This window comes from Canis aureus, chromosome 1, assembly GCF_053574225.1.
Source record: "Canis aureus isolate CA01 chromosome 1, VMU_Caureus_v.1.0, whole genome shotgun sequence".
Taxonomy (NCBI): Eukaryota; Metazoa; Chordata; class Mammalia; order Carnivora; family Canidae; genus Canis; species Canis aureus.
This window is the reverse complement of record NC_135611.1, coordinates 122,715,247-122,787,335: the sequence shown is the minus strand read 5'-3', so window position 1 is coordinate 122,787,335 and position 72,089 is coordinate 122,715,247. Positions and strand designations below refer to the sequence as shown.

The following is a 72,089-nucleotide window of genomic DNA, read 5'->3' as shown; positions in this document are numbered from 1 at the left end:
TGCATTAACAGAAGGAAAGGGAACTCCACCTACTAAGCAGAAAGGACCTAACATAATTGTTATTTCTCTTGCTGTCCCCACCCACAAAAAACCCAAAGTGGGAGAGGAAGTCAGCATGGTGGATGGATGGTTTCCCATACATTTACCTTCATGATGTATGCTTGCTTTAACATTCAGATTATTTTATTTTCTAATCTTCAACTGGGCCATGTTTCTTCTCAGCTAGAGAAATATATGACTGCAGCTTTGGAGAAGACAATGGGAGTAGTAAGAGCAGTCTAGGAATCATGAGGCCAATCAAAGGGCTTTATGTGTCAACCAGGTTTCTAGACTCTTCTTGAAATCAAAGCAAACTTCTCCTATAATTAAGTTCCCTAGAGTTTTTGTCAAGTTCTAAAGTCAGTGATCTCTGATAGAGCCCCCAGACTCAATATTTGAGGTCCAAGAAGAAAATGATTAAGCCAGGCTGAGGATAGGTAGATGATCTGTGCCTTATCTAAAAAGGGGGTAGAGCTTCCCACTCTATGGGATTCTGATCCCAGTTTTATCAGATTTCTGGTTTTCTAAGAACCCCAAAGTCTAATTTTTTAAACATTGATTCAAAGTCTTTAACTTTTTGAAGACAGACGGAGCATTCTGCATTTATCAGATTGTGACTTCTTGTCAATATACCAAGACTTGAATACCTTAAGCCAACTGAGCTGGGACCTCCACTTATTGCTCTTTGAAGAAGAATCTTTTCATTGCTAAAAGTCTTCTTTCTTCTCACCAGTCTCCTGGTCATTTTCTGAAGTCAGTAGGTGTGAACTGTATCTATTGAATTGTCCCCAACTGGGCACAGTGGATCACAGCACACCCTTTGCTATAGAGTCTCTTAGGAGAGGCACAGAGAAGTCACAGACTACTACAAAATGGATAAGGGAACCAGCTGTTTCCAAGAATAAAACCACCATATCCCAAAGGGCCTGCAGAAATTCCAGAGAAAGTACGAATAGAGACAAGATAACGCCATCTGCGTAATCATGATGCTGCATTCATCCTAACCAGGTACATGCCCTTGAACTGCAGGTGCTGAGCACGGCATCTGTTTACAAATTAGGCAATTGGAAATGGCTAAAAGTATTCATCTCTTTTACTACTTCCTTCAGTATGTATAATATTAGCAAAATGTCTCAATGGCTGGTAAATCATCTTTAATTCCTTTGGAACTCGTCGTAGTAATATTAACCATGATGGATTCTTGTGGTATTTAAAGAACTAGATTGTCAATTAGCTTTTATGAGATACATCACAGTCATCAGCCTTGTATCAGGCCTCCTTTTCAAAGAAGCCAGTTATTAAAATGTACAATAATTTGCTTTTATTATAATCTATCTAAAAGCCAAAGCTAGTCTCCAAAATAATTTAAAGTTTTAAGTTGCAATCTAAGAGACCTTTTCTTCAAAATGACTGCATAATATAGTGTCACCGTTCTTGCTTAATTATTTTGCAGGGTGTGAATTTTGGTTAATCGTTTCTTGCAAGGACCAAATAACATAGGTGCTTCCTAACAGCCTCTCTGGGAATAACCACTGTCCTTTTAGAAGCTAATTAATCAAGCCATGCTCGTAAAAACTTAAGTAACTACCCACCAGGGTGGGAGTCCCCTGAGGGCTCCCCTCTCCTGGAAATCATTTGTCCATAGTGTTGACCTTGGCAGAGAGAAAGGGCAGCGAGTCAACTCTGACTTGGTGTAGCACCCGCCAGGGACCCTCCCTGCCATCCAGCATGGTCATCTACTCAAGATAACCTGGAGTTTTAAAGCCTCATCCTCACTGCAGGTGCCCTTCAGAACTCACCCCGTGCTACGTACAGCATGAGGCAGAAATAGACGGGCTCTGGTGGGAACATAGGAAGATGAGGAAAAGCCCAGTTCTCTGTTCTGAATTCAGTGAATAGCTATGCTTATTTAATCAGCATTTACCAAGGACTTGGAGAAAATCAAATTGAGGAAACACCTCCCCTGCCCATCACGAGCCTCAGGGCCCATGGTATAGGCAGGTACCTCCACACCAACAGCAAGATGAGGCAGCCTTTGCAACCCTGCCCTGGGAAGCTCATGAAAGTTCCAGCGCCACCATCAAATTTACCTCATTGAACTGCATTCATGGAGTCTCATCCTCCTCCCCCAGTAGCCTGTAAATCCCCTCAAGGCAGGGGCCATTCGTCTGTGTCTGTAGCACCTTACACGATGCCAGATTCATATTTGTTTAATGAACAAATTAATATAACAAGTAACATTTAACGAGCATATATTATAAGCAAGTCCTACGTGGGATGCTTTATAAATATCTCATATAATTCCTCCAAATCTCCTACAGGGAAAACTCAAGGAAAGTACTATACTTCGTATTTTACTGTTTAAAAAAAAGCAAGATTTGGAAAAACCAAAGTAATTTGCCCAAAGTCCACAACTGTGAGGTGGCTGAGTTGGCATGAGATCCTCAGTTTAGCTCCTTGGTTATATTTTTACCATTATGCATTACTATTTCAATAAAAATTGCAGCAAGTTTTGAAAAGTTACATACACATGCACCAAAGAGAGTGATCCATTTCAAACTAAGGCAGGAGGGAGATTGCAAACTGTGCCATAAGATTCTGGAAGATTACCTGGGGGTGATGGCCCCTGAGCTGGTCCTTCAAGTATGGGAGGGCTTTACTCAGCATTCCCACCTGGAGAAGTGTCATGCAGAAGGCAGGGAAGGAGAAGCCCAGTATTGGTGTAAGGGTATGAGCGTGAGGACTGGATAGAAGGGCTGCACCTCAGAGACAAATCCTAGAACCACTGTGGTGGGTTAGATAGAGAGCTCCAAGAAGCAGCCCAACTGCAACTAATACAACTCACTCACCAGCCTACTGACATTCACTCAAAGGTAGCACCAGCTGAATCAGTGAACAAAATGATCCTCTTCCTCAGTGTTCCCCTATGTACATGTACACACACACACACACACACACACACACATCATAACAGCTACAGGGAGGGGGAAAACTCAATGGTCAACAGCCTCTGGCTAGGGGAGATAACATTTCAGGCCTGATTTAAAACTGCCCATGTGTCAACAATTCTTGTAGATGGGCATCTCACAATGAATGTCCTAGGCTTGGCTTTATCAAGCCTCCTCCAGCCACAGCTCAGAATTATGCATCAGTGTTGAGGGGAGGAGGAGTGGGCAGGGAAGGAATTATCAGGAAAGGTGTGTAAATGGGATAGGTCCAGTGACCAGAGCATCTGCACATTATTTATCAGTCAGTTTGTTTACATAGCCACAATCCATTATCTTGGATGCACAGGGTATGGAGTCTGCTAGAGGGTTGAATTTGAAGTATATTACATGAGCCAAACACAAATAAGTAACTCAGTTACGAGGGGGAGCCCCCTCTGACCCATCATTTTGCCAAAATGAACTCCTCATGGTTGAGTGGCACTCCCTACCTTTCCTAAGATTAGTATGAGCTGGCTTTGGAATATTTATTGAGGAGACCTTTCACTATAAAGCAGCCAAGTACCAGTTACCTGAAATATATGCAAGTTTTTAAAGTCTACATTCAAGGTTTAAAACCTTTTTGCTTATGAAAAATGTCCTACCTGGCCTCTCCCTGTCTCATTTGGGAGATTAAATGGTAGCTATATAGTTGAACTGCAATTCACTTGGCTCTGAGGAAGCCATTATCATTGAAATTCAAGACCCTTGATCTAAGGTGTCTTGGAGAACTATTGTATGCTATATACTATACATTAGAGTGCAGAGTACAATGCAAAATTAGTCTTCGTAAAGAGTTACAGGAGAAAGCCTTATATGAAACAAAATGCGGTTGTCATAACAACTGATCTGCATGGGTTGTATGTCACCCAGGAAGTCTGAAGTGTGGGTCACACCAATCATGGGAACAACTGGATACAGTCAAGACTACAGCAGGTAGGGTATTTTCTTGTGCTACACAGAAGGTGATTTCTCCTCTTGAGTGAACAATGCAGAAATGTAACTAAAGCAGAGATAGACTCAGTCTGGGAATCCTTTGTAAGGAAAGTGAAAGCCAAAGAAATATCCCAGCAAGGAAAGGATCAGTTTGGGAAGTGCCCAAGAGAGACAGGATTTGCAAAAGCAGAGAGCAGAATTTTCAAGGTCATTTCACATCGAACAGTGGCAGGAAAGTTTCTAAACAGAACAGAAGAAAAAAAGAGAAAGCAGAGGGGAAAAAAGAAGAAAATGGAAAGAGAGAGAAAGAAGAGAAAGAAGAAAGAAAGAAAGAAAGAAAGAAAGAAAGAAAGAAAGAAAGAAAGAAAACAGCAGAGGTTTCATCAGAGATTTTTGCCACATAAAGTTATGCCATTCTGATTTCAAGAGATGTTAAAAAGTCTTACTAAGGTTCTGGTCTCTCTCTCTTTTTTTTTTTTTTTTTTTTGCATCCCTATGATGTTATTCAGATCTATTCATTAAGTAATATACTACTCTGTGAATATCAAGTGTGTGCCTGGAACTCTGCTGGTCGCCTTAGGGTGTAATTTAGCAGACCATCTGCAAGAGTCACCCAAAGCTTATTAAAAATACAGTCCTGAACTCTTCCACAGACCTACTTAGTCAAAATCCCTAGGGTTTGGGCCTGGGACTATAAACTTTTAAAAGAAATCCTAAGTGATTCTTAGCTACACTAAAATTTGAGAAGCATTACCTACCATATTGGACAACCAAATAAATTTAAGGCATGGTTCCTGAAATCAAAAAGCATGTAGTCCAACTGAGAAATTTAGATAATGTTTAGTAGTCTTGTGGATGCTATAGGACCCTAAAGACAATTACAATTCAAAAAGTCTTTCAGTAAAAAAAAAAAAAAAAAAAAAAAAAAAGTCTTTCAGTCAACGTACATTGATCTTACCTCTTTCTTCCAGCTAAGTGTGTCTTTCATTTTAACTTCCAGCTGATATTGTCTATTTCTATTTAGCATTTATTTGTTTGTGTACCTAAAACTTAAGTTCCTTGAGAACAGGAGCAATGCCTGATTTATCTCTCTAATTCATAAGTACTTGAATGGATAATGCATGCATGAAGGAGGGAAGATGGAGAGAACTACAAGGACACAGTAATTAAAAACATCTTCCCAGAGGAGAAAATTCTTGATGTAAAAATAGGACTTTATTAAACACAAAGAAGAGGGAAGGGCATGGGCAAGTATGAGAAATCATATAAACAAGGTAACAGAGGGAAATAAAGAGTACTGCATATACTTAAATTCAAATTTGTTAAATGCTCAGAGAAATAACACAGTTTCAAAACATTCCAATTTAAAAATTCCTTTTAAAATACTATTTAAAATTGCATTTCAAAATATAAAACATTTAGGAATAAATTTAACAAATATGTGCAAGACTTCTATACTGAAAACTATAAAACACTGCTGAGAGAAATTAACAAAGTCCCAAATAAATAGGGAGATATACCATTTTCATGGAGTGGAAAACTCAATATTGTAGAGGTGTCAATTCTCCCTAAATTGACCTGTGGATTCAATGCAATACCAAATAACATCACATTAGGGATTGTTTTGTTTTGTTTTGTTTTGTTTTGTTTTGGAGGGGGGCTAATTTTAAATTTTCTTTGGAAATGCAAAGGACCAAGAATAACAAATAATCTTGAAAAAGTAGAACAAAGCTAGATGACCTACTCAACCTGATTTTAAGATTTATTATAAAGCTATGATACTCTATATAGAAAACCTGAAAGACTCCACCAAAACAAAACAAAACCAAAACAAACAAACAAACAAAAAACTGCTACAGTTAATTAATGAATTCAGTAAAATTGCAGGGTAAAAAAAATCTATCTTCAAAAATCTGTTGCATTTCTATATACCAGTAATGAAGCAGTGGAGAGAGAAATTAAGGAATCAATCACATTTACAATTGCACCAAAAATAAGATACCCAGGAATAAACGTAACCAAAGAGGTGAAAGACCTGTACTCTGAAAACTATGACAAACTGATGAAAGATATTGAAGATGATGCAAAGAAATGGAAAGGCATCCCACACGTACGGGTTGGAAGAACAAATACTGTTAAAATGTCTAGATAACCCAAAGCAATCTACATATTTAATGCAATTCCTGTTAAAATACTAGTAGTATTTTTCACAGAACTAGAACAAAACAAACCTAAAATTTGTATGGATTCACAAAAGAACCCAAATAGCCAAAGCAACCTTGAAAAAGAAAAGAAAAGCTGGAGGAATCACAATTCCGGACTTCGAGTTATATTGCAAAGCTCTAGAGATCAAAACAGTATGGTTCTTGCCCAAGAACAGACATATAGATCAATAGAATAGAATAGAAAACCCAGAAATGAACCCACAACTATATGGTCAATTAATCTTCAACAAAGCTGGAAATAATATCCAATGGGAAAAGACCACAGTCTCTTCAACAAATGGTGTTAGGAAAACTGAATAGCCGCATGCAGAAGAATGAAACTGGACCACTTTTTATCATCATACACAAAAATAAATTCAAAATTGATTAAATAATGTGAGACCTGAAACCATAAAAATCCTAGAAGAGATCACAAGTAATCTCTTTGACATTGGCCATAGCAACTTCTTTTTAGACATGTCTCCTGAGGCAAGGGAAACAAAAATAAAAATAAGCTATTGGGACTACATCAAAACAAAAAGTTTCTGCACAGCAAATGAAACAATCAATGAAACCAAAAAGCAACCTACAAAATGGGAGAAGATATTTGCAAATGACATATCTGATAAAGGGTTACTGTACAAATACATGTAAAGAACCTATAAAACTCCACACCCAAGAGATGAACAAGCCAATTTAAAAATAAGCAGATGGGGGATCCCTGGATGGCTCAGTGGTTTAGCACCTGCCTTTGGCCCAGGGTGTGGTCCTGGAGTCCCAGGATCGAGTCCCACATCAGGCTCCCGGCATGGAGCCTGCCTCTCATTCTGCCTCTCCCTCTGCCTGTGTCTTTGCCTCTCTCTCTCTCTCTCTCTCTCTGTGTGTCTCTCATGAATAAATAAATAAAATCTTTTAAAAAAATGAGCAGATGACATGAAAAGACTTTTTTCTGATGAAGACATGTAGATGGCTGACAGACACATGAAAATATGTTCAGCATCTCTCATCATTGGGGAAGTACAAATCAATACAAATCAAAACTGCGATGAAATATCACCTTTCATCTGTCAGAATGGCTGAAATCAACAACACAAGAAACAACAGCTTTTGGTAGGATGGGGAGAAAAGGTTAACCCTCTTGCCCTGTTGGCAGGAATGCAAACTGGTGCATCCACTTTCAAAAAGTGTGGAGGGTCCTTGAGAAGTTAAAAATGGAACTACCCTATGACCCGGTAGTTGCAGTACTAGGAATTTACCCCCAAAAAACACAAAAATACTAACTCAAGAAGACAGTTGCATCTGATGTTTATAGCAGCATTATCTACAACGGCCAAATTGTATGGATAAAGAAAATGGGGTATCTATACAGTGGAATGTTACTCAGGCATAATAAAGAATAAATCTTGCCATTTTCAATGATGCAGATGGAGAAAGTATTACACTAAATGAAATGAAAAGGACAAATATCTTATGATTTCACTCATATGTTAAGAAACAAACAAACAGGGATGTCTGGGTGGCCCAGCGGTTGAGCGCCTGCCTGAGGCCCAGGGCGTGATCCTGGGGTCCCGAGATCAAGTGCCTGCATGGAGCCTGCTTCTCCCTCTGCCTGTGTCTCTGCCTCTCTCTGTGTCTCTCATGAATAAATAAATAAAACCAAAAAAAAAAAGAAAAGAAACAAACAAACATAGAGGGATAAAAAGAAGGGCAAACCAAGAAACAGACTCATCTATGGAGAACAAACTCATGGTTACCAGAGGGAAGGTGGGCAGGGGGGTGGGTTGAATGTGTGTTGGGGACTAAGGGCGCACTGGCTGCGATGAGCACCAGGTGTTGTATGTAAATAATGAATCACTATATTCTACACCTGAAACTAACGCTACCCTGTATGTTAACTAACTGGAATTTAAGTTAAAACTAAAAAAATAAAATAAAATAGGATGCATGTTTGGTGACAGGACAGACCAAGGGAACATAATTGACAGTCCAAAATAGGTCCATATGTATACAATTAAATGATTTTTGACAAAGAATGCCAAGCAAGTCAATGGGAAAAAGAACATTTCTTCAACAAGTTTTCTAAAATAACTGTATATCCATGTGGAAAAAAAAAGGAAAAAGATTCGTGTTATATCACACACACAATTACTTCAAAATAAATCTTAAGAACTGTAAGAGAGAGAATATCTCCATGACCTTGGCATAGGCAAAGATTCTTAGCATAGAAAAAGCATTAACCATAAAAAAAATTGATAATTGGATTTTATTTAAAAAAAAGAATCACTTTCTCATCAAAAAAATTCCATTAAGCAAATAAAGGCAAGCTACTGACTGGAACAAAATAAGCACAATATATCTATCTGAATCTATGTCTATATCATCTATATAGCGTATATGTTATACATATATAATATATATTATATACATATATTTTATATAACTCAATTATAAAAAAGTAAATAGCTCAAATTGTTTTTTAAAAAGCAAAAAAATATAAACAGAAGTATCACAAATGAAGATATACAAATGACTGGGTAACGGGCACTGAGAGGGGCACTTGATGGGATGAGCACTGGGTGTTATTCTATATGTTGGCAAATTGAACTCCAATAAAAAATTTAAAAATAAAAAGTAAAAAAATAAGATATACAAATGGCTAACAACCACATGAAAACTGCTCAACACTATTAATCACCAGAGTGATGAAAATTAAAACTAATTTAATTTAGGGGCACATGAGTGACAAAATCGTTTAAGCATCCAACTCGGTTGTAGCTCAGGTCATGACCTTGGGGTTGTGAGATCAACCCCATGTCGGGCTCTGTGCTCAGTGCAGAGTCTGCTTGAGATTCTCTCTCCTTCTCCCTCTGCCCTTCCCCCTGCTCACTCTCTCACTCTCCCTCTCTAAAGTAAATAAATCTTTAAAAAATCTAGTTTAGTTTAAAGCAATAATATACCACCACACACCCCTAGAGTTGTCAAAATGAAAAAGATCACAGCCCTGGATGTGGGAGGGGATGTGGAGACACCAGAACTCTTAGGTTGCAAGTATTGCAATTATTTTGAAGACGGATTGAGAGTTTAACCTTGAGAGAGTTAAACATACGTCTTATGAACCCAAAATTCCACACCAAGGTGTTTATTCCAAAAGAAATGAAAATATATGTCCATGATAAACCTTGTGAACAACATTCATAGGAACTTTATTCACAATAATCCCAAACTGTAAGCTGCGCATCACAAGGAGAATGGATAAACTATGGCAGATTCATATAATGAGCCATTACTCAGCAAACAAGATTTAAAAAAAAACCCTACTAATGCATGCTATCAATGTGGATACATCCCAAAAGTATTACACTGAGTGGAAGAAGTCACACACACACACACACACACACACGCACGCACATACTATCTGATTCTATTTATGTGGATTTCCAGAATTTGCAAAACTAGAGTAGAAAAGAAATCAAATCAGCGATTTGTTGAGAAGGAAGAGCTTGAGTGGAAAGGGGCACAAGAGAATGTGTGTTCCTGAAAGTGGGTGTGGGTTACATGAGTACAGGCATTCGTCTAAAGCAGTTCAGACTGTACGCTTAAGATCTGGGTATTTTGTGTTTGTAAATTATATCTCCATTTTTTAAATCCACCATTTTTACAGTATTCGATTTTTTAAATCCATCATTTTACATTATTCAAATTAGGCTATGTTGCGGCAACGTACAACTCGTAACTCTTAATGGCTCAACACACCTAATGTTTAGTTCTTCCTCAGAGTGCCCTGCAGACCTGGGCTGCTCTCCTTCAATATTGTGTCTCTGCCTCTTACATGGAACCTCCTCTAGCTTCCTCGGCAGGAGAGGTTGGTGAGCCACGCAGAGGATTAAACCGCCTCAGCCCGTACAGGACGTGTCACTTCCCTTCACATCCTATTGGCCAGGATCTAAATATGGTCCTGACTAAATGCAAAGGACTGGGGAGTGTAGGCTCCCAAATGCCCATAAAATAAAGGATTACCAAACACTGAACCCTAGAAATACCTGCCCCAGCCCTGTCCTTAAGGCTCTTCCATTTTAGCAAAAAAAAGAATAAAATCTAACTTTCCATACACTTATTACCTCAATCTTATTTCCGCGCCCAGATCTCATCTTAAGAAACGAGATACCCATCTTTTCACAAGGATGATTCGATAAGTGATCCATTCGTTCCCCTTCTCCAAACATGGCTGAGCCTGTACTTCCTGATGGACAGAAGTAAAGAATTCTGTGAAAATGCAACAACAACCACAAAATGAATTTGTGAAATTAACTGAGGGAATCAGAGCAGACACGGAATGACAAGTGACTGACAAACTAATCTGGTCCAAAATAAATTATGATTGAGAATAATGGCCATGCTGTGCTCATGCTGCCGTGGAGAAATCAGGCATTATAAAGGGGAAAAGAGGATGCTTATTTGGTCCAAAGTGACAGTTTGACGCTTGTCAAAAATCACCTTCATGGCCTAAGACTTTCTGCGTTTGTAGGTGCCCTAGAGAAAGGTTCCCTGTAGCACACACAGAGAGAAAAAAGGAGAGACAAAGACAGTTTTGCAATTCCTTCTTCTGTTTGAAATTTGCACAAAAGGGCTTGAACACTAAAACAATTAGAAGAGGAAAAAACCGTTTGGCAGATCAAGTAGGTGAGATGTCGGGGACTCTATGTTTTAACTGTCTGAGAGACACTGCTGATTAATTTGGGCTGAAACTTGGGGGTGGGGGGAAATCAAGCATATTTTCTAAACCAAGATGTGGAATTTTCTGATCAGGTAAGCACCTTTAAAGTTCAGTTTTGCCAAAAACAGTCAGAAACTAGATTGTATAACCGTTCCCACAAATTGCTCAAAGGTTGCCTCTCGTCCAGTCGGCAGGGACTGAGGTTGCATAATAGCTGAAGCCCTGCTCAGAAAGGGAATACATGGAATGCTAATACCTCTGAAGAATTTCCATCTGCTTGGGAAGAGGGATGTAGGCTGATTGCAGGATGGGTTAAGAATGTGTAGCATATAAATATATCATCAGTGTTGTTGATCTAGTGCCTGCCTCCACTTATTCTGGAAAATTGCAGGAGAATGATTGCAGGGTGCCAAAGAAAGGCTGACAGCTGCGAATCTGGTGATTGGCATGCCTTGTTTGAATGTGTTCAACCAAAAACAAGCTAGAATGGTCAGGCCTAACTTTCCATTGTTGGGTCCCGTAATTGGCGCACCCTACTTAGACTTTTGACTGATATACAGGTCAGGACTATTTCTGTTCTGAGTGAAAGATAACCCAACTCAAAGTGTCTTATGGGGAAAACGAGAATTTATCTAATTCACATATCTGAAAAGTACAGGCATAGAGTGGCAGGTAGAGCTTTACCCGAGCCCTCAAATGATTTGCACTCATTCTCTTCAAAATTTGCCTCTATTCTCTTCTATACTGTTTAATGTCAATTCCCTCTGATGTCAATACAATGCCAGCAGCCCCGCATCTACCTTTTTATGGTTTCAAGTCTGATAAATACTCAGGAGTTTATTTTCCAGTAGCTTCTGCGTAGGGTCATACTCTTGGACCAACATCTCCCTCTTGATATAATGAAATGATTACTGTAGCCAAGAGATATAATTATGCTGCTTGGCTAGATTTGACTTGCATGGTAACCCCTAAACCAATCACCTAAATCTATTAAGATTTGGTAGTAGTCTGACTAGTTCAACCAGTGTCATACAGTCCATCTCTGAACTGGATGGAACCCCACTGAACTACATGCCCTATGAGAATGGGGAGAGAAATAGTCTCCATTGGAAATTCTAGGTACTTATCAGAAGCAGCAAAAATGGACTCTGAGTAGAACAACAATAACAACAAAAATAATAAAAATGGCTTCCAATACAACTGAAACAATCAGTGTATTTTAATATTATATAACGGAGATACTCTCACAGAAATTAAGGGTCGGTCTCATATGTAATTCAGAATATCGTAGATTTTGAGGGTTGGAAGGTACATCAGATGTCATAAAATCAATTCCAAATTCTGACAAGTTGCAGCTGAATTTTAACTTGGTAGTTGAGTTGAAAGAGTATATGGAGGAGTGCCTGCTGGGTTAGTTGATGGAGAGTGCAACTCTTGCACTTGGGGTTGTGGGTTTGAGCCTCACACTGGGTGTAGAGATTACATAGAAATAAAATCTTTTTTAAAAAACAGCATATGGTACCCTTAGGAGATCCTTGTACAGCCTAGGGTTCAAAATCTATTTCTTGGGTAAGTTAAAAAATGAATGAAAAATATTTACAGAGGTCCTTGGTTCAATCACAGATCTCCTTCTCTCTTAAGGATTTAACAAAATAAAAGGCTCTTTAAAAACAAGAATACACAGACAGGTCAGTTCCAGCTCCAGTAATGGTACAACAGTGAGATTACTAACCCTCCCACAAATAACAAGTATAAACTTTAGACAAATGTAAGAAAAAGAACCGTTTTAAGGCACTAAAGAGCAACAAAAAGCAGGAATAAACTGGAAGAGAGACCGCCCTCAAAAAATGGGTGAAAGTCACATGTCCTCCTATTCTCAAGGATTTCCAAGTTTTCCAAGCTCAGGATATAGCACTCAGGTAGCAAGTGGATGTCTTACCAGGCTGAAGAGTCAGAGGTTGGCGTTGGGAGCTGCCAACCACAACTGAAAAGGGAGGCAAAGTGGATCCCTTGTTTCTGTACAATTGCCTTCAAAATCTTAGATGACTCCTATACTTCATATGTAAGTAACCGTGCTCCCGGGAGCCAAGCATATAGCAACTGCCGGAAAGCTAAGAGCTGAGCACAGTTTGGCAGCTCCTGGTGCTGGAGAGACAAGTTGGAATTTCAAATCCCATGAAGTTAGAGGAGCTTGTTCAATATCTTGAGCTATCCACTGAAATCTGAGAAGGCCTGCATCTTTTTTAAGAATAAAATCTGTATATTAGGACCAAGGACTATATCCTAGAAATAATGAAAAATCTGAATTAGACCTGCTGTAATAAACAGCTTAGATGCTTAGAACCAAGCATCAAGATTATGCCCCAATAGTTAACTTCCTGTTACAATAAAACCTAACAGTTTTCAGAATAGGATAACAGAATCTAGAGTATCTATAATTTACCATCTACAGAGTTAAATATATAATAAAATATTACTAGACACTCAAAGAAGTAGGGAAATGTAATGAAAATAATGAAAAGAAAATAATAATTAATAGAGGCAGATCTATAGATGAATCAGATGTTGAATTTAGCAAAGAGTTTTTAAAAGCTACTATAAATATATTTAAATTTATAGGAAGGGGCAGAAGAGTGGATCAGTTGGTTAAGCATCCAACACTTGATTTTGGCTCAGGTCATGATCTCAAGGTTGTGAGATCGAGACCCATGTTAGGTTCTGTGCTGGGTGTGGAGCTTGCTTGATTCTTCTCCCTATGTCCCTCCCTCCCCCCTGTCATGCATATGCTCTCTCTCCCTCTCTAATAAGCAAACAAGCTAATTAATTAATTAACAGGAAATTACAGAGATTAAAAGTGAATAATGATATATTTTAGGAGGGATATGAAAATATCAAATATCAGTACTATTAGAACTGAAAAACCACAAAGGCCAAAACGAAAAGTGTATTGCACGGGCTTAGGATCCAACTGAACAATTGAGAAGAAAAAAAAAATCAGTAAGCTTAAAGACAAACTAGTAGAAATTATCTAAACTGTAACCGAGAGAGAAAGAAGGGTTCTTAAAAAAAAAAAATAGAGTCTCAGCAAGCTGTGGAAAATTTAGGCACATTATAATCTAACTATTGAAAACCAAAGGTAAAAAATCTTTAAAACAGAAAGAGAAGGGAGACATATATTATGTGCAAGGAAACAACATAAGAATAACAGCTAATTTCTCACCAGGAATAATGGAGGCCAGATGACATCTGGAACGATATGTTTGTAATAATGAAAGGGGGGGGACACTGTCAACACTGAATTCTATATCTAGTGAAATATCCTTCAAAAGTGAAGGTAAAATAAAGACATTTACAGCTTAACAGGAAGGGGGGGGCAATTTATTGCCATAGACAAGAAATGTTGAAGGGAAATGATACTAGATGGAAATTCGAATCTGCAGCAGTGAATTAAAAGTACTGGATTCCTAGATCTATAAAGAAGTCATTAAACTCAACACCAAAGAAACAAACAATCCAATCATGAAATGGGCAAAAGACATGAAGAGAAATCTCACAGAGGAAGACATAGACGTGGCCAACATGCACATGAGAAAATGCTCTGCATCACTTGCCATCAGGGAAATACAAATCAAAACCACAATGAGATCCCACCTCACACCAGTGAGAATGGGGCAAATTAACAAGGCAGGAAACCACAAATGTTGGAGAGGATGTGGAGAAAAGGGGAACCCTCTTACACTGTTGGTGGGAATGTGACCTGGTGCAGCCACTCTGGAAAACTGCGTGGAGGTTCCTCAAGGAGTTAAAAATAGACCTGCCCTATGACCCAGCAATTGCACTGCTGGGGATTTACCCCAAAGATACAGATGCAATGAAACGCCGGGACACCTGCACCCCGATGTTTATAGCAGCAATGGCCACGATAGCCAAACTGTGGAAGGAGCCTCGGTGTCCAACGAAAGATGAATGGATAAAGAAGATGTGGTTTATGTATACAATGGAATATTACTCAGCTATTAGAAATGACAAATACCCACCATTTGCTTCAACGTGGATGGAACTGGAGGGTATTATGCTGAGTGAAGTAAGTCAGTCGGAGAAGGACAACATTATATGTTCTCATTCATTTGGGGAATATAAATAATAGTGAAAGGGAATATAAGGGAAGGGAGAAGAAATGTGTGGGAAATACCAGAAAGGGAGACAGAACGTAAAGACTGCTAACTCTGGGAAACGAACTAGGGGTGGTGGAAGGGGAGGAGGGCGGGGGGTGGGAGTGAATGGGTGACGGGCACTGGGGGTTATTCTGTATGTTAGTAAATTGAACACCAATAAAAAATAAATTTAAAAAAAATAAAAATCTTAAAAAAATAAAATACTAACGTCCAAAACTGGACGCTGATCACCACCAAAACAAAAAAAAAAAAAAAAGTACTGGAGATGATAAACACGTGGATAACTATAAAATCGTGTTTTCTTTCTTGACTTATTAAAAAACATATAGACAGATATAACCTGGCTGTGCTTTTCAAGGTATTCACTGGCCCATGAATCAAGCTTTCCACCGTCACTGTGTCTTGAAAATTGTCGCTGCCTAGTGTTCCCTAGGTCCACGTCTTCAACTAATAAGGTGACTAACTTTGCTTATATATCTCTATTCCTAAAAGAATAAAATAAAAACCATTCAAAGATGCCCCGGTGCTATGAGATTCCACGATTCTTCAAGAACATGACAACATGGACAGGAACCAAAAGACAACACACAGAGTAAGGATCTCACTTGGACAACTGTCTGCACCACACTCATGTCTTAGAGGTGACTCCATGGGCTAAAGGCCTAGAAGTAGGAGAAATCCAGGGAGTGACCCAAACCGGATTTCTCAAGAATTTCTAGTGTGGACTCTTCAGGGTTACTCACTTAACACTCAGCATTTTCTGAATACTCACTATGTAGCAAGCATTGCAATTGTACTCCACAGGATGAAGACCCGAAGCAGTCACAGTCTTGTCCTTATAATCAGTCTTATGGGGGGGATATGACCATAGATGAGTCTAATGGGAGACAATAACAGTAATATTGATGAAAATAAAATTATAAGAATGATAGCTACCATGACGTGAGCAAGCACTGTGCTAAATGCTTCATATGCACCAACACAACAACCTCCTGAGAGAGGAGTGACTAGTTTGCTCATTTCCACAAATGAGGAAACTGAGGCTCTTGATGTCTCCTAGATGGAATACACCAAAACTGGAATTTGAAGACCAGTGCTTGACTCTGAGGCCCATTTGCTGATAACTGTAAATTTGTGGGAGGTGCCAATAGAAAATGGTGGGATTTGAGGATGGAGAATGCTTCTTCCCGGAAGTCACAGGAGACTCCCTGGAGAATGGGCATGTGAATGGCCTTTGGTGGTAAAATATGGACTTGCACAGTCTGGCATTCATGAGAAAGGAATACAATTTCAGGAGTGTCAGGTTAAGAAGTGCTGCTGGGCACTGAGGACGTGCCAAGCTTTGAACTGGACAGCTCGGAGCCTCGGGACTGCAACAGTTGAGACCCCAAAGGAGACCCCAGCCCCTAGTTTACACAAGAGCAGTTAGGCCCCAAATGAATCACGATAAATGAGAATCGGAACCCAATTAATCTTTTGGTCTGATGGGAGCCATTTGTGAATAAAAACATGCAGGCATTTTCTTCCCTGCTGTGAAACAAGATTTGTGGAATCTGAATAAACTTGTGGAATGCAAACAGTTTGGCAGAGCCTTTATTCCCCAAAAAAGAAATGACTAAACAAATAAACACGAAGGAAGAGAAGACTGCAAAGCCAAAGGTAGTAATTTAACCATCACTCTCACAAACACCAGCCAACCGTGTCAAATGTCCTAACGCAAAATCATGCTAACTTCCAACTCTTATGTTTTCATGTAGACAAATCCGGGAGCCCACAGCAGAAACCGGAAGCTATCTGATACCCTCCTGACATTTCCTACGTCACATCAAATGCCAAGTCCTAGCGATATTGGTAAATATAAAATACTTCTTTCTTTCCACATATCTACAGATTCCTCCCTCTCTCTCCATCCCTTCTGCCACTGTCCAGCCCCTAGATCTCTGAACGCCACACCTTCCTACATGATTTTCCTGTTCTTGTTTCTTGTTCACTTCCTACTTTCTCCATCCTCTGCTTCTGCCAAGTTGGCCTTCCACAGATGAGCAATGATTCCATTTTCTGTCTAAAACCCCTCAACAGCTTCTCATTGTGCTCAAGGCAGATTTCATGTCATGACCTATGAGGTTTCCATGACCTTTTCCTACCTGTTCCTCATGCTACTCTCCACCCACTATCCCAAGACACCCCAAGACCTCTTCAGCTCCTGTTGCACAACCAGTTGTTTCATACCATCATAATGTGCGCACATGGTGACTTTTCCCAAGAAAGCCTTTCCTCCCGTGTCCACCTGAGGAGCTGAAGGGTGGGCTCTTCCCTAAGGGTAGGCTGCCGCAGGTTATCATCAGTCCTAGAGAAACTTCATTGCATCTTCCTCTTTAGGTGTCTGCTATACCACCAGAGCACATGTCATGCTCTAGCACAGCTAGCACACATGTCGGCATATGGGCTGATGCTTCCTGAATAAGTGAGTACACTTTATCCTTTGCTTCTTCCTCCTGACCATGCTATATTTTCTTCCCACCCTTGGTAGCTCCAGCATCCCTTTCTGATCATGAGTTTCCTCCCATCTGACAGCCTTTGAGAAACACTTCTATCTCCTCTCTCCAGTCAGGCATTAGTTTCCCACAAGGCACACATGTCCTCCCTCTCATTGCTGCTCATCTTCATTTGGTGTTGCTGCTCACAAGTGATGGCAGAGGAAGCATTATCAGGGGTCATGAGTGAGAATTATTGGTGTCAGTCAGTAGAGAACATAGCCTTAAAAAAATGAGATTTCTGACAACCAGATATTGCTGGAGAATCATGGAAAGAGTTTTTCACGAATTCTTGGAGGTGCCCTGCTCATCTTGTCAGCTCAAACTAATTCAAGTCAACGTATTCCTTCTGTGCCCTTGTGAGGTATCAAGGATGGGATAAAAAGTCCCCGCCATCCCCAAACTTCCACCCTGAGAAGAAAATGGAATGCAAATAAAGTAGAATTGCCAAGGTTACTTCAAGGATACCAGTAGCTTTTAATGAAAAAGGGCTCTGTGTTTAATTTTTCAGAAAAATGGAGTTAAAGCTGAATAAGCTTATTCATTCTTGGATTTACTGAAGCTTTTTAAATGACAATGATAGAGAAATCAACATTGTGGTAAAATAATAGTTTTCTGACTCTATCCCCCCACAGAAACACTGGCTTTGACCACCCATGAACAATAGTACTTCTGTGGGAGCCTCGGAGTCCAGTAGAAGGGTCCCAGCATCATGCTGGAGCAAAAAAAATCCAAGAACAGATGCATTGAAGAGGGTGAGGAGAGCCATTTCACTTTACTCATGTTACCCTTCCTTTAAGGCATCATAGTTCAATGCCAAGATAGGTCCCCTCAGCCCGTGATATCTCCCACAGGGGAAGGTGAGAGTGCCTGGCTCTCCCAGCTGTGCAGGATGCTGCCCATGAGGCCCACTTTGTTCTTACCGCACCCAGAACACTGAGGGGGTCAGCAGAGTTGAATAGTCTGGGGGCAACGAGGAGCAAGGAAAGGTAGGGCCTTACAGGATTCAGAGCCCCAACGTGGAACTCAACCAAGGGTCGCAGTTTGTACTAACTGCCTCACAGATTCTACCAAAAAGCCCACCCACAAAGTTCAGAAGATGTATCATTTGCAGACCCAGTTACACGGCCTATGGGCACCACCAGCATCACTCTGCATGACTCTCCCCCGACCAAGTAGCCAGTGTCCCATGCATGCCCCATAGGAGGTATGTGTGAGCCTCTGAGGATTACACATGAGCAGATGAAGACAGCAGCTCAACTTTGCTGGAATGGAAGAAGGTGCAGAAATGTTAATACTTCAGGGCATGCCTCTAAGAAGCCTCTCAGAACCCTGACTCACTTTTTGAGATCTAGAGAATGCAAAAAACCCTCACAGGCTTGATTCCATAACCCTGAGATCATGACCTGAGCCAAAATCAAGTCAGACACTTAGCCAACTGGGCCATCTGGGCACCTCTGTCCTATTACTGATTTCTGTTTCATACCATTATGGTCTGAAGAGATACCTGATATCATCCCAGCCTCCTCAAATTTGTTAACACTTGTTTTGTGTTTTAAAATATGATTTCTGCTGGAGAATGTTGCATGAACACAGGAGAGGAATGTGTATTCTGCTGCTGTTGGATGGAATAGTCTGTATGTCTGTTAGTTCATTTGGTCTATAGTGATATTCAAGTACTCTCTTTCCTTATCAATTTTCTGTCTGAATGATCTATTTATTGTTGAAAGTGGGGCATTGAAGTCCTCTACTACAATTGTATTGCGAATTCTCCCTTCAGTTTTGCTAATATATGCTTTATATATTTAAATGCTTCAATATTGGGTGCAGATATATTTATAATTGTTATATCTTCTCAATGAATTGACAGCTTTATCTCATGTGACAGTTTCTGATTTAAAATCTATTTGGTCTGATATAAGTATAGCCACTTCTGCTCTACTGGGTACCATTTGCATGGAATGTATTTTTTCATTCATTCACTTTCATCTATGTGTTTCCTTACAATTAAAGTGAGTCTCTTATAGACAGAATACACTTTTGGACCTTTTTAAAATTCATTCAGTCACTGTATGTCTTTTGATTAGAAAATTTAATCCATTTACATTAAAAGGATTGATGATTAATTATTGATAAGTAAGAACTTACTATTTCCATTGTGTTCATTGTTCCTTTGCTCTTTCTTTCTCTCTTGCTGTCTTATTTTGTCATTTGATGAAATTTTGCAGTGGCATGCTGTGTTCCTTTTCTTTTTCTATTTTATATATCTAGTAAAGGGTTTTCTTTTCTGTTTCTTTGTTCTGTAAAGTTGCAGGATACAAAACCAACATACAAAAACCAATTGCACTTCTAAAAATGAATCATCTGAAAAAGAAATTTAAAGAACAATCCCATTTATAACATCAGCATCAAAAACAATAAAATACTAAGGAATAAATTTAATCAAGGAAGTGAAAAATCTGTACAATGAAAACTATAGCGTAATGATAAAATAAATTAAAGAAAACAAAAATGAATAGAAAGATATCCCATATTCATGGATTGGAAGAATTATTAAGATGTCCATACTTCCAAAACTATCTATAGACTCAGTGCAACCTCTATCAAAATTCCAATGCCATTTTTTACAGAAGTAGAAAAAATATTCTAAAGTTCATATGGAAGCACAAAATATGCTGAAAGCTAATGCAATCTTGAGCAAGAAGAGCAAAGATAGAGGCATCACACAAAAAGCTACATAATCGAAAGGGTATGGTGCTGGCATAAAAACAGACATACAGACCAACGGAACAGAATAGAAAGCCAGGATATAAAATCATTCATGTTTGGTTAACTGATCTTCAGCAAAGGTGCCAAGAACAAACAATGGGAAAAGGATAGTCTATCCAAAAAAATGGTTCGAGGAAGACTATAAAGAAGAATGGAAACTGGACCCTTAACTCACACCATATATGAAATAAGACCTGAAACCATAAAACTACTGGAAGAGCACTTAGGGAGAAAGTCATTGACATTGGTCTGGGTGATGACTTTTTGATATAATCCCCAAAACACAGGCAAAAAAAGCAAAAATAAACGAGTGGGACTACGAACTAAAACTGTCCTACATGGCAAAGAAAACAATCAACAGAGTGAGGAGATGACCTACAGAGTGGGATAAAACACTTGTAAATTATACATTTACTAAGGTGTTAATATCTGAAATATATAAGACACCCAAAAACTCCATAGTAAAAAAAAAAAAAAAATCAAACAACAAAGGCTATGAATAGACTTTTCACGAAAAAAGACAAACAAATGGCCAACAAGTATACAAAAAGGTGCTCAAATCACTAGTCGTTATAGAAGTGCAAACCAAAACCAATGACATATCACTACACATGAGGCTGTTAGAGAAACTCAAAAGGTAAGTGTTGGTAAGAATGTGCAGAAAAAGGAACCCTCCTAACTCTGGGAAACGAACAAGGGGTAGTAGAAAGGGAGGTGGGCGGGGGATGGGGTGACTGGGTGATGGGCACTGAGGGGGGCACTTGACGGGATGAGAACTGGGTGTTATGCTATATGTTGGCAAATTGAACTCCAATAAAAAAAAAAAAAGAAAAAAGAAAAAGGAACCCTTGTGCACTGTTTGTGGGAATGTAAATTGGTTCAGCCATTACGGAAAATATTACAAAATTCCTTAAAAATTTAAAAATAAGACTACCATACGATACAGCAATCCCAGTTTTTGATATATATCCAAAAGAAATAAGTCAGTGTCTCCAAAAGATATCTGCACATTGCTGTCACCCCTGTTCAGAATTGCAGCCTTATTCAAATAGTCGTGATGTGGAGACAACAAAGAGTCTAATGAACGATGGATTAAGAAGTGCAACATGTGTATCTAATACACATATATTATATAATTTAATATCATTCAGCTTTTAAAGTGGAGGATATCCTACCATCTGTGATACAGTGTTTGGACCTGAAGCACATTATGCTGAGTGACATAAGCCTGGCAAAGAAAAACAAATCTTGTGTGATCTCATTTAAATGTGGAATCTAAAAAAATATATATTCTGTATGTTGACAAATTGAACACCAATAAAAAATAAATGTATTATTAAAATAAAATAAAATAAAATAAATAAAATAAATAAATAAAATAAAATAAATAAAATAAAATAATAAAATAAAATAAAATAAAGTAAAGTAAAATAAAGTAAAATAAAATAAAATAAAAGCAGAGAGTAGAATGGTGGTTGCCAAGGACTGGGGAATGGAGGCGGAATAGGGAGATATTGGTCAAGAGGTGCAGAGTCTCAGTTACGCAGGATGAACGAGTTCTGGAGGCCTAATGTACAGCGTGGTGGCTGTAGCCAGAACTACTATGTCATATACTTGAAGCTCGCTAAGAGAGTAGATGCTAAGTGTTTCTCACCACAAAAAAAAAAGCTAACTATGTAAAACAATAGATATGTTACTTAGCTCGATTGTGGTAACCATGTCAGGGTTTATCCATACATGGGAACATCGCCTGGTAATCCTAAGTATATGCAGTTTGTAATTGTCCATTATAATTCAGTAAAGCTGGAAAAAAATGCCAGTGGCTACTGTGAGTCTCTATGAGAGGGTCCAGTTTGTGGTGTTCTCCTGTCTCATGACACGGAAAGTCATCTGGGGACCGTGTCGTCACCAAGTACACGGCAAGGATCACGGCTATAGGTCACTGCACCACAAGAGCCCGGGGCACTAACCCCAGAAGAGGCTCGGTGGAGGGAAGCGGAGCGCAGGTGACTGTGGAGAGCAGTTCTCACCGAGCGGAGTCCAACTATCCGAGTTGAGGCAAGAGGTGAAAAGTATCCAGACCCACGAAACGACTTGCACCGGAGCCTGGAGGTGGGAAGCGCCGTTGTGGGGCTGGAGAAGCGCCGGCCGTTCTGCACGGGCCGTGTAAAGTCTTAGGGTCCAGCCAGGGAGGCGAAACTCAACAGGCCAGTGGGGACCGGCCAGAGGGGAGTTTGAGTTTCATCGTTGCCTTGTCGCGCCGAATGCCGCACAGAGTGGATCACATGCGTTCATCTATTATTTTGTCAAGAACTATTTATTCGTCTATTCGTCTCATTGATTAATAGCACGTGAGCCGGGCAGGGGCAAAGGGAGAGGGAGGGAGAACGTCAAGCAGACTCCCGGCTGAGCACGGAGCCGGCCCAGGGCTGGAGCTCACGGCCCTGCCATCGCCGCCTGAGCCAAAATCACGTCAGGGGCTTCGCCAATTGCACGGCCCAGGCTGCCCTCATTCACCGCCCCTCTACCCTCTGTGAGCATCTGCAAGGTGTGCAGCTGCAGAGAGGGCGGAGGCGGGGCAGCCCGTGCGGGGGGCTGGGGACCGGGCCTCCGTGTGACAAGGAGGCAGGCCACCGCGGGCCTGCACGGCTGCCCCGAAGCCTAGCCTGTCCTACCAGCGCTACAGCCGCGGCCTCCCAGGCACCCCAAGCCCGCGACGGCCGGACGGGGCCCCCACCGTCTGGCACATGGGCTGGGATAAGATTCGGGCAGGGACTCATTGTCACCGAGGGGACGACCTGTTGAGATAAGTGAGCGCAGACTTGCCTGAGAGTGAAGAGGCCTGGGGGGGGGGGAGGGCAGGGGGGACAGAGCGGGGGGCCCACGGGCGCCCCGGGTGATGGCAGGAGTGCCCACGGCCAGCCGCGGCCCACAGGCTGCCAAGGCGGGTTGCCGGCCAAGGACGCTAAGGGTGCCCCAGGGGCCAATGGTTCCTCGGGCCCAGAGAGGCCATCAGCGCCCCCCAAGCGCCACCAGGGCTCCCCACGGATGCTCGGGGCCCAGGGCGGACCCCTAGGGCTGCAGCAGCACACGAGGAAGCCCCAGGCCGCCGGGATCAGCTCCAGAGGGAAGGTGGCCTTTGGCTTCACACCTGTGCCCTGGGAGAGGCTGCACCTGCACCCCTCCTGCTCCCCACGGCCCTGCTGCCGCCCCCCTCCCCCCCGCGCCAACAGAGCCCGCGCTGCCTTTGGAGACCAGCTCATGTCCTGCAGCTCGCGGAGCACACCCGGGTTCCACAGCTCAGAGCTGACCGCGAGCAGTCCACACAGCGACGGGTCCCCTCGACCCCCAGGTTGGCCCATGTGGGGTGTCTCAGACTAGAACCAGCCGCCTGGCCCCGCTGCTCCAGCCTCCTACGTTGGACCTGGATCCTGCGTGGACACGAAGGTACAAAGCTCTGATCCTGAATGAGAGCATCCTCCTGCCACCTGTCACCAAGAGATGGCCTTGGCGGTCCCCGGAGGAACGTCTCCTTGGCCTTGGGAGCGGTGCCTTCAGGAGCATTTTGGAATCTCACCCATGAGAAGCTGGAGGAAACTATTGTTTTTCATCACAAGCAAAGTGTCGGTGGCTGTGGAATTGTTTAACAGGGCTACAACTGCGGTTTGGCCACAACTGTCTGATACCCCTGGGCAAGTTAATCTCCAAGGCCCCCTTTTCTAATCTACACAACGGGGCTCTAGCTGGAGGTGACCACGTCCTGTTTTAGTGCTCTGTGGCCAACGAAGCCCATATACCCCCTTCTCCATCCTGCTTTTCTCTGTTTAGCTTTTTTTTTTTTTTTTTTTTTTTTTAGGATTTTATTTATTTGGGAGAGAGAGAGAGGGCACAGGAGCAGGGGGCTGCAGAGGGAGAGGGAGAAGCAGACCCCCCTGCTAAGCAGGCAGCCCGACCTGGGGCTTGATCCCAGGACCCCAGGACCCCAGGACCATGATCTGAGCCAAAGGCAGGTGACTAACTGAGCCACCCAGGTGCCCCTCTCTGTTTAACATTTTTGTTCCAGTGTCCGGTTGATAACTGGCCATCACATATGGATTCCAAGGAGATAATACATTTGGAAGAAGATAGGTGTTGACCTCCTCCGGCAAAGCGTTCCAACGATCTCCGCCTAGGCCGGAGTCTCCCCTTCCGCCCAGGTCACTGGAATAAAATGTGGTTACACACACATAATACCCTGGGCTGTGCGTGTGGCAGGCACAGTGGACCACGGCCTTGCACTCCCTTCCTTTGATGGCTGGCGAAACCCCTTCGGGTTTGGGCAGTTTTCCTTTGCAGGACAGCTGGGGTAGACGTGGATTCCAAACCTTCCCGCACAGATTTCGTCCTAGAGCATTTGCTTTCCAAGCAAGGCCTTAACGCTCAAGATGATTGCCCTCAGCTCAGAGTTGGCTCTCAGCCTGGATTTTGTCTCTCTCACGGTAGGTTTTCTGAAATCCATAGCAATTATTTAAAAAAAAAAAAAAAAAACTGCAGTTGTTCATTCTTCCTTCCACCAAAGGTTTGAGAATGGGCAGCACCGTGACACACCAACCCCCGACAGCCAACCTAAGTCACCTGCTAGGTTTGACCAGAGGAATATTGCCACCCCCAGCCTCCAGGTCCCTGAGGATCTAGAAGGCTCTTTGCAGCATTCACGCGTGCTTCTCCTGTTGTACTCCACTCTCCCTCTCGGAGCTCTCCCCTCAATAACCCAGGCCTGAGCCAATCACTATATCCTAGTTTGGGCTACAGAAATGTGTTCAGCAGTGAGCACACCACCCAGCTGGAGCCAAGGTGATATTATGGCTCTGTACCGGTAAACACAATGGTATTTTGTCTAAAAAAGGTCAACTGCCTCTCCCTACCTTTGGAGTATCTCCTCAAAAACATAATAGATAGGTCAGATCTTGTCAGCTAAATAAGCCCTAAGTCTCTAGACCGTAGTACAAGGTCACAGGGTTCTGACTCTGTGAACTATAAACACATTCCCCCAAAATTGACTCGGGAGTCTCCTAAAGGTGTACAGAAGGCTATCGCAAGGTATATGCACTTGTTTCTCAAGGAAATAAAAGAAGCGTTCATTTTTATTTTATCCTTCACTGGGTAAACTGTGCAAAAATCTGCCCAGATGTGTAGTCTTGCATGGACTATACCTAAATGCATGTAAGTTCATGCATAGTCAAGAAAAAGTCAGGTTTAATCAAAACAGTATGGTCTTGGCACCAAAACACACACATGTATTAATGGAACAGAATAGAAATCCCGGGAATAAGCACACATGTATATGGTCAGCTAATCAAAGACAAAGGAAGCAAGAATATACAGCGAGGAAAAGACCATCTCTCCAATAATCGGTGCTAAGAAAACTGGACAGATGCATGCAAAGGAGTGAAACCGGACCACGTCCTTAATCATACACAAAAATAGATTCAAAATGGATTAAAGGCCTGAATGTGATACCTCAAACCATAAAACCCCTGGAAGGAAACATAGGCAGTAATTTCTTTGGTGTCAGCCATAGTAATAGTTTTCTAGATCTGTCTCCTGAGGCAAAGGAAACAAAAGCAAAAATTAAATTATTGGGACTACAGCAAAATAAAAAGCTTTCGCTCAGTGAATGAAACCATCGACAAAGTAAAAATGCAACCTAATAATGGGAGAAGATATATGCAAATTATTTTTGATAAGAAGTTCATCTCCGGCAGCCCAGGGGGGTTCGGCGGTTTAGCACCTGACTTCAGCCCAGGGCGTGATCCTGGAGACCCGGGATCGAGTCCCACGTCGGGCTCCCTGCATGGAGCCTGCTTCTCCCTCTGCCTGTGTCTCTGCCTCTCTCTCTTCCTGTGTCTCTCATGAATAAATAAATAAAATATTAAAAAAAGAAGTTAATCTCATATTTAACACACTTATACAACTCAACACCAAAAAAAAAAAAAAAGGAATAATCCAATTTAAAAATAGGCAGAAAACCTATTGAAAAAGAGACTAAGTGAGGTTTTTTCTTTCCCCCCCCCTCTTGTCCGTTGGCAGGGAGTGGGGAGGGGAACTCTTTTTGTTAGAAGGATTTTTAAATTCCCCGGTAGCCCTTTCGCTGGAAAAGCTGGCACAAAGACTCTCCCTCTTCTCCAGCTTTGAATCTGGAAGCATGAGCTGCAGTCGTTTCCACACCCTGACGGGAGAAGCTGCCTGAGAAGGAGCCAGCGCCACGGAACCTGAGCCAGGAATCCGGGAGGAAGAAGCAAGACCATGATCTTACCTGAATCCCTGGGTCCGGCCGTGTCTGACTGTCCCTGAATTTTGCTATTTCGTAAACCAAAATAGTCCCTTGTTCCTTGAGTAAATTCGGTCCAGTTTTCTATCTCTTGCTGGAGAAAGCATCCTCGCTGGTATAACGCCCAACTTTAAGCATTTTAAGTGTTTTCCCACATCCTGAAATAGAGCCGCGTTCTAGTAAACACCCGAGTCCCCGAGCCAGCGAGACCTTCACCTCCTGCTCGAATCCGTCAGACGACGCTCACACCCAGCGAGGGGGGCTCGTGGCCCGGCAGGCGGCCCATTCCATCCCCGTGCGGCCTTATCCCCCTACGAGCCCTTCCTCGCGTCCCCTCTGTCTTCCTCCATCAAGCCAAACGTGGGACCACAGACAACACGAGCGCGCCTCTCTTCCTTCAAGGGCTCCTAAAGCAAAGGCAGGTCTCGCGTTTCCCTAAATCAACACACTCTTCCCCAGGCTGAATTGCACTGTGTGTGCACCTGGTACACACTCATTCTTTATTTAAAGCCAAATCAATAAATGGGCAGTGCCTCCTTTAACGAAGGCTAATGAGATCTAGTTTTGCCTTAGGGTGGTGCCGCCGGCCTCAGCGCCCTACAGGTGGCATCCTACAGGTGCACCGGGCCTGCGGCCTAGGGCTGTGGTGGGCGATTGCCTGGAACACCATGGCTCAAGGATGGAACGGAAGATGTTGGAAGATTGTGCTTTGTATAGGAGGCCGGAAGGCACTGGTCTCCGTCCTAGTCCAAGCACAGAGAAGCTCCCAAGCGGGCCCAACGCACCCGCTGTTCAACACACCAGGGGCTGTGCAGACGTGGAGCAGCTGGCGCCCAGCTGCCCTGGGCCTCTGTGCATTAAGGAAAGACGAAAATCAAAAAGGGTTTATTTTATTTTTTTTTTCAAAAAGGGTTTAATTGATGAAGAATACAAGCTTCAGAGTCGGATTGATTTACTCTTTGAGCTTGAGCCAGAACGCAACCTCTCCCTACCCATTTCTTCATCAGGAGAAACTACCTGCTCCAGGTGTACGGGTCCTCAGGCCCTCGGACCTTTATCCAGGGCTCACCACGTCGGAAAAAAATACTAGTGTTGGTTGTTATAATAGCATCACCATTACTGTCAGTACTTCTGGCTTCGTGCGGTTTCTGGCCCAGCGAGCGCCCCTCTCGGGCATGAGTTTAACGGCCCACCTGTGGGAGAAGAAGAAAATACTGCCAACGACTCCGAAAGACGTGTCTGCAACGCTCTTGAGGTTGTGTCTTACTTCTTGTTCCTCCTAAGGGGCTGCGCGCCGATCTTACTATACAAAAACGGTCATTATAAAGGAAGGCGGAGGAGAAGCCGCTCACAAAACAAGGGCAAACAAGCAGCCAGCGCCCCAATTCTCATCCGTTGGCTTGCAGGTTCTCAAGCAGGCGTCTTTACCTTGGGGTGCACCTGCGCACGTGCCCGGTAAGTGATCCACCCAGAAGGTAGAGACTCACCGCGTCGCGGTGGGGTGAGGCGTCTAGAGCCTGGGAGCAGTTCTGGCCTTTCCCGCCTCGCGGTCCACACATCTTGAGCTAATTACTCCTGGAGGGCGGTCAGGAGGGCCGACACCAAGCCCTTCCTAACATGCGCAACCCAACGGAGATGGGGAATCCTCGGAAATGGGATCATCGAGGTCAGAGGAAGACAGAGGCCTCGAGACGACTGTACACCTGTGGCCCCTTCGAGGGCGCTAAGGGACGGTCGGCCCGTGAGATCCTCATCCACGCGTAGTGTCTTCTCCAAGGTGCCCCCACGGTGGGACGGGGGTGGAGGAGCAGAGTCCCGGTGCAACCACTAAGCAGCCGTGAGACCCTGGGCGAGCCGCCGCACATCTTCCTGCCTTGGGCCTGTTGCCTGAGCAGCACTTGTGTCTGTGGTGCCCGTTGGCCGTCACGGCCAGGACTCGTGCCCAGCAGCACCCGTCTGCCCCGGGGGAGCAGCCTCCTAGCAGCAGAGGACTCCACAGTCCCCGCTGGCCGAGTTACCCCAGCCTTCGGGTCGCCCGCGGGGTCCTCAGAGCTTCCCCACGGCCACCTGGACGGGCCCGCACGTCTGAAGACGTCCACTCCATCTGGTGGACTCGTTTGCCTTGACGTGGTGGGGACAGCGGAGAAAACGGGAGCAGAGGTAGGGGTAGTTCTGTGTGGAGGGGTGTCGCCCGACAGGAGACATCTCCAGCGCCAACTGATAGGCTGTTGGCTGATGTCGTAACTGCTGCCGCTAGAGAGGTCACTACAATAGCATAATTATGCTAAATAGTGTGTAAAAAAGAGAGCTAGAGAGCGCACGAGCAATGGAACACCCTCGCGACATGAGCCCGCGGGTCCCTGTGCTGAGATAACTGACGCCAGGACCTCCGTGCGAGGCTCGAGGCAGGTCGCTGTCTGCACGGGCCGCGCCCGGGGCCCCCTCGCCGGCGCAGGCGGTGTCGCCAGGCTCCGTGTATCGGGGGTATCCTTGGGCCTCACACTCACTTGGTACAGACGATGCGAGTCGGAGTAAGAAAAGCACACAGATTCCTTCGGGTGACGAGAAAATGCTCGGAAAAAAAAAAAAAGTCTTTAAATAAGATGCTGCCTTTGGCTTTTCGGGTAATACACGCGGCCCTGGGGCACTTGCTGCCATCGCTGCCCTCTTCCCGTAAAGAGTTTAATTCTCAGTAAAAGAACATACTAGATCCTAAATGATCTTCCCTGTTCCACCCTCGAGCCACTCCAAGACCAACTTTTCCCATTCTTCTCCTTGAGTCCAATAAAGGGAAGCGCCAGGGCTGCAGTGCCCACCCCCACCCCATCCCGCATCCCAGGCATCTGCCCTTGGGGCTTTTCCTGTGCTTGTTAATCGGCCCTCCTGGGGCTTCCCCTTCCTCCCCTGGAAGAGCGCAGACTCCCCTCCGGGTGCTGGGTGCTGGGTGCTGGGGCTTCTCATGGAGGCTGCATCCTATTCACTTACTCAACTCGGCAGCGAGCTGTCTTTTCCAGAAACAACCATTTCATTCAGTGGAGTAAACGGTGAGGGCAAGGGCAAGTACATCCTTCCCTTACACACAGCGGTCTCCACGGGCCTCCGCGCTGAGGAACGCAGAAGCAACGGGCCCTGGCCCTGGGCCTTCCGACTCCTCGTCCCCGCACTACCATCGTCCCGGGTCCCTCTAACAGCCTGAAACCCGTTTCTTCCTTAGGACCCCAAGGGACTTCTGAGCTTTGAAAGGCCAGATCCTAAAACCCTCAAGCCAGACAGAGTCCCCCTGACCAATGGGGACACATCGAGTGTTTTGAATTGCATGTACCGGCCCCGACTAGAGGCAAAGGGCCCTGGAGACTGCTCGGGTCTGTTTCCTGCACCCCATGCTCCCTTGGGTGGCCACCTACACACACGAACGTCAGAAACAGAGCTCTACGCTCACGTGGGGTTCGTGGCCTGATTCTTTCCAGTAAACCTGGGCCCCAAAGCCAGAGACCCGCAACTCTAGCCCCTCATTGAAATACATCGTGGCTTTAAAAATATCCCAATCCCAAGGCGCTTCTTTATCACTTATTATTGTTTTGACCAATCCAAACAAAGCATTTTTAGCATGGATATAAACATGTATATAGAGAGACAAAATGTCAGTATTTTGAAAATGATTCAAAATGTCTGTATCTATTTTGTCTATTTCGTCTTAACCGCACCTCTTTTCTTTTTTGCCTGTTGCCCTTCTGATGTTTTCACCCATTTCTCCTTTCCCACCAGCCCCTCCAGCGGCCACCGACCTGTTCTCTGCATCTGTGAGCTCCTTTCGTGGTCGTGGTCGTTGCTTGTTTTTGTTTTAGATTCCAAAGATAAGCGACGTCCTGCGGGGAACGTGTTTGTCTGCCGACTTTACAGGGCGCAATGCCCCGGGGCCCCAGCTGTCGCGGGGCAAGACTCCATCCCTGTGTCCAGCGCTGGGCCGTCCCTACATCCCATCACCCGCTGACGGGCCCCTGGCTGGTTTCTAGAACTCGGCTACTGCAAATGACGCTGCAACGAACACGAGGGTGCATGTATCTTGTTTAGTTGCTCTTTTCCTTTTTTTTTTTTTTTCCAGACACATTCCCAAAAGTGGAATTGCAGGATCACACAGTACCCCGTTTTTTGTTTTTTGTTTTTTAATTTTTTGACGAGACTCTACTGTTTTCCAACAGGGCTGCACCAGTTCGCGTTCCCGCAACAATGCACAAGGTTCCTTTTCTTCCACGTGCTTGCCAACTCCTGCAATTTCTTTGTCTTTTTGGTAATGGTCATTCTAACAGCAGCGGGGTGATAGCACATTGTGGTTCTCATTTGCATTTTTCTTATGATGAGTGCTGTTGAGCATCTTTTCACGTAGCTTGGGCTACCTGGACGTCTTCTTTGGGAAAATGTCCGTCTATTCAGAGCTTCTGCCCAATTTTATTTTATTTTATTTTATTTTATTTTATTTTATTTTATTTATTTATTTATTTATTTATTTATTTATTTATTTATTTATGATAGAGAGAGAAGCAGAAACACAGGCAGAGGGAGGAGCAGGCTCCATGCAGGGAGCCCGACGCAGGACTCGATCCCAGGACTCCAGGATCGGGCCCGGGGCCAAAGGCAGGTGCCAAACCGCTAAGCCACCCAGGGATCCCCTTTCTGCCCAATTTTAACTGAATTATTTGTTTGGCTATGGAGTTGTATAAGTTCTTTATATATTTTAGATATTAGCCCCGCTTCAGATATGTAATTTGTAAATATTTCTCTCCCATTCAGTTAGGTTAACTTAATTTTGCTATGGTCTCCTTGGCTGTGCGGGAGCTTTTCACTGCTCCACTTCCTCGTTTTTGCTTCTGTTGCTTTTACTTTGGTTTCAAATTCAAGAAAAATCACCTCCAAGACTGATACTGAGTTGCTGACTGCCTATGAAGAGCTTCATTGCTCCCGTCTTAGGTTCAAGTCTTTAACACATTTTTTAAAATTAGTTTCAGAAGAAGGATTTACTGATTCATCAGGTTGCATACAGCACCCAGTGCTCATTACATCAGGCGCCCTCCTTCATGCCCATCGGCCAGTTATCCCTCCCCCCACTCCCCTCCCCTCCAGCGACCCCCAGTTTGCTTCCTAAAGTTCAGCGTCTCTTGTGGTTTGCCTCCCCCTCAATTTTCATCTTATTTTGTTTTTCCTTCCCTTCCCCTGTGATCATCTGTTTTGATTCTTAAATTCCATATGTGAGTGGAACCATATGGTATTTGTCTTTCTCTGACTCGCTTATTTCACTCAACACAGTAACCTTTAGTTCCATCCACGTTGTTGCAAATGGCAAGATTTCATCCTTTTTAATGGCTGAGCTATATCCCATTATATGTATGTGTGTGTGTAATATCTGATGTGTGTATATATATTACTATATTATATATTATTATATTATAATATATTATAATATAATGTATATATTATTATATTATATACTATATATAATATAGTATTATTATATTATATACTATATATAATATAGTAATATTATATATAATATAATAATATGTTATATATTATATTAATATATAATAATATATTAGTTATTATAATATAATGTATTAATATAATTATATTATTATAATGTATAATATAATATAATTATATTATATTAATTTAATATATTAATATCATATTTATTATATTTAATATATTAATATGATATGATTATATTATATTAATATATAATTATATTAATTGTATTAATTATATATTAATTATATAGTATATATGGTATATGTATACTGAATCTGTACATTGCTTTGGGTAGTATGGACATTTTAACAATATTGACTCTTCTACTCGGTGAACATGGACTATCTTTCCATTTATTTGTATCTTATTTAATTCCTTTCATTAATGTCTCACAGTTTGCTATGTATAGTGTTTTCACCTCCATGGTTACACATATTTATGGGTATTTTATTCTTTTTGATGCACTGTAAATGGAATTGTTTTCTTCTCTGATAGTTTGTTATTAGTGTATAGAAACACAATAGACTTTTGTGTATTGATTTTGTATCTTGTAATTTTACTGGATTCATTAGTTCTAAGAGTTTTTTGATGGAGTCTTTAGGTTTGTCTATAAGTAATAACATGTCCTCTGCAAATAGTACATTTTACTTCTTTCTTTTCAACTTGGATGCCTTTTATTTCTTTTTCTTGACTAAATGCTCTGGCTAGGACTTCCAGATACTTTCTCCCTTTTTTATTTTATTTTATTTTATTTTATTTTATTATTTTATTTTATTATTTTATTTTATTTTTTTTTCTTCCAGATACTTTCAATGTTGAATAGAAGTGGCAAGACCAGACATCATTGTCTAGTTCCAGATCAAACCTTTGAGGAAAGACTTTCAGCTTTTAACTGGTGAGTTTGATGTTAGCTGTGGGCTTGCCATATATGATCTTTTTTTTTTTTTTTTTTAATTTTTTTTTATTTATTTGTGATAGTCACAGAGAGAGAGAGAGAATGAGGCAGAGACACAGGCAGAGGGAGAAGCAGGCTCCATGCACCGGGAGCCCGACGTGGGATTCGATCCCGGGTCTCCAGGATCGCGCCCTGGGCCAAAGGCAGGCGCCAAACCACTGCGCCACCCAGGGATCCCGCCATATATGATCTTTAATATGTTAAGGTACATTTCCTCTATATTCACTTTGTTGACAGTTTTTAACATAAATGGATATTGAATTTTGTCAAATGCTTTTTATGCACCTGTTGAGATAATCATGGGTTTTATCTTTCATTTTGTTAATGTGGTGTATCAGATTGATGGATTTGTGGATGTTGAAACATCTTTGCATCCCTGAAATAAATCCCACTTAATCATGGTGTATGATCCTTTTAATGTATTGTTGAATTTGGTTTTGGTATCAGGGTAATGCTAGACTCATAAAATGAGTTTGGAAGAGTTCCTCCTCTTCTAATTTTTTGAAGACTTTGAGAAAGATTGGGACTAATTATTTTTGAACATTTTATAAAATTCACCAACGAAGCCGTCTGATCATAGACTTTTGTTTGTTGGGAGATATTTCATTACTAATTTCTTAGTAATAATTTTTCTGTTCAGATTTTATATTTCATTATAATTCAGATTTGGTAGGTAGGTTGTATGTTCCTAGGAACTTACCCATTTCTTCTAGGTTGTCCAATTTGTTGGCTTATAATTGTTCATAGTAGCTTCTTATGATCCTTTGTATTTCTGTAGCGTCTGTTAGAATGTCTCCTCTTTCATTTCTGATTTTATTTATTTGAATTTCCCTTTTTTTCTTGGTTGCTTCTGTACCATTTATATTAGTTTTAAAACCATTAATGCCTGGAGGTGAGCCCAGGCAGTTTTTAAAGCTCAGCATGTGATTTTAGTGATTATCAAGTTTGAAAGACTGGTCTGGGATTATAGTTTCCAGTAGTGACTACATATTGGAATTGCCCAGAGATCATTTAAAAATTATTACTCATAGGAATATGTGAGACTCATCAAGTCACAATCTCTGGGAGTGGGTTGGGTTTTTGTAGCTCTCAGATGATTCTAATGAGGACAGACTTGTGAACCACTTGTCTAGGCAAATCCCTTCAGGAAACGTATAGAGAAACCTCATGGTGATGCCCCTCAATTGCCAACTTTAGGAAAATAACTCTCCTACCTATTGACAAATGTCCATTCTAATAAAATCCACTGAACTTAATTCTTCCCTAATAATTATCTCTTTTAAGCTTTATTGAGAAGTAATTTATAAATATAATTGTTTATATTTAAAGCACACAACTTGATGATTTGATATACATACACATTCCCAAATTATTACCAAGATCAAGATAATTAACACATCCGTCACCTCACATACTTAACATAGTTAGCTCTTTTGTGTGTTGAGACTGATGACGACCTATTCCCAGTAAATTTTAAGTGTACAATATCTTATTATTAACTACAATCAGTGTGCTGTGCATTCGATTCTCAGAACTTGTTCTTATAACTGAAAATTTGTACCTTTTGGCCTAAGTCACCCTATTTCCTCCTTAACCCAGTATCAGGCAACCACTGTTCTACTCTCTATTTCTCTATGAAACTGGCTTTTATTTTATTTTTAAGATTCCAAATATAAGTAATACCATATGGTTGGTACTTGTTGACATTTTCTGTCTGGCTTATTTTAGCATAATTCCTCTGGCTCATTCCAGCATAATGCCCTCCAGATTCATCCACATTGTCACAGATTCTTTTCTATGGCTGAATTATATTCCATCATATACATATATCACATTTTATTTATCCATTCGCCTGTTGGTGAACACTTAGGTTGTTTCCATATCTTAGCTATTGTGAATAATGCTGCAATAAAATGCAGATATTTCGTTAGGATACTGATTTCAGTTCCTTCAGATACATAGCCAGGAGTGGGATTGCTGGATCATATAGTAGTTCAATTTTTAGGAACTAAAATTTTTAGGAACGTTTTTCCCTAACAGCTGTATCAATTTACATTTCCACCAACAGATATAAGGAGTTCCTGTTTTCTACATCCTTGCCACCACTTGTTATCTCTTGTATTTGCAATAATAGATATCCTAACAGGTGTGACCTGATATCTCATTGTGGTTTTGATTCCCATCTCCCTGATAATTAGTAGAATGTTGGGCACTTTTTCATGTGTATGTTGGCCATTTGTATGTCTTCTTTGGAAAAATATCTATTCAGGTCCTTTATCCATTTTAAGATTGGATTATTTTCTTTTTTTTTTTTTTTTTTGCTATAAGTTGTATGGTTCCTACTTAACATCATCCATCTCTGTTTCTGGGGTAAATAACCCCTCATCAAGATTGTTCAGCTTATCTCTGCAGCCCTGAAATCCTTCTAATCTTTCTTAGATTATTTCTGGCAAACGTGCAGAGACACACAAACAGATACACACATAGTTTAGAGAGAATTTTATGCTCTGATGAAGACATTTGTTTCTCATCCACCTTTGTAGGCATGAGGTGAATATCTGAGACCAATGATGAAGATACATGCCTAATATATAGATCCTTACCTGGCCAGGGTGTGGAAGAGGGAGGGGCAGGGGATAATTGTGTAGGGGGCTTCAACTAGATATGTACATATTTTATTTTTAAAAATCTGAAGCAAAAAAAAAATCTGAAGCAAAATTTAATGAAATGTTGTTAAATCTGGTGGGTTCACGAGTGTTTATTCACATTTCTGTGTTTGAAATATTTTATTAAAAATTTAGGGTTCATCATAGTAATGTTTTTAGAAAGTGGTTAAGGCATTATGCACAGAAAATATTACCTACACACTAGTTATTAAACAACACAGGCAAATTTTCTACTTCAGTCAACAGGTTTGACATTTTTATTTTTTGTTTTTAGTGAGGAAAGTAGCTCTAGATCTGTGCTGTCCACATATGGCTATTTATATTAAAACTAAAATTAAATAAATTTTATAAATTTATATATATAATTTATAAATTTATATTTTATTTAATATAATTTTTATATTAATAAATATTTAATAAATATTAAAATAAATATATAAATTTTATATAATTTAATATATATTATTTATATATAAAATTTATGAATTATATATATTTATATTTATATAAATAAATTCTTCAGACACACTAGTCATATTTCAAGTTCTGAATAACCACGTGTGGCTAGTGGCTACAGTATTAGCACAGCAGCACAGATTGTACAACATTCCCTTCACTGCAGAAAGGAAGGGAATCCTTCCTATCCCTTCACTGTGATATTAGACATTTCTGGTCTGCATAATAACCTATAATTATATGGCAAGATGCAAATGACTTTTCTGCAATTAACCTCCATCCTTCTTCCCTCCATATTTGAATGAACCAAAGCGATTCGTGATTTAGGATGAATCTGCAAATGAGTGATTCAAGTCAATACGTGGTAAATCTATTGTTTTCAATCTTCCTAGAAAACAATTACTAAATCGAAAAATGACTCTATCTATACATCCAGAACTGTACTTTTATATGACTTTGGTGTATAAGTATATGTCTAATGGCAAAAAATTGACCACTGACAAATACTTTTCATGTCTAATATTAATTAATTGGAGGGACCCACTGATATTTCAAATGAGGTAATAAGTCAGGGAAAAAAAAAAAAAAAGGAAGGAAAAATGTCTGCCCAGAGAGTCAGGACAATATGATTTCAGATTTTTCAAATTACAAAGCAAAATAGGTTTGTTTTAGCAGGTAAAATAAAACTAAAAACTGTGTAGAGAACAATCTAATCATCTCTCTCCCCTCAACTCTACACGTGTGACCCCTTCAAACAGCATGGAAGTGCTCATCCATGCCTTCCTCTTTGTTCATGCAAATATACCAAAGCAACAATACACATATAGAGGATTTTTTCTTATCAAAAGGAGCCATATTATACATTTTACTTTGTCATTTTCTTTCTTTCTTTTTTTTTTCACTTACCAATATGACACGACGTCCTTATAGGTCTACAGACATCTGTATAAATTCGTTTTTCCCTAATCCCTTTCTGCATATACACAGATGCATCTACACGTCTATTCGCACGTGCACGCATGTGTACACCTAAGCGCACGTGTATGTGGCTGCACGTGCCTCATTGTGCAGATGGGCTCTCGTTCATGTTGGGCAGGGGCAGCAACCAGCAGCATTCCCCTGCTTTTGCCTCACCTTGTTTCTATGCACCCCGTTCCTCTCCCGACTCTTCCCTCCTCACATCCACCTCAACTCCAGATAATCCATGTTAGCAGCGTCCGGCTTTCTTCCACATTTTTTCCACACTCACTCATAAAACACATTCCAAAACTTTTATACATTCTCTTTGTTTGTTTGTTTGTTTTTGGTTTTGTCTCTGTCATTGCCATTTTGTTTCTAGTTTGGGCCCACTATAAATTCACCAAAACGAATATTCTTATATCTTCATTTTTCAGTGGTTGTGTTTTGATTTCTACAGGGAGCGTCTCCGGAGAATAACTGCTTCACTAATGGGTACGTGTATTTTTTTTTAATTTTGGAAGGCGGTCTGGAGAAATATATTAAAACTATCTCCTATCTGCCAGTTATGTGTGGGTATCCCTTTCCAATACTTATTCAACAGCAAAAAAAGTATTTTTCCTTAAAGTTTTGCCCATCTGGGGATCCCCGGGGGGCTCAGTGGTTGAGCGCCTGCCTTCGGCTCAGGATGTGATTCAGGATCGAGTCCCACGTCGGGCTCCCCGCAGGGAGCCTGCTTCTCCCTCTGCCTGTGTCTCTGCCTCTCTCTCTGTCTCTGTGTCTCTCATGAATAAATAAATAAAATCTTTAAAAAAAAAAAGTTTTGCCCATCTGATGAATGTAAATGATCTTTTAAATAAATATTTTATTTTTGCATACAAATAGGCCTCTATTTTCTGGTATAGATTTTACATATCCTGTCATGATTAAGGTCTTCTCCATCTTCAGATGATATAGTTTCTGAGATTTTCTTAAAATTTGTCTTACATGCATCTTTACTCTCCCTTGAATTTATTATTACACATAAGGAGAGCTGAGGTCCAACTCTGTTTTCTTCCAGAGGGATAATATGTTTCAACAGCACCAGCAACAACCCATTCTCTTCACCACTGAATCGAATCCTCCTTTTCTTATACAAAATTCTCATATACCCTGAGATCTAGTTCTTGATAGTCTATTTTGTTCCACCAACATGTCTTTTCCCATGCCAATGTCATGTGAACTCCACTACAATGATTCTATATCCGGTTCTTGTTTCTAAGTAAACATTCTTCTTTTCTTGGCTCTTCTTGAATATTTTTTATTCTTTATAAATTTCATGCCCTGTTTATCCTAAATAAAACAAAGTCTAAACATACAAGCAGACAAAAACCACTATAGAGACCATAAATACATGTTAATTTGGAGAGATTGTTTTCGTGATGAAACTGAGTTACTCCATTCAAGAGCATGCTCTTTCCATTTGCTTAGATCTTAATCTAGACTGTTTTTCATAAATCCTATATTTTACTTATTTTTCATGAAGTCTGATTACTGTAGTCAAATCAGCTGTCATACCAGGAAATGAGCTTGGCAACGTGGTCGTTGAGGATGCATCGAAGGTGGAAGAGTGGATATCACTGTAGAAGTCGCAGGAGACAACCCGATCGCTGTAGCCTAGGATGCCCTTAGGGGCCCTCCAATGCCTGCTTCACCTCCTTCTTGATGTCGTATTTGACAGCTTTTTCTAGGTGGTAGGTCAGATCCATAACCAACACAATGGAGAGAGGGCCGTGAAAGGCCAATTAGTGAGCTTCCCATTCAGCTCAGGGATGACCTTGTCCACAGCCTTGGCAGCACCAGGAGAAACAGGAGTGATATTCTAGGTAACCAGCTTCCCAGAGGAGCCATCTGCCTATTTCTTCTGGGCGGCAGTGATGGCATGGACCATGCTCATGAGTCCACCCCCAATGCCAAAGTCATCATGGATGACTCGGTGTGGGGGGAGGCAAGCCGTTGGCAGTTCAGGAGGCGCTGATGACAGTCTTAAGGGGGTTGTCATACTTGTGATCCATGCTTATCACAAACTTGGGGGCATTAACAGAAGGGACAGAACTGATTACATTTTTGGTTCTGCCCTTCACGTGAGCCCCAGCCTTCTCTAAAGTAAGGAAGGCACCAATCGTCTCTACAACATATTCGGTTCTGGGATCTCACCCCTGGATGATGGACATAGGCTTTTCCTTCATGATCAGCTTCCCATTCTCAGCCTTGTCTGCTCTACTGAGCTTGTCATGGGTAGGATTATACTGGAACTTATAGACCCTACAGTTGAGATCAACAAGAGGGTCATTGTTGGCAACAATATCCATTTTGCCAGAATTAAAAGCAGACTTGGTAACCAGGTACCCAATACAGCCAAATCCATTCACCCCAACCTTCACCATCGTATCTCATTGTATCTCTATCCAACCAGGGGGAGAGAGCATACATTTACTAGTATTTTATTTATAAGTTTTTATTTATTCAGTAAATGAGACTGATATTATTTTAGTTTTTTGTATACTTAATGTCTGGTTTTAATATTAATTTTATGTTGAATTCATCAAATGAGCTGTAGAGCTTCCATATCCCATCTTATCCTACATCCCCATGGTATAGAATTTTGCTAACCTGAAGTATACCTCATGGACCAGCGGCAAGGACATCAACCGGATGTGGAGCTCATTCCCTGGAACCTGCTAGAAATGCAAAATCTCGGGCCATGACGCAGACCTATGGAATTAGGTTTTGCATCAGAAACAAGGTCCCCAGGTGAGTCGTATGCGCAGTTAAGATTGGAGGAGCTCTGATCTCGAGTCGTTTAAACAGCAATGGAATTATCTTCTCCTTAAAGTGTCATATAGAACTCGGACATGAAGCCAACCAGTCCTGGTAACTTTTTATACTTATTTTGACCTATGCTAATTGGTATAGTTAAGGTTTCTACTTCTTGAGTAAATTTTGGCATTTTGTATTTTGTTTTGTTTTGTTTTTGCATTTTGTATTTTGTTAATAAATCACCTGTATCCCCTGAGCTTTACAACTTTGTCGCATAGAGTTGCATTCTTATACTACTTTATTATTATTTAATATCTTCCATCGGGGGACAATGTCTGGCTCTCTTCTCTTCTTACCTATTTTTGCTTTTGTCTCGTTTCTTTTTATCAAGCTTACAAAAGCTGTATCTATTTTCTTGTTCTTTTCAGAAAACCAGCTTTTGGATTCAGTTAGTAATGATCCTTTAGTTAAAACCCGAAGGGCAGAGAGGGGCCTAATACCTCTCTTCGATTGATGAATCGCAGTGTGAACAGGGACATACCTCCACCTAAACCGCCTTGCTGCGTACCCAGTCATATTCTAAATGTCAGCTATGGTCTCGCCGGTATCGTTCACTAAATAACGTTTTGAGCATTTGTATTTTGCTTTGCAGTTTATAAGGCCTTTCATACCCTTTATCTCATCTGAGATTTATGTTTAAAAGGGTCTATAATAGATCATCTTGACCAAGGGGAATAAATAGTTCCCAACTTGATTTTCGTATACTGAGATCGGCTGGGGCCCTCAGATCGCTGTTTCTCCAAAGGGCCAACCAGGGAGAGCTTGTATTGAGGGCAGAGCTAAGAAAGCAAGTATTCCCTCAGATAAAGGGAGAAGCATGAGCTGAGATTTTAGCCATGAACAGATAAAAGAAAATGACAAATTGCAGACAATTATGTGAAATGCATTGGCTTTTTTTTTTTCCACCTTCAATTAAGGAGTCAAGGTTGTGTGTGCACTTTTAAAACTGTATGAAAAGTTATGACTGATGCACTCTCATCTCTTACTTTTGCAAGTATTCTTTTTATTTTTTTAGAATACAATTTAATGTTTAATAACAGTTCACAAGGAATATAGGAATAAAATAGAAGGTTAACACAATTATTTTCCTTACAAGAGATGAAATATATTTTATCCTTCTATTTAGGTTTAATAGTCAATGTAAAACTTGTAACTGTAATGTATCGATGTTATTATATTCAAAAATTAGCTGGGTTTTGCTCTAAGACTAATATCCATAAATAAATTTTAAAAATACCAAACACACAAGAGTAATAATTTTAAAAATCCCTTGGAATACATAAATTAGATGACTATTAAAAATTCCAGAAAATGATTTCACCAGTGGCTTCCTTAAATAATATGCTTGCTTGGTGCATTTTAAGAAGATTTGTTTTTACTAAAATCTGATTAATGTTTATTGCATCGAGATTCAGTTATCTATATATATTTTTAAAAAAATAGTAAATTTACTTTTTATTGGTGTTCAATTTGCCAACATATAGAATAACACCCAGTGCTCATCCCGTCAAGTGCCCCCCTCAGTGCCCGTCACCCAGTCACCCCCACCCCTCGCCCTCCTCCCCTTCCACCACCCCTAGTTTGTTTCCCAGAGTTAGGAGTCTTTATGTTCTGTCTCCCTTTCTGATATTTCCCACTCATTTTTATTCCTTTCCTCTTTATTCCCTTTCACTATTATTTATATTCCCCAAATGAATGAGAACATATAATGTTTGTCCTTCTCCGATTGACTTACTTCACTCAGCATCATACCCTCCAGGTCCATCCATATCGAAGCAAATGATGGGGATTTGTCATTTCTAATGGCTGAGCACTGCTGGGGATTTACCCCAAAAATGCAGATGCAGTGAAACGCCGGGACACCTGCACCCCGATGTTTCTAGCAGCAATGTCCACAGTAGCCAAACTGTGGAAGGAGCCTCGGTGTCCATCGAAAGATGATGGATAAAGAAGATGTGTTTTTGCAAGTATTCTAATCGGATAAGGATTTCAAAAGCTAGATGACTGGAAGCTTTTGCACTGAAATTGGCCCAAGTCTGGTATAATAGCTGAGAAAGTATAAAATGTAGTTTATTGAATTTGGGATTTTTAGTTCACCGATAGACCAGTCGTATGTTGATCACCGCAGAGGAGTTATTACAAAGACACTGCCGAGCCCTTTGCAAAACTTTTTAACTTTTCCACTGACCAGAGATCTTAGATCTATAATCATCTTTTTATAAGCATTCACGTAAGCAAACACTTGAGCAGTCTGTTGTGGTGTATTTAAGTGTCCTGTAAGGACCGAGACCAGAAACCATCTTAACCTCACATTCCTGGCAATACGATGCTTAGGACATTTTTAACCTCCAATAAGTAATGCTGAGTACTGAAAAAGAGAAAATAATTCTCCATCCTTCCTACCTCAGAGAAGAATTGATCAATTCACCTACTTAATATTTTTCCCCTCTAAGCAAAATGTTCCCTTCCTCAATTCCAGGGTGCGAAGTGAATAAGAGCGATGAAATGATAGAAGTAATGACATAACGTCCACTGCATTTTAGTGTTGGAAATAAAACGCTAAAGGACGAACCTTTTGACATTGAAATCTTCCTCGGGGAGAAGACTGTTCATTATGAACAAATGGAAAAAGAGTAAAATAATCAGTTTTTTAAAAAAAAAAAAAAGATTTTTAATTATTTATTCCTTTTTAATTCCGTTGAATTTTTTTCTTCCGGAAGGAGTGTAAATTTAAATCCAAATTACCCTATAATATTAATTCATTTCTCCTCTGACCTAAAGTCCTAGAGAAATAAGATACACAGACATTACACGATTGCTCTGTTCTCAAAAATGTTGTACAGAGTACCTGGAAAAGTACAAAGTTCCTTTCAAGCAATGCCTCTCAGAAATTCACCCCCGACGCCACCCCCTCTCAGCCCTCAACTCCACGGCTGAGGACTTGCCCTGGTCCTGAGGCCCCTCAGTCAACCTCAGTGTAGTAGTGGGAGACAGACCAGGAGAGCCGAATTCAAAATAAGGAAAATACAGGTATCTAAATGGATATGACCTGGTTATTTTGGGGAAACTTGGTAGAAAAGTGAATGTAATTCAGGTGCAGGACACCCCACCTAAGGAATCTCGAAGGGAGGTGCCTGGGTGGCTTAGCCGGTTGGGTCCAGCTCTTGATTTTGACTCAGGTCACGATCTCGGGGTCCTGAGATCAAGCCCCACCTTGGGCTCTGCGCTCAGCAGGGAGTCTGCTTGAGATTCCCTCTTTCCCTCTCCCTCTGCCCCTCCCCACAGCGCTTGTGCTCGCTCCCTCTCAAATAAATACATAATTCTTAAAAAAAGAAAGAAAGAAAGAAAGAAAGAAAGAAAGAAAGAAAGAAAGAAAGAAAGAAAGAGAATCTCAAAGGTCAGGCTGAGGACAAACCAGATAAAATAAAAGGAAAGGAGGGCAATGAGAGTGTGGTTAGAGCCTGAGAGAAAAGAATGCAGGTAACACCCAAGTTCTGCGTCACTGGAGCAAAGGGCCAACTGGTGGGATGCAGGTGAGGAGGACCCCAGAGGTTCCACGGTCAGTTTGGAAGCCATCTTCCATGCATTAATCCCCAAAGAAACCCAGAGGCGGTGTACTTTTCAGATGAGAGAAGACAGGTACAAAGAGACTAAGTGATGGGCGTCAGGTCACGTGCCTAGGAAACGGCGGAGCCGGGATTAGAACCCAAGAACCAAGCCCATACTCTTGACCTCTGCACCACTTGGCATCTCTGTGGAAGATGGGTTTTAAGGGGAAAAGATTGGAGGAAAGAAGCAAGACCCGTTTGGTACCTTGCTGCAAAAGACCAGGTAAGAACTGACAAGGCCTCGACGAACGCAGGGGCACAGGAACATCGTATGCGTACATATATACGGGCACGCGCAGGTCCTATGTACATATAGGATCGTGATCAGGGCTACGCACACTGCACTCAAGACTCCCTGGGTTAAAGTAAAATTCTGGTTCCACTGGCTTACCAGCTCTAGGATTATGGGCAAGGCACTTCTATGTGCCTCAGTTCCTCTATCTGTAAACCAGGAATAGCAACAGTATCCAGCTGACCAGGTTCTTTGAGGATTGAATGAGATTGTACGGAGTACACTTAGCCTAGTGAGTAGGAGTCGGGGCTCCGTTCGCCCCTATTAGGATGTTACAGATTGCGGAGACAGTAATGGACCTTCATGTTTTATTAAGTAGGTACAATTATCAGGGTTTGGGGATTTGGGCCCAGGGGAAGGGGTCATGGAAAAGGAGGCAGAGGGGATTAGAGGTTTTCATCGCCAGGTACGTAGTGAAGAAGCTGTCTTATGGAAAACAGGACTTCCTTTCCTTTTTGGCTTTTTTTTTTTTTTTTTAAGATTTTATTTATTCGTGAGAGACAGAGACACAGGCTCCATGCAGGAAGCCCGATGGGGGACTTGATCCCAGGACCCCAGGATCATGCCCTGGGCCAAAGGCGGCGCTAAACCGCTGAGCCACCCGGGCTGCCCTTTGACATTTTAGGTTTATGGTGTTAATAAAACGTCTGTGCTCAGATGCAGTTTAAGTGGCTGAACAGGAAGGTCAGGGAGGGGATCTAGGCGAGTCATTAGCAACAGGTGATGGTGCAAGTGCATTAGAACAGCGGGCCAAGAACACTCATTCCGACAAATGTGCACATTGACTTCCAGGAAGTACATAAAATGCAGGATTTAGAGGACACGAGAATATAGAAAATGCCATTTCAGCTCTGTGGGAACGAAGAATCACTTCTGACAAACAGTACGTGCCCGTTGTTCAGAAAAATCCAAGGCACCAATAGCACATTGTAATCCTCAACCATATAAACCAAATAAGGACAAACGCCCTCTCCACACGCAGATGGAGTCAGGTTTTCGAAGAGATGCTCAAAGACCAAAGCGAATGCGACATCAAAAAACCACGCTAAGCTTTTTGGAAGGGTCGGGTCATTTTCTCTAACCACGCTCTGTTTAAAGCGTAATAGAGAACCTCAAGATCGTCCCAATCTCTACTCCCAGTAAAAAGAAGTACCTGCTAACGACCCAGTGTTAGGAGGCCAACTGGTCAAATTTCCTAAGTAATTTCCCCCTAATATCTAGGATGTTGTTTCACTGAAATAATCAGAAAGCTAACACACCTGCTCTACCCATTTAGCATAGTATCAAGTAAGACTCATCTTGGCTGCTTGTGGGATGAAGCCTTCTTTTATTTATTTTTATTTATTTATGATAGTCACACAGAGGAGAGAGAGAGAAAGAGAGAGAGGCAGAGACAGAAGCAGGCTCCATGCACCGGGAGCCCGACGTGGGATTCGATCCCGGGTCTCCAGGATCATGCCCTGGGCCAAAGGCAGGCGCCAAACCGCTGCGCCACCCAGGGATCCCGAAGCCTTCTTTTAAAACCTACGTGGGGTACTGGGATTTAAGTTTAACATCATTAGTCAAGCTCTCACAGAGGACAGAAGCAGCCCAGCAACTCCAGCATAGAACACCCGGGACACAAACCTTCTCTCTTTGTCCCCCGCAGGGGTAGTCCCAGGGCAGCGGTTGTGGCATTTCGAACACGAAAAGATGAAATATTTTGAGGTATCCCTTAGGGTGGGAGGGGGTAATAATGGGGTATGAGCACTTCTCTTCAAGGGAAGTGCTGTGGACATTTTGGCAGCAGTTTTTAGCTCGCGGACCTGTGTTCCCACGGCCCCACCCTCCGCCCCAGGACCAGCATCCTCCTCCAATCATTGTGACAATCAAATAACGGCCACACCCGCCCTGGGCAGGAGGGCTGCCCCTGGTTGAACTACTGTTGTAAGGCTGGTCCAGCTGATTAAACTGCGGCCCCAGCATGAACACGGACTACACGTACCCATACTGCTCGTGCGTGGTGATGGGATTTCACTACTTTTAGCCAACTAGCAACGCTTGGCACTTTTTGTCTTACGTTTACACCTAAATACCAGAACATTAAGTACCATTATTATAAGCCCCATTCGGCACACCTCATTTTCTTTCTAGAATGGTACAGAGGAACCAAAGGTCTGCTCGCAAGCGTAAAAACTGTGACGTTTCTTCATACACTTAGCTGCTGTTTTCAAGACTGGAACCCTGGATGGCCAGTTCCCTTTGGAAGCCCTAACACTTACCTAGTTAGCACGTGATCAGGGACGGACCCGGGGTGTTTCTGGCTCACCACCAAACACAGAGCTACGGCAAACTTATCGAAGTAGCTGTGGTTCTCGGCAAAGGGCAGAGCCCAGTCCCAGGACCCGGGGAGCCTGTCAGATCCCAGGCTCGGTTCACGTGTGGAACTAGAGGCAGAAGGGAAGGAGGGAAGGAGGGAGGGAGGGAGGAAGGAGGGAAGGAAGAGGGTGTGAATTCTGAGGTCTCCCAGGCCCACTTCCACTTCACGGTGAAAAGCGGTGACTGCAAATCCAACTTAAATACCCCAAAATGTAATCCCTGCAGAAAGGAACCAGCAGCATCACGTTCACGCTAACAGTATTAGGTCTCAGGCACGCTATCCCTTCTTGCTTCCTGACAGGGCAGATGCAGGATCAACGGGAACATGAATACCCACACCAGATGGAGGAGGGACAGCAGCACTGCCCTTCTGGAAATCTTTTCTCAGGGAATATCCCACCACTGCCTCTTAGAACTGCATTCTAATTACTTACTCACCTGAGTGAAATATAAAAATTCCCGACCCGTCAAACAGGAAACCGGCCAGCTAGAGCGGAGGCTCAGCCCCATAGGGACTCTCCCATAGACTACATGGGACACCGTCCACAGCTTCGGGGAGGAGGGGTGCGCAGGTGGGGCGGACACGCCTAGCCAGGACCCACGTGCAAAAAAAAAAAAAGGGAAACCTGGATACCGTATTTCCTGCCAATGCCATAAGCATCTTCCAGGACTCGGAAATGATCTGCTACTTGCACCTCAGTCTAACCATTAGCTCTGCAGAATCTGTGTCGCAAACACAAAGGCAGATAAAGGAAAACGCTGATCACAGACTTCACAAATATCTTGTACACCATTCTATAGTTTTTAATTAGAATCAGCTATCAAAACACCGCAATTTTGAAGTCTTTGAGCTTAGCAATGTTTAACAGTGGCTTTATTAGGTGAATGCTTGAAAGTATTCAACATTAAACTCAATTTACTTCACATCGTTTGCAAGTACATTATTAGCAATTCTTAAATATTTCAAATCAACCCAAGTGTAGATGGCTTCCTTCTAAGTCTTCTGAGGGGACAAGAAGACCGAAAGGAGCCTAGAACCTGAGTCCAGGTCTCTAACCCACAATCACCATGTCATCACCAGTGAACTCATACGAAGGAACCTCAAGGTTGAGAGGGGCGGGCCCCTTCCTGATCCTGCCAGAAGCATCATAGTGTGACCCATGGCAAGGGCAGTAATAACCACCAAAATCTCCTGCATTTGCAATGGGCACACAACCGAGATGAGTGCAGACACCTATCAGGATAACCCATTCAGGTTTCTTTACTCGATCTAAATCGTGCTGTGGGTCCCTCAACTGGGACACTTCGACTGCAGCCTCCTGCTCAATCTCCTTCTTGGTTCTATGGCGCACAAACAGCGGTTTTCCTCTCCACTTGAAAGCCATGTTCTTGCCTTCTGGAATATCAGATAGCTTGATTTCGATTTTCGACATGGCCAACACATCCGCAGAAGCACTCATGCTGGAAACAAACTGGGAGACGACATTCTTGGCGGCATACGCAACACCTATGCTAGTTGTTGCCGTTATCAAGTAGGAGAAACCTTTTCTAGCCTCACTGCTCTCTTTTGAGGACTTTGTGCCATCTAACACTTCAGCGCGTCGGTAGTCAGAGAAGTCGGGCACTCTGATGTCTGTGTGGGAATAACGAATGGAAGCAGGGACTGCAAAATAAACACAAAGTTAAAACACAATTAGAGGAGTACCCTGGAAGGGACATACATCAGGAAATAGCCTTTGTGAGTTCATAAGCAAAAATCGAGGTATAAAAACTGTGAAATGGCACGCAGCGATCTGAGAAACTGTCAGGCTGGCAGTGCCAGCACATAACACACCGACCCCACAAGCAGTCAAAGAAGTGTCATCTTTTGAGGCCCTCGGAACATCACCGCCGGGCCAGCCTGCTCAGTGACATAAACGGTCAGGAACGCGTATTTTGTGCGCTAGATACGTCCTACCGGATCCCTACGGTAAAGTGGCTTGGGAAAGGAAAACCTTGGGAGCACCGTGGGGCGCGCCTGCAGCAGGACACACGGCAGAGGCGGCAGCACCGCAGCACCGCGGCTCCGGGGCTCAGGGTCGCGGTCACGGTCAAGGTCAGGGCGGGGACAGCGCGGGTGCGGCTCTGCGTCCACCTGCTGCCCACCTGACCTGCCGGTGCAGCCTGGCTCTGGGATCCGGGGCGAGCTCTGGGCTCCACTACCGTCTGGGCTCACCGCGCGGAGGCCGCGCCCGAAGGTGCAAACCGCAGCTCCAGCCCCCACGTGGGGCGCAGCCGGGCCCGGGCGGCCACCGACAGGGGGAGGGGGGCGCGGGGCGGGGGACGCGGGGGCGGGGGACGGGGAGCAGCGCGCTCGTGGACTTGCCCGCCTGGGCCGCCGTGGCCCGCTGGCTGGGCTCGGTTCTAACCTCGGGCGGGATCGCCCTTCTGGACACGGGACACCTGAAGCTTCCCCCCGCCTCCCCACCTGCACCTGCACCGCCCCGTCCAGGCCCCCTCCGCCCCCAAGTGGTCCATGTGTCCTCCTCCAACGCGGACCTCGCTGCACACACTGTGCACCAGCTGTATGCGCGGCCCGCAGCGCGGGGAACAGGACAGCGGGGTCCTCCCGGCTCCCCCCACTGCGAGGGCCTATGGATGGGCTCGGATGGGCACGGGCGGGCTTGCACTCTGCACACACTGTGCACCAGCTGTATGCACAGCCCGCGGCGCGGGGAACAGGGCAGCGGGGTCCTTCCGGCTCCTCACCGTGCGCAGGCCCGCGGATGGGCTCGGGCGGCCCCAACGCGGACCTCACGCTGCACACGTTGTGCACCAGCTGTATGGACAGCCCGCGGCGCGGGGAACAGGGCAGCAGAGCCCTCCCAGCTCCCCACCCTGCGGGGACCCGCGGATGGGCTCGCACTCTGCACACATTGTGCACCAGCTGTATGCGCGGCCCGCGGACGGGCTCGCGGTCCGCACACGTTGTGCACCAACTGTATGCGTGGCCCGCAGACTGGCTCGGACGGGCTCGCGGCCTGCACACACTGTGCACCAGCTGTATGCGCGGCCCGCGGACGGGCTCGCGGTCCGCACACGTTGTGCACCAACTGTATGCGTGGCCCGCAGACTGGCTCGGACGGGCTCGCGGCCTGCACACATTGTGCACCAGCTGTATGCGCGGCCCGCGGACGGGCTCGGACGGGCTCGCAGTCCACACACATTGTGCACCAGCTGTATGCGCGGCCCGCGGACGGGCTCGGACGGGCTCGCAGTCCACACACATTGTGCGCCAGCTGTATGCGCGGCCCGAGGACGGGCTCGGACGTGCTCGCAGTCCGCACACATTGTGCACCAGCTGTATGCGCGGCCCGCGGACGGGCTCGCAGTCCGCACACATGGTGCACCAGCTGTATGCGCGGCCCGGGGCGCGGGGCGCGGGGCCAGGCCGCGGGGAACCTCCCGGGCGCCGGGGCGGGCCGAGGCCGCAGGGACGCGCCTGTCCCCGGGTCTCAGGAGTGAGTGGGCCCCTCGCCGGGGGAAGCAGGCGGACCGAGGCCCCGCCCCGCGACCGCGCGACCCCGTGACCCCGCGACCCCGCGACCCCGCCGCGCAGCTGCCCGGGCGCCCCCCGCTCGCGGCCGCGGGAAGCGGGGCCGGACGCGCCGAGGAGGCGGCAGCGGGCCTGCGCCGCGGGGCCCAGCGCGACCCCCCGGCCCCCCGCCCCCGCCCCGCTCACCCGTGAGCCCCGCCGAGGCCACCGGAGCGCGGCGGGCGGCCTGGCCGCTCAGCGACTCCCGGCACAGGAACGGCCGCCTCGCGTCCAGCACCGGCGGCTCCGGGGCGGCGGGCACCGAGGCCGGCACCAGGGGCCTTAGGGCGCCCGCCACCCCGCGGGACGTGGCCGACAGGACGGGCGCGAACGGGCCCGAGCGCGCGGCCACCGACAACATGGCGACTGCGCTCCAACCGCCGGCCGGTCACTGGGACGACCTTCCGCGCACTGCGCACGCGCCAAGCGGCCCGGAGGCGCACCACCCGTGACGTCAGCGCGCCGGCCTCAGCCGCTCCCCCGCACGGTGGGAGGAGCCCGCAGGGGCGGTGCGTCGGAGGCGGGGCCAGCAGGGGGCGGGGTCTCGAGGGGGCGGGGCCAGGGGCGGGGCCCTACCGTCCGCACCTGCGCGCCCCTGGGTCTGTAACCTGGGATCTCCTGGATACAAAGTGGCAGAGGAGGCCCAGAGCCCTGTGGGTCCGCCTTGCGTGCCTCCCGGGAGCAGCCTCCTCTGCAGGAGCCCGGGGGCGGGAACAGGTCATCGTGATAGTTTAGATGGGGATACTCGCAACTCTTCACACACGCGCGTGTGTATTATTACATTACAGACGCGCTCCCCTAGAGACCTGGTAGGGCACATGCACGTGCATTAGGTCACACGTACTCGTAAAACCTGCGTCAGAGCCCAGCATAGGGTGAGCGTTATGTGTGCGCTGTGATGGTTATTAGCACCATCGAACTACAAAATAGAATCTTAAAAAGGCCAAAGACTCACCGGCGAGGCTCAATAATGGTAATGACGATGGTGATGGCTTAGGTGTGTGATACAAACATTTACTACGTGTTAAATGTTGTGCATTACCTTCTTTCATTGGTAGGCAAGGTCCCTGTGAAGTAGCAGCTGCTTTACTGATGAGGAAACGGATGTTTAGAGGGATCATGTGCCCAGGACAAGAGCCAGCAGGGGCTGGAAGGGGCTGGTCTGTCCTCTGAGCCTCCGCTCTTAACCACCACCAGTTTCCCTAAGTGAGATTTTAGGGGGTGCAGGGGTGGGTCCCTACATCACTTTCTATCGCACGGTAAGAAAGTTACTTCCATCAGAAGACTTGAACGAAAAGGAAGTAACTTTCTTCCTTCTCGTTCCAATCTTCTGATCTTGCCACGAGCAAGTCCCGGCTCGGTGCTAATCTATTAGCCAGTCTCTCCTTTAGGAGAATAGGCCTGGACCTCAAGCCCTTGGGTAGCCGAGTCAGCAGATAGAGGATGTGATAATGGCATTTCTTTTCATGGTATTTATTTTGTCTCCATACTGATTTCCCAATGACTATAGTGAAATAAAGTTTGTTTTACATTTATTTAGGTCACAGGGAGTTGATTTAAATGTTAGGTAAATGACGTTTCCCTGTGCCATGTGTGCATGGGCTCTGGGACCTTGGCAAGTTTCCTGACCCCTCTCTGCTTTGGTTTCCTCACCTGCAAAATGGGGTTGCTATCGATGCCCCCCGCCCCCCAGAAGGAGTAAATGTACTGATACGTGGAACACACGAACCGGGAGCCCCACCTGCTAAGCACCGAGTTTGTTGGTGTTGCTTTTGTCCGACACATCACCCGCCCCCTCCGAGAACCTTCCTCGGATTCCTGATGCCTCGCTGTCGTTCCTCTCCCTCGGTCCCCAGCCCACTGACCTCTTCCTCCTGGACCTTTCTCAGGGTCTAAGGCTTGGCCACTCTTATAGCCCCAGGGACTCTGTTGTACTCTCAGTGCTGGAACTGGCCTCCTCAGGAGCTACTCATAGGTCCCCTCATAGGTCTGGTCCTGGGCTCGCCCCGGCAACAACCCTAAAGGTACGAGCGGACACGTCCACACACTGTACACAGTTTGAGTGCTCTACACAGAGTAGCACACCTCATATCACGACGGCCCTTTGAGGTGGGTAAGAGGAGGCGAGGATGGGAAGAAGAGAGGAAGGGAGGAAGGAGACTTCACAAGGCCCTCCCCGTGGGGTAGGCAGAGTAGAACTTGCTCGCCCAGAGTGTCCAGACTCCGCATTAAATCAGTTTTCCACTCACAATAACAATCCTAAAATGACAGTGTTTATTGTCAAAGGGTTGTTTTAAGGATGAATTGGACTGAGATACGTAAAGTGCCAAGAGCCACGCCTGGCGCACAGTAAGTGCCACGTATATGTCCTTAACAATAAAAATAACTCTTGCCATTTTGTGGAGGTAGAAACTGGGACTCAAAGGTGACAAACCGCCGACCCTAGGACGCGTCATTTCCGTCGGCCTTACTGCGATAGCGTTGACGACGTGTGTACGTTTAAGGTGTGCACGCTGTGTGGACGTGAGGCACGTCTAGTGCACCTCGATTACCGGCATGGCATCAGGTGACACCTAGGCCAGAACACAGAATGATCATCCCTTTTGGTGGTGAGGACACTTACCATCCAGTTTCTTGGCAATTTTCAGAGACCGGATACGCTATCGTGACTATCATCGCCGTGCTGCGTGTCAGATCCCCAGGACTTACTCGCCTTCTAGCCGGAAGCTCGTGCCCTGGGACTGACCTCTCCCTGTCTCCCACAAGCCCCACCCCTAGGAACAGCACTCTACTCTCTGTTCCTGTGAGTTCCTCTTCTCTGGATGCGAAATACAGGTGAGATCGTACAGTATTTGTCTTTCTTTACCTGAGTTATTTCACTGACCATAGTGCCTTCGGGGTTCATCCATGTTGTCCCAAATGGCAAGATTCCCTTCTTCCTCAGGGCCCTATAAGACTCCCCTGGGTGTATGTACCGTATCTTTTTTGTCCGTTCATCCACTGGCAGACGTTAGGTTGTTTCCGTGAATAATGAGCACGGGAGTGCCCGTCATCTCCTTGAGATCCTGCTTTCATTTCCTCGCCCTACACACCCAGCACGAGGACCGCTGCATCACACGGTAGCTCTATTTTTGATTTATGGAGGAACCTCCATGCTATTTTCCGTAGTAGTTGCACCAAATTACATTCCCACCAACAGCGCACAAGGGTTCCCTCATCTCCACACCGTCACCACCCTTTCTTACACCTTATCTTCTTGATAATGACCGTTCTAACAGGTGTGAGGTGACATCTCATTCTGGCTTTGATTTGCATTATCCTGATTCCTCGTGATGTCGAGCACATTTTCACGTTGCCCTTCGTGTATCTTCTTTGGGAAAATGTCTATTCAAATCCCCTGCCCATTTTTAAAATCCGATTATTTGTTGCTACTCAGTTGTATGAGCTCTTCATATAGTCTGACTATTAATCTCTTATCAGATATATGATTTGCAAATATCTTGTCCCATTCTCATGTTTGCCCTTCCATTGTGTTAATGCTTTCCTTGGCCGTGCAGAAGATTTTCAGTTTGACATACCCTCGCTTACTAATGTTGCTTTCATTGCTTGCGCTTTTGGTGTCGTACCCAAAAAAACGTATTGGCAAGACCAGTGTCAGGGAGCTTTTCCCCTATGTTTTCTTCTGGGAGTTTAATAGTTTTTGTTCCTGTGTTTAAGCCTTTCACCCATTTTGAGTTCACTTTTGTGGGCGGAGTAAGATAGGGGTCCAGTTTTGTTCTTCTCCATGTGGGCACCCTGTATTCCTGACACCGTCTATTGAAGCTACTACCCTTTCCTCCTTTTAGTATTCCCGACCCCCTGCCAAATATTCGTTGGCCATATATGTGAGGGTTTATTTCTGGACTCTCAATTGCGTTTCAATCTTCTTAAATTTGCTAAGGCCTGCTTTATGACTTTTCATATGATCTAAGCTGGAGAACGTTCCACGTGCAACGACACACGCACTGTTTCTCCTAATGGTACCCCATAGTCCTATGGCCTTCTTCTTTCCGTTCTTCTTTTAAATTGCTGCTCCTCTGATTGGAGAATCTCAACTGATCTGTCTTCTAGCCGATTCCTTCCGCTTGGTCGAGTCTGACGTTGATGCTTTCTATTCAGTTTTTCCATTCATTTTATTCTTCAGCTCCAAAATTTGTTTGGTTCTTCTTCGTGTTCTTGTATCTCTTTGTTCTCCTCATCTTGTTCTTGTATTGTTTTCTTGCATCATTAACTTGTTTATCTGTGTTCTCTTGCAGCTCTCTGGACGTCTGTGGAATAAGTATTTTGAATTCCTAATTGCACAATCCCTGGATCTCCGTGTCCTTGGGGCCGGTTACTGGAGGTTGACTATATTCTTCTGGTGGGGCCGTGTGTCTCCGATTCTTGGTTGTCCGCGCTGCCTTGAATCAGTTCTGTGCATTTGAAGAAGCCGTCACCTCTTCCAGACTTTGTGGACTGACTTCAGGAAAGGAAGACTTTTATCTGTTGTGACCCTGGGTCTGGTGATGCAGGACACCACACTTGGAGGCACACAGCAGCCCTGGGTTTATGGGGGGAGGTGGTGGTGGTACGTGTCATCTCCTTGGCTCAGGGGTCCAAAAGCATCCACAACTTCGTGATCCTTCTGCAAGGGCCGCTGGCACCCTTCGTGGTACTGCCGTGTTCAGTGTCCAGGCATCGTGGCAGGCAGTGGCGGTGCCGGAATCAGTGCTATGCACACACTGGTCTGTGGTGGCCAGCCACAGGTGTCTACACGGGGGCAGTGGCCAGTGGCAGACACAAACATAGTGGTGAGAGTCAAGGCAGGCAGCAAGAGCCAGGGCCAACTTAGGACTCATAGGCAGCTGGTGGGGCCCTGGCTGTTGGCACACTCCCCGTGGCTGCGGTCTCCCTTCAAGCATGAGCACTGCAGAGAGGCCAGTGATGGGCATCAGGCCAGTCACATGGATGCACAGCTGGAGGGGAAAACTGCAAGCACACACCTGGTGGTATGGTGGGCGGTCATCCACAGGGTTCCAGGCTGGCACCTTGCCCTTGTGCAGCCTCAGAGGCCTGAGCTGGCTGCCCCTAGTGCCGTTCCTAAGCTCCAGTGGGGGCGAGGGGAGTGGGCTGGGAGGGACTCGGGTCGCTGGCACCATCAAATGTGATACCTGTGGGTCAAAGGCTGCCGAAGTCTGCAGGGGCGCCACAGCAGCTGTGCTGGCCATTTATTCCTTCAGTGGAGACACCTGCTGCGGTTGCCTGCAGGGCAGGTCGTTGTGAAGCCCGGCGCTCCCGCTGCATTGCTGATGTTTTTCTTCCGTGTCCGTAGCCGTCTCTACACGTGTCCACTTCGCCATTCTGATGCAGTGAGACCGAAGCCGGACCTCCGTGCAGCGCCCCTGAAAGGCCGGGGGAGCCAGTGGCCGTCCCTGCTCTCCCTTTCCCGGCACGGACAACTCCGCCAGGCTGGGACATTTCCTCTCGGCACCGAGCAGTGCCAGCTTGCGGGATGGGTTGACTTAAGTACAAGGAAACTTGCTTTCTTCTTTTCTTGTGCAGTTCTTCTCAGGCTTTGTGTTCACCACGTTGCTAGAGTTTCCTGAGTGGACCCCAGACCCATTCCAGAGCTGCGTTCGAGGTCACTGTCTTAATTGTTGACCTCGTAGGGAAGGTAGAGGCTGAAGTGTCCCATGTTGCCATTTTGATGACATCACTCCCGCAAAGACGGGACATCGGAGCCCATCGGTCTAGGTTCTGGTCCAGAGCTGCAGCAGGGGAGAGCGTAACTCTGGCCGAATATCTGTCCTCTCGTGGGAGATGGAGCCCGGAACCCAGGAGTGGCAGGCACTTTGGAAGGTGGGCCTACGTAAGTCATTCTGGTTTCCATGGCTGGGTTCTTGTTTTGTTTTATTTTTAACTAAGCTGTTGGCTTTCATGTTCCAGCTCCTCTTTCCTGAATGCTGCATCTTGGTGGAGGCATCTGGAGGCAGGGGACCTGGTTTGCATGTCAGCTCTGCCCCTTACAGGTTGTCTCCTAGAGCCCACAGCTGTGTGACTTTGGGCAATGGTGAGCTTCCGATTCCTCATCTGTAAAATGGGGATAAAAATGAAATTGCTGTAAGAATAAAAGAAATAGGGATCCCTGGGTGGCGCAGCGGTTTGGCGCCTGCCTTTGGCCCAGGGCACGATCCTGGAGACCCGGGATCGAATCCCACTTTGGGCTCCCGGTGCATGGAGCCTGCTTCTCCCTCTGCCTGTGTCTCTGCCTCTCTCTCTCTCTCTCTCTCTCTCTGTGTGTGACTATCATAAATAAATAATTTTAAAAAATAAAAAAAAGAATGAAAGAAATAAAGCCAATGAAGTACTTAGTCTTTGGTACACAAGAGCCTAATAAATGTTATTTTTATAAATGGGGGGGTGGTGTTAGATTAGGGGTAGGGGCGTGGGAAATAGCCGTGGACCTGGGAATGTAAATGTTTGGTAAGCTTGTCAGTTCCCAGGAACTCTGAAGAGCAAAGTGTATGAAAGAGCAAGGATGGAGGAGGCATGAGGCAAGCCTTCCTCATAGCAAACGAGTGGCTTGTTTAAATCAGAGGTGGTGGTCACAGACCGGAGGCCGACTCTCTTCCCAGAGACCTCCTGATAGTGTAACCAACCAATGTGGAGTCAGAAGCTGCCCCAGGTGGAGTTGTCCCACAGAGAAAACCCTATTTGCAGCAAATAAGGAGATCTTGGGGAATGGCTTCCGAAGCTGTGACTCCCCGCGAGAGGGGGAAGCCTTGTTATCCCATGTAGAGGTGGGCGTGAGGTCACACATCCGCCTGAGAAACAGGCCTGCACGTGTGTCGTGTTATGTGAATGAGGCTGAGGCCCTCCTTGGGCTGCAGTCTTAGTGTTATAACGAGGTAAAGGTAATTGTGGGTCACTCCGGGGGTCGCTCTGCGGTCCGTCTGCACAGCCATGTTTAGCCCAAAGGGTCTGGGTGCTCTGGGCCGGAGGGAGGTCTTGTCAGGGCCGTCACCCTCATCTCGGCCTGAATCAAGGAAAGTCAGAAGAGTTTGGGGGAAAGTGTAAGGCAAAGGTTAGTGAGTACAAGCAGGTGGGCCGTACGGGCCGGGCCTGGGGTCCAGCTGGTGACAATATGGCGTACTCAGTAATTTAAGCCTCAAATATAATTTTAATATTTTTATTAAGTAATATTTAATGACTCGAATATTAAATATCAAATACTATTTAGTAATTTAAATAACGAGGTGAAATAGCATGAACAAGTTCTGAGTATTCCAACACACACGCTGTAATGGGTGGCACAACGCCCCCCTAAAGATGCGCGTGTGTGTCCAAATCCCTAGGACGTGGGAATATGTCACCTTTTGTGGCAAAAGGACTTTGCAAGAGTGATTAAGGGTCTTGAGATGGGGGGATTATCCTGGATTGTCGGGGCAGGGGGGCAGGGTAATCACAGGGTCCTCCTCAGGGCGTAGCAGGAGCTTAGAGGGAGATGGTGTGCTAGTGACTCTGGAGGAGGAGGGAGGGTGCCTGGACACATGGGGTGGGGCAGCTTCCGGAAGCTGGGAAAGCAAGGAAACGGATTGCCTCCTGGAGCCTCCACAAATAACAGAGCCCTGCAGACCCATTTTAGACTTGTGACCTCCAGAACCGTAAAATGATGAGTTTGTGTTGTTTTAAGCCACTGCATGTGTGGTGATTCGTTACAGCCGCAAATCGACCGACACTAATACACACGGGCACCTTTGTCTTTCCTCTAAAAGCTGCTCCGAGCACGTTTAGTCCGAGATCCCAAAGACCGAGGCGAGCACCTGCCTGCCTATTTGGGTTGTTCCTCCTGTTGTCCACTTTCCCGAGTCCGTTACCTGCCAGGCCACTGCAGCCCGCGAGTGTCCATACAACCCCAGAAACGAACCCGACCTGACGCCAAGGAGGGGGGGGCCGGGAAGCCAGGGCCCCTCCCAGTCGGGACTGTGTTTTGCGGTACTCCTCATCCCCCCTAGTCCTGACGCGTCCACATGGGCAACGGGCAGGCGGGCGCGGCGAGATGGGGCACGGGCACCCTCGGGCACTGCCCACACGGCCCCCGCCCGGAGCCCCTCGCTAGGCACCTCTGTTCCATAAGATCCGTTTCCATGATTCTCTGTCCCCACCTCGTTGAAAGCCGGCACCCCCGGGGGGAGAAGTCCGGACGTGCTGATACGTTAATCGCTCGTTCCTGTAACACATTAGTCACATTCACTAAGTAGGATTAATTTGCAGGCTTTGTTGAAAACCATATGGGTTTTCCTATCAGCCGCACGTCCGGCTCTCGAAGCTGCTGCAGGACCCCCGGACCCCCCCCTTCACACCTGAGGGTACGAGGCTCCCCCTGAAAGCCGCATCGAGTTAACGCTGGTTGGGAACCAGGCCCCCGAGTGAGGCTGCCGCTCGCTGCCGAGCCACCTGGGGAGGTGCCCGAAGCCCTCTGCACCTGTTTCCTCACCTGAGTGTGCAGATCAGGACGCTGCTCTCACAGGCCTGCCGTCCAGCTGAGGCCAAGTTGGGGCTTTGCTCAGTAAGTTAACACCATGGGGTCTCCTTCCCTCATTGAAACGCCTCCTAAGGGATCCCCGGGGGGCTCAGCGGTGAAGCATCTGCCTTCAGCCCAGGGCGTGACCCCGGAGTCACAGGATCGAGTCCCACGCCGGGCTCCCTGTGTGGAGCCTGCTTCTCCCTCTGCCTCTGACTCTCATGAATAAATAAATAAAATCTTAAAAAAAAAAAAGAAACAAAGAAACACCTGCGAAATCTTTTTATGGCTGCTGTACGCCCGGTGACGCTGGGTGCCCACCGCCAGCCACGGGTCATCAAGACAAGCCACCGTGTCTGGCCTTCGGGCCTTCCGTCCTGGGTGAGGAAGCCGGAGCAAACAGGCACCAAGGGCGCGTGCTCCAGGGACAGGGGAGGGAGAGGAGGGCAGGGCCGGGGCTTCGCGAGCTCGAAGGGTCTGAAGTCACCTCAGAAAAAATAGCATCAGTGCAGCCGTCCAGGGGATGAACGTGGGGAAGCTACCAGACGCCGGGCTCTGGCTGCAGCGGGGGACTCAGGTGCCCAGCGGGAGGGGCTCCTGGGTTCGGGGGGAGGCAGCCACGCTGAGTGTCCTGGTGCATGAGTCATGGTGACAAGACACCGACCGCTGTACCCGGCGGGGCCCAGGGCCTAGAGGGAGGGGCCCAGGGCAGACTGTGAGGGGCCCGGAGGCCTGGAGCCCGGAGCCAGCCCAGGCAGCCAGAAGAGGCAGGCGGGGAGCGGGGGCCACAGGTGCAGGGTAGTCCCCCGAGCCCCCCTGCAGGTGCAGCCCCCACCTGCCCAGGTCCTGCCAGGGCCTCCCGCCACCAGCAGCCCTCCCAGTGCTCGCAGCTCCCTCAGCGCCTTCCCTGGGGGGAGGCCACCGCCCTAACCGCCCTGGGGTTCCCGGGACAACCCCCGTGGCCACCCTCCCCCTGCCTCACTTGACCCCCGCGGGCGGTGCTGTCTCTGCCTCCCAGGGGACGGGGAGCCCACGAGGGGATCCAGAGGACCCCACGGCCCCCAGGGCCTGGGCTAGCCCCCCTGTCTGTGGTCCAGCCCAGCTCCCCGCCAGGCAGCCTGTCCCCAGCGTGGCCCCTGTTCCTACAGACCCAGAGGCTGCCGTCTTGGGTGTCTGTGGCCTCTCCCACCCCAGCTCTGTGCCCTCCTCGACCGGGGCTCCCTGATCGGGTCAGGCCCACCGCTATGGAGGGGGGAGCGCACAGGGGTGCACAGCGGCGGGGGTCTGGGGCCCCAGTGGGGTTGTGCGCTCCGGGCCCGGCGGGGAGCCGGCCTCAGGGGCAGCAGGGCCGGCACAGACCCCCCCTGCCTGCAGGCCTAGAGCTCCCGCCTCCACGAGGGCTCAGCGGGGAAGGTGGGCAGCGGGCCCCCTGTGCCCTGGGTCCTGTGAGCGCCCCCTCCCCGCCCTGCGGATGGACGTGCCCACATAGGCCGCCTTCGGGCCCAGCGTCCGTGTCCTGGAGGGAAGAGAGTAGAGGTGGGTGAGTGGAGGCCTAGGCTGCAGGCTTGGGCTGCGAGGAGGGGGTAGAGGAGGTGTTAGTGTCTCCCCGTCCCGGCCTCGCCTCCCTCTGCCCCGGGGTTTCAGAGCTCCGGGACCCTCCATCACCCCGTCCACTGGCACGAAGTTCTGGATCCGCTCAGCGTGGACTCGACCCAATACCTCTGTGGAAGTTTTGCGGGATGCTCGGGGGAGGCTGAGCTCCTCGGGGGAGGCTGAGATCCCGAGTCCTACCCGGATCCTGGTTGGCGACCAGGCCGGTGGCCCTGCAGGCATCCCCGAGGCCTTGAACCTGCGGCAGGAAGGAGGCTCCGGCCCAGCCAGGGCGGCCGCAGGCCCTGCACCCACCGTCACTGACTCGGCCTTTGCCTTGGTGCCCGCAGGACATTAAGGGAGGTCACACCGCCGTTGCCCAGCAGGATCATAAACTCACGGGTTAGATAAGGAGTTTCTTGTATTTGCTTCAAGATGGGTGGGTGCGGGCAAGCGGATGGCAAGGTGCTTGGTGTCTAATTTCTATTCCAAGGTCGTCGTGAAGGCCACAGCCATCCATACGCCCGATGTCCCTTTCATCCCTAAATGCTGAGAGCACTTTCCCCAGCGGACCAGGATCCTCCATGAAGAAGAAGAAAGTCCAGACCTGACTGTGAAGAAGCACTGGGGTCCGCCCGCGTGGGTGCCCGTGAGCGCCTTTGCCCGCTGAGCCTATGAACCTTCTTCCCAGAAGCAGGGACTTGGAGGGACCCATGAGGCTGAGCCTCCCGCGCCTTCAGAAAAGCTCACGTCGATGAGTCCCCCTGCGAGTCCGGGTGACGGTAATTAAACCACATCTCCCGTAACGACGTGTGCTGATTAATAAATTATTTGATCACCAGGCGTAGGTCTACCCGCCACCAACACAGGTGCCTGAAAGCTCTGAATGAGAAATCGCACAATAAACTACAACCGCAGGGTATTAAGAGTTGGTAGTCTTAATTACGAGGGATGATTCATTGATCCTTCGGACGGGATTGATCTACGACTTCTTTAATTCTTGGCAATTTGATTTGTCACGTTGGAATCCAGGTAACTGATGCCTTGTCCTGCTACCGCGGGGCTGGGAGGCGCGGGGCAAGATGAAGGCCTGGAACACGGGCCGGTCTTCGAGCTCCTGGCCCGGCCTGCGTGGTGCTCACCGGCGGCCCCGCGGGTCCCCCCGATGTCCTGCCCCCATGACATAGACTCTCCAGGGCGGGAAGGAGCCTCGGACCAGCCTCCCCGCGGTCGCTGCTCGGTCTGCAGGCGAGAGGAGCAAACAAGCTTCGCACTCAAGCCCTGGGGTCACTGGTCCCTGTGCCCCCAACCCTGGCAGGGCCCGGGGCGGCCCAGAGGAGATGGTGCGCTCAGTAGCCCTCTTCCGGGGGGCAGGAGGAGAACATCTGGACGTTCTGGAGGTTGCAGCTCACCTTCCCCGTCCACCAGGCCCCGGTGGGACCTCTGCACCCTCTCCCTGTACCTCTGTCGCTTGCTCAGTGCATCCCTGGGCGGCCGCCGTCGCTTCAAGCTGCTCTAGGTCTATGATTAATGACACGGGAAATGACATTCAGTGTGTTCCTGTGGGTCCGTAAATACCTATTTTGAAACAAAAATGGTCCCGTGAGATGCACATCGGGTATTTATTGTTATCTTTGGATAGTGGAATTATTTTTACATTTTTATATCATGAATATTAATTATAATATAAAATACATATATTAATATAAATACATGTTGATGTTTGTTAATATATTTATTGATATAAATACATATATTAATATGCATATTAATATATGTATTTTTATATTGTATTTCTATATTTCTTACTTTCTCTTTTATGTTTTTCTATATTGTCTGCCTTTTTATTTTATTTTATTTTATTTTATTTTATTTTATTTTATTTTATTTTATTTATTTATTTATTTTTGTCTGCCTTTTTATGTTGAGTTTCTAATAGTAGTTTTTACAATTAAAAGATAAATTAAGGGAGTGCCTGGGGGGCTCAGTCGGTGAAGCCTCTGCCGTCAGCTCGGGTGGTGATGCCCGGTCCCGGGATCGAGCCTCGAGTCGGGAGGGAGTCTGCTTCTCCCTCTGCCTCTGCCCCTCCCCCTCCACCCATGCGCCATCTCTGGCTTTCTCTCTCTCAAATAAATAAATAAAATACATAAAAAGCATATCATATATATGCTTATATATAACTTAAGAAAGCCTGCTTTCATTCGGCAAGTGGTGCAAGCGAAGATCACCTGCTTCTTCTACTTTTTTTTTTTTTTTTAATTAGCTTCGGGGGTAGAGTTCAGGGAGTCATCAGATGCAGATGACACCCAGTGCTCATCACATCACGTGCCCTCCTTAGTGCCCATCGCCCAGGTACCCAGTCCCCCCCACCCCCTCCAGCAACCCTCAGCTTGTTCTCCGTAGTTAAGACTGTCTCGAGGCTTGCTTCCCTGTTTTTATCTTATCTTTCCTTCCCTTCCCTGATGTTCATCCACATATGGGTGAGATCATAGCTTGTCTTTCTCTGCCTCACTTACTTCACTTCGCATGATACCCTCTAGTTCCATCCACGTCGTTGCAAACGGCAAGATTTCGTTCTTGTCGATCGATGGCTGCATCATATTCCCGTGTGTCTGTGCGCGCCCACATCTTCCTCATCCATCCATCTGGACAGCTGGGCTCTTTCCAGTTTGGCCAATGCAGACGCGGCTGCTATGAACACTGGGGTGCAGGTGCCCCTTCAGATCACTGCATCGGTGTCTTTGGGGTCAATCCCCAGCCGTGCAGCTGCCGGGTCGCAGGGCAGCTCTAGTCTTAACTCCTCGGGGCCCATCCACACTGTTTTCCAGAGCGGCTGCACCCGCTTGCATTGCCACCAACAGACTCTCACTTGCTTCTATTTCAGGAACAGGAAGACCGGATAGGAAGCAATCCTAGGGATGAGGGCCTAGGGTTCTGAGGGCCGGGCTCTTCACCTTCCCTTCCAGGCCCTGCCTCACCTGCCCTGAGGGTCCCAGTTTTCCTGGGCCCCTTGCTGTCTTCTAACACGCCAACTCACTGGAGCCACAGGGACTTTGCACCAGCTCATGGTGCACACCACTCCCCTGGCCTCTGCACGGCCGGGCCCCCTTTGTCATGCTCTCAAGATAACAGCTAAATGCCACCACCCCCTAGAGCCTGCGACTAGTACCCAGTTTAGAGTGGGCTCCTTCACCTCCCTGCCCCGTCACTGGCAGTCACGCATCCTCTTCTCCCGTTCATGATGCTTATTTCCTCACCTGCCCACCTAGAGCCTGTTTGCTACTGTGAGTGCCGGCTGCAGCCAGGTTAGGGTCTAAAGGGCCCAAACGTGGACTCCTCCATGAAACCCAAAATAAAATAATACTATAATTTAATATCAGGAGCTCCAGTGCTTTCTCGGCTTTCCCGTATCGTCTTTGCTCACCACTGTGTCCCACAGCATGCGGCTTGTCGCACTTTCCGGTGGATAAACTTTGGATAAATCATTGGCAAATGAACGCGTGTCTGTCAAGCGTTGGGGACGGAAAGGGATGGCGGAAGAGGGCCCCTCAGAAGGGAAGGGTCTCAGGCACACGGGCAGGTGAAAACAATAGCAGGTGTGTGGTGGTGACAGGAAACCCTCAGCCCTGAGCTGGGCTGGGAGTCACTCCCGCGTGGGCTCCGAGGGCAGCCGGGTCACAGAGCTCCCACCGCCGGCCATGGCCTGGTTTGCCCGGCACCCAAAGCCATTTTCCACACCTGGGGAAATTTTAAGTGGTTAACTTATTAAATAAAGCTATTTTTAAACGTGGGGAAGAGAAAGTAATCCTTTCCCGTTGGATACCATAGCGCTAACGTAGAGCGCTGTGAATTTATTTTTCATAAGCGAGCCGTAGATCGTGGAGAATAAGAGTCTCGCATGGAAACGTCGACATCGTAACCTTATCTACAGCAGCACGAATGACCAACCAGACCCATTATCATTTTGTCTCCTATTAATGTCCGCCGTTTTTGAGAGTTCGACTTGCTCAACGTGTCCGCCTTTAAATGTGAGTTAGAGGTAACCCACGTGAACACGAATAATGAAGCATCAATTCCGTGGCATCGTGGACTAATTAGCCGCAGCCCACCGTCGTGAACTGGGGAAACACAGCCGTGCTTTCCATCTCTTTTATTGATGGCTCATCCTTGCTGTGTTATACCTTTTCAGATATTAAGCGCTGAACATGCTTGCTCTTCAAAAGGTTAATTATCCAAGACAGGCTTAAGGTACCTTATCGAAAGGCCACGTATTCTACTTCTGTGGCATCTCGGATTTATGTATTTACAAATAGCGGACAATTAATCGGTCCGATTTCCTTCCCTTCCACACCCCAGCTGGGGCTCGTCTCCTCTTCAGTTCTGCAAGTGTCGGGGGTCTCTGTTAGCAGGTCTCTGTTTCTGACTCAGGCAGATCACTGTCTGCAGCTTGGAACACCCAAATCCCACTGCCTTGACTGGGAGTTAGTGCAGAATGATCCAGGTAAGCAAGGCAGGGCAAGTCCAGCCCAAACCCTGACACGTCTGCAGCAGAGCATCAGTTCCGAGTTTCCTCGGTCCAGAAAATGCTAAAAATTTGAACTGTTGGCCAACCTTTAAAAATTTGGAGGTGTCGGGATCCCTGGGTGGCGCAACGGTTTGGCGCCTGCCTTTGGCCCAGAGCGCGATACTGGAGACCCGGGATCGAGTCCCACGTCGGGCTCCCGGTGCATGGAGCCTGCTTCTCCCTCTGCCTGTGTCTCTGCCTCTCTCTCTCTCTCTCTCACTGTGTGCCTATCATAAATAAATTAAAAAATAAAATAAAATAAAAAAAATAAAAAAAAAATTTGGAGGTGTCACACACACACATGCACACGCACTCACATATCTGGTTTACACTGAGAAATCCTAAAGCCAGATAGGAGTAGCCACATTGCAGGGCGACTACAGGAAGGAGCTGCATGGAGAGAGCCTGAGCTTGGACAGAGCCTGAGCTCTAGGGCTTCCCCATCATCCCCACCAGTCCCCGATGTCCTCCACAAACCGACAGAGCGCTGGTTGTCATTTGTCGCCTGATACTGGACCTATCTGAAACCCCCTGGCTCCCGCAACAGGGATGTTTTGTGAGAAAGCAGAGCTGCACCTGCACCTCCACGGCATCAGAAAGCGCATCTAAGCCCTGTGGCTGCCAGTGGGTAATCCGATCACCCCAACAATGCACGAAGTAAGCAATAAGGGAAAAGGGAATTTCAGAGCACGGTAAGTGCTCCTGGAGAAAAAGCAGGGGAATGAGATGCAACGGGCCTGGTGGTGGGAGTGAGGTCTGCTCCCACTGAACGATCAGTGAGGGGTTGTCTGTGAGGGTGGCGGGTGGGCAGAGACCAGAGGAGGTGCCACATGCTCAAAGGCCTTGAAGAGAGAACACAGTCGGCACATCACAGGCTCTGTAGGAAGGCCCGGGTGACGGGCCTTGTCAGACCGGCTCAGGATAAGAAGCGCATAATGAACTGGGGCCTGGAGAGTCAGGCAGGGCATCGTCGGCTTCAATTTCCCCAAGAGCAGAGCTTAAACGGAGATCCATGGGCAGGTATTTGATTTGGGAATATGACCCCAAGGGAGCTGGAAAGAGGGAGGGGGAAGCGAAACAGGGAGAGGAGAAAAATCGGTATGAAGACGCATTGTTGAGTGGGTCTGGGGTGGGGGTGAGGGAGGGACCGTCTCAAACGTGCCTCAGAACCGTCGGTGTACAAGACCTCAGGCACCAACCTCTTGGAGGTTCTGGGCTTCGAATGCATAACTGTCAAGCTATTTCTGGGCCTCTAACACCTCGGAGCTAGAGAAATCCTGGGGGGGAAACGAGAGCTGCAGCGGGGGACCTGCTGTCCGACTGCATCCGTGCAATGTGGGGAGATCCGGGGGCGGTGAGGCAGCGCCAGGGGAGGCCGGGTGCCGGGGAGCGTGGAGGAGGCCCCTCGCCTCCCCAGCACCGGAGCACGGGCTTCCTTCGTCTGTATCCACATTCTGCGTGGACATACGCCCGCGCTTTCGAGGGGTCCCCGTCCCTCTCGCCCCCGCTTTCCTGCAGCATCAGACTCTACCTCCACCTTTGGCCCTAATACCCCGAAGACAAACGTGCCCGAACGGCCATCTTTTTAAAAACCTCTCCTGAAGATGACCTGGAGGAAATGGATACGTTTTTTAGGAACATACGACCCACCGAGTCTGAATCACGGAGAAGGAGAAAATCCGAACCGACCCATAATGCGTAAAGAGGTTTTGGTGATCGGACACCTCCCAACACAGAAATCTTAGGACAGGATGATTTGCAAACCATAAGAATCGACGAGGTATGCCGAAAATATATATGGGATTCATCTGACTCCGTAGCAAATAACAGCAACAGCAAACAAAGAATCCAAATGGAACACGGGCAGAGGGTGCAGGTAGATAAGCTTCTGGAGGAGCCCTCCCGGCCGCCCCAGGCACGTGAAGAAGCCCCAACGCCCAGTCCTCGGAGACGCACAGTAATACCCCACACCTATTGGGGTGCCTGTTGTCAAAGAGTCGAGCTGACAAAGTCAGCAAGGACGTGCGGCGGAAGGAACTCTTGTCTACGTGGGCTGGGGTGCGAAGGGGAGGCAGCCGGGCTCGCCAGCGGGGTGAAGGCTCCTCAACCAGACGCAACGGCCGAGCCTTTGGGCCCCCGCGCCCCGGAGCGCATCGGAGGGAGCGGCCAAGACCTGGGAACCACGTAACCGCCTTTTGGCTCACCTTGCATTGGCAAGACTCCCTCTCCATCATTTTTGCTTGACTTTTGAGTCCAAAGCATCTTGCCGGGGAGAATGCGCGTCGTATACATCATCATGAGAACACCATTGCCCTGGGATAAGAGGCCGTATATGAATGTTATATACAACTTTAGGATTTGCACTGAATCCTAAGGTTTTCACCTCCTTTCACACCTATTGACACTATATTCCTGTTTACTAGGTGGGGAGGGGGCTTCTTTATACAGTGCTCCATCGTTAATAAGTCAGCATCTGCTCTGTTTCTGAGATGTTCTTCTCGTGCATTAAAAAAGTTCAAAATTTTTTTACAAAAAGGGTCAGTGGTGAACGGACGAGGAGGATGGGGGACATGTGCATGCAGGCCCCGCGTTTCCCTGTCCTCACACCTGCAGGGACGCCCTCTCCCTCCCGCTCACACTGTGGGGAAGGAGCGTGGCACCCGCGTCCCGGGGAGATGGCCGCGGTGGGCGGGTCGACTTGTCAGAGTCCATGGCTGTGCCCCTTGCTGTCATGTTGGCTCTTCCTCCTTCATCTGTGAATTAACTTCGTATTTAATGTAAAAGGGAAATCGGCTGACTTGGTGACTGGAAGAGCCATAGATGACGCCAGGCTTCAGTTGCTCGTGATCCCCCCGACCTGGGCTACGTGACCAAGCCAGCACCTGCCCTCCCAGGGCTCTGGCTGGAAGACGGCCTGGCACACACACTGACTCCGAGTGCATGCCTCATTTGCACACTCGCACACAGCTCCTGGACCCCTGTCTGGGCCTCACTGCCCAGGCCGAGCCAACCCCTGTGCTGCTGCTCGGCTCGGGCCAGCAGTCTCCATGACTCTTTCCCTCTGACCCCCCTCCTGGCTGCTACCCCACAACCCACAAGGGGCCTGGGCCCAATTTGTTTTGCGTCTGGCCCTCGGGTTTCAGCTTTGCGCCCTCATGTTGTGCGGTCACTGCTGCCTGTGTCGGGATATGTCACGGGTCAGTCACTCGTGCCTTCACGCCGGAGGTTGAGTGGGGCAGCTGAGATCAACGCTAGGAGAACAAACACAGATAAACAGAAATAGAAGAAGAGGGAGGTGGGGGAGGCAAGAGTGGGCCAACAGGCGCACCAACCATTATGGTAGCGTCTTCCAAACTATAAACGAGGACCCGCCATTAGTCGTAGGCTCAGTTCTGCGGATCTCCATCAGGGTTTAAAAAAAACAAAACGATAGAATAGTAAAGAAAATGTGAAAGGATCAGCACAGTAGATGTATCACGTCGGGAGCCTTTGTCTTCGTGTCATGTATGTGCGCGCTGCTCAGTACTGAGTCTCGGTGTAATAAGTATGTTGAGACCATTGACTTTTGGGAAACCCTGTGGAAGTGGCCACCAGCTGCCCACTCCAGAGAAGGAGACTGAGTGAAGTGGATGTGATGTGATGTGATTCCTTAAAAGTAGGGCAGAGGGGACGCCCGGGGGGCTCAGCGGTGGAGCGTCTTCCGCCAGCTCAGGGCGCGATGCTGGGGTCCCGGGATCAAGTCCTGCATCGAGCCTGCTTCTAGAGCCCCCGTCTGTGGAGCACCTACTGGGTGCCAGGAACTGTGCATCCCTATCCTGGATAAGCTGCTCCCTAAGGGGACAGGTTCGCACCTGTGTTGCTCATCATAGCTGCCCCAGGGCCCATCATCCACGCGAGTCGTGTGTCTCGGGTACTCATGACAACAGTGCAAGACCCACATTGTGATCTTTGCTTCAGGGGGTAAAAAAAAAAAAAAAAAAAAAAAATCAAGGCAAAGAGGAGTTGAAAGATCAGCTGAAGACCACGTGACTGGTCAGGGGCAAAGCCCAGCCTTGACCTGGAGGAGTCTGACAGCAGGCCCGGGCCTTCTCTGCCAAGACACAGCTCTCATAACGCCAGAGGCGGGGGAAAGCCCTAATACTATTGATTGGAAATAACGTTTATAGAATCGGTGAAAGGCGAAGGATACTGTGGATCCATCTCCAGGTTGGTCGGGAGGGGAGCAGATCGGAAACCTTCTCCTCCCAAACACTGACCGTGTGAGGACGCGAGAGCCTGTCTCGTCTTCCACGATCCCTCACTTCTCAGACGGCGCCTGGTACTTGGTACCCCAGGAAGGGTCCTTTGGGTGGATGAATGTGGAAATTCCAGCTAATTATGAGAGTGACTGACCCCGCACAGGGCATTAATGCGGTTTTGACTCAACATTAAACGATGTCTGAGTTGAACTTGGAAACCCTAATCTGAGTTCCTCCAACGCAGGCCCAGAGGGCAGGGTTTGGGGGCCCAGGCCCAGGAGCCTGGGTTTATCTCCCTGCTCCATCAAGACAAAGCCCTTGAGAGGCTGAGCTTCCACTTCTCTTCTCTAAACAAGAACAACGCCCACCTCTCCAGGGTGCTGTGAGACGCTCCTCCTGAAGGGAGTGCCATCCGGGGGCTCAGCGACCCACCTGGGAGCAAGAGCCCACCATGTCACCGGGCGGGAGGTCAGCAAACCTGACTCAGCGGTGGGGGTCCTTAAGCTCAGAACCACCCCACGAAGGGTGGGCGGGGGGGATCCTTCCCTTGGGTTTGGTGTCCTGGAACGTCGTGTGACCTTGGACCCGATGGAGCCCCCCATCCCCGGGACGGGTGTGTGTGTGTCACCCCCGCCGGTGGCCACAGAGCAGGAACTGGACAGCAACAATGTAAAGGATCGATTCCTATGTGACTTTCAAACCAAGGAAAGTAGAGTAAGGCTGGCGTGGTGTTGGGGCGCAGGGGTGGGGGTTCTCCCGCTGGGTGGCCTCTGCAGGAATTAGCTGCCCTGCCCCTTCACAAGCACCCAAGGGCTTTTGAGTCTCCTTTGCCAGGTCAGAGCCCCTGGCTTTTCCCAGGAAGGGCTCTTTGGGACAGTTTGTCCAGGAGCCTGCACACCTCGCCGCTGGAGTAACTTCCCTCTTCGGTCATTTTCTATCACGTTTTCCTCTCAAGACAACTTTTCTTCTTCCCTACTTTTCCAGGAGACCCTTTAGCATTCCTTCTGTTACGGCCTCAAGCCCCATTCTCTGCTTTCCCGTTCACAGTGAACCCTGACGCACACCTCATTATCCCTGGAGACTGCATTATTAGCAATGGATAAAAAAATAAAAAATAGAAAAAATCCAGTGCCGTAGAGAGCAAGGGTAGCTAACAAACGCTTGCCAGGAGATTGGAGAACATTCTTAGGTTGTGCTCACCTGGCCCGACAGGCACGGTCTTAAGAGATACGCGTGCACCACCTCGTTTAGTGTGTGTAGCGGCTCCTTGAAGTCGGCACTGTCATTACCGCCACCTGCCAGGAACCAGGCACGGAGGGGCTAAGTGACCTTCCCAAGATCACGGTCAGTGGGTGAGCTGAAAGGCAAGCCCAGGCAACCTGTTTCTAGAATGTTCTCTGCTTTATCCTCCATATTACTGCCTTTCTAACTCAACAAGGCACGTGTCCAGGTCAAACTATGACAAGCGTTCGCAACACACAGTGTTGCTCTGAGGGGGGCTACTGGTATCCCTGTAGACGGTGACCCTGACTCGTCCCTCCCGCAGCCCCAGAGTCGTGAGTAGAGGCTCAGGGAGTGTTGGCTGAGGGAAGAAAGGCTGCGGGGCCATCCGGACTCCCGGTAGTGGGGACACAGCCACTAATGGCGGATACTAATCCTCTTTCAGATATGCCATTTGCAGGTATCTCCTCCCAGCTAAAAGGCTGCCTTTAGTTTCGTTGATTATTTCCTTCACTATGCACAAGCTTTTTTATTTTGATGCAGTCCCAATAGTTTATTTTTGCTTTTATTTCCCTTACCTCACAACATTAAAATGTTGCTACCGTCAACGTCAGAGACGTTACTGCCTCTGCCCTCTTCTAGGATTTTTTAGGGTTTCAGGTCCCACATTTAAGTCTTTAATCCATTTTGAGCTTATTTTTGTGAATGGTGTAAGAAAGTGGTCCAGTGTCATTTGCATGTTTCCAGTTTTCTGAAACCACTGGTTGTAGAGATAGTCTTTTCCCCATTGTAAATTCATTCCTTCTTTGTCAAAGATTAATTGCCCGTATAGTGGGTGCGTTTCTGGGTTTTCTCTTCTGTTGCGTTTATCTATGTGTCTATTTTTATCCAGCACCACGCTGTTTTAATTAATATATAATAATATCTTGTAATACAACTTAAAAATCTGGAATTGTGATACCTCCAGTTTTGGTTTTCTTTTTCAAGATTGCTTTGGCTGTTCAGGGTCTTTTGTGGTTCCATCCTAATTTTAGGACTATTTGTCCTAGTTCTGTGAGAAATGCTGTTAGTATTTTGATAGGGATTGCATTAATTCTGCAGATTTCTTTCAGTAGTGTAGATATTTTAACAATATTGATGCTTCCAACCCATTAACATGGAATGTCTTTCCATTTCTTTGAGTCTTCTTGAATTTCCTTCACCAATGTTTTATGATGTTCAGTGTACAGGTCTCTCACCTCTGTGGTTAAGTTTATTCCTAGATATTGTTTTTGGTGCAATCAAGAGGCAGTCTTGTAAAGAAGAATCAGGACCAAGAGTACGTCTATTCTTCATCAGTTTCTGAGAACAGCAAAGTCTTAGGCCTCCCCACTTGGGGCCAGAATGGCCCACTGCATCCGATTGAAAATAAGTCTGACAATATCTCTGGGGTTAACTGTTCATAGATCTAGGGGATTCTTTCAAGCTCTGGGCCCTAGATCTCTGACTTTGGTCAGATAAAGCTGCCTTTTATAACTGGGAGAAACACTACAAATCCTTTCCCCAATACTGTTAACTTTTTTTTATTCAAACCCTCCTGGTGTGGAATTCTTGAATCCATGCTCAGTCTCTTTATGGGGCCCAGACTGTGGAGTTTATAAGCCTAATTATATAGCATATGGAGCAAGAATAGAGTAAGAATAAAGCCAGGGCAAAGTGGCTAAGACAAAGCGGTATTTTGGTCTGTTGTTCTCAAACCTGGGTAAACATCAGACTAACTTCAGGACATTTAAAAAGAAATCCAGGAACTACCTTGAGTAATGATAAAGGACTTATGTGGTTACATGAATCCTCCCAAGATAACAATAATTCAAACTTGATAAAATAATTTAGATAAAACAATTATTTAATAGTATGTGAAATCACCTAAAAGAAGACAGAACTTGAGAAATATTAACTCTCAAAAAATGTACCTGAAAGAATTAAGGATTTTAAATTTGTGACTTTATGATCTGAAGTTGCACTTCAATTTGACAGCCATG

The 72,089-nt window shown here is 46.2% G+C and overlaps 1 protein-coding gene and 1 long non-coding RNA gene across 6 annotated transcripts; one reads left to right on the top strand and one right to left on the bottom strand.

Annotated features, from left to right (window-relative positions):
- Nucleotides 1-47,118: 47,118 nt before the first annotated feature.
- On the bottom strand, nt 47,119-50,292 carry UQCRFS1 (ubiquinol-cytochrome c reductase, Rieske iron-sulfur polypeptide 1). Its single transcript, XM_077857072.1, has 2 exons — nt 50,061-50,292; nt 47,119-48,002 (listed from the first exon to the last, which is right to left on the bottom strand). The coding sequence occupies exons 1-2, from the start codon at nt 50,272-50,274 to the stop codon at nt 47,392-47,394; spliced, it is 825 nt and encodes a 274-aa protein (XP_077713198.1). The 5' UTR covers nt 50,275-50,292; the 3' UTR covers nt 47,119-47,391.
- LOC144288969 (uncharacterized) lies at nt 49,982-56,251 on the top strand. 5 transcript variants are annotated; one of them, XR_013357032.1, is made up of 4 exons: nt 49,982-50,400; nt 50,972-52,748; nt 54,209-55,790; nt 55,878-56,251. It is a non-coding gene; the product is annotated as an uncharacterized LOC144288969 (long non-coding RNA). The 5 variants fall into 5 exon arrangements; XR_013357027.1 differs by having other exon boundaries at nt 49,982-50,422; XR_013357026.1 differs by lacking the exon at nt 49,982-50,400 and having other exon boundaries at nt 50,469-51,119; nt 52,562-52,748; nt 55,878-56,249.
- Nucleotides 56,252-72,089: the final 15,838 nt, after the last annotated feature.

Coding starts and splice junctions, on each gene's coding strand:
- UQCRFS1 (XM_077857072.1), bottom strand. CDS start 50,274: ATGTTGTCGGTGGCCGCGCGCTCGGGCCCGTTCGCGCCCGTCCTGTCG. Junction 48,003..50,060: donor GGCCTCGGCGGGGCTCACGG/GTGAGCGGGGCG, acceptor TTTATTTTGCAG/TCCCTGCTTCCATTCGTTAT.